At 36.3% G+C, this 52,792-nt stretch overlaps 8 protein-coding genes and 1 long non-coding RNA gene across 11 annotated transcripts in view; 4 read left to right on the top strand and 5 right to left on the bottom strand.

The window, feature by feature from the left end:
* The first annotated feature begins 772 nt into the window (after positions 1 to 772).
* On the top strand, positions 773 to 7,255 carry LOC119068450 (WD repeat-containing protein 20). The gene is made up of 4 exons (XM_037172029.1): positions 773 to 1,232; positions 5,020 to 5,208; positions 5,301 to 6,917; positions 6,984 to 7,255. Exons 1-4 carry the CDS (start codon positions 927 to 929, stop codon positions 7,044 to 7,046), a joined length of 2,175 nt encoding a protein of 724 aa, XP_037027924.1. The 5' UTR covers positions 773 to 926; the 3' UTR covers positions 7,047 to 7,255.
* An 837-nt stretch (positions 7,256 to 8,092) lies between these two features.
* On the bottom strand, positions 8,093 to 8,494 carry LOC119068497. Its single transcript, XR_005086157.1, has 3 exons — positions 8,348 to 8,494; positions 8,199 to 8,284; positions 8,093 to 8,126 (listed from the first exon to the last, which is right to left on the bottom strand). It is a non-coding gene; the product is annotated as an uncharacterized LOC119068497 (long non-coding RNA).
* An 8,447-nt stretch (positions 8,495 to 16,941) lies between these two features.
* Positions 16,942 to 19,039, bottom strand: LOC119068478 (protein YIF1B-B). Its single transcript, XM_037172089.1, has 5 exons — positions 18,862 to 19,039; positions 18,173 to 18,699; positions 17,669 to 17,792; positions 17,337 to 17,599; positions 16,942 to 17,264 (listed from the first exon to the last, which is right to left on the bottom strand). The coding sequence occupies exons 1-5, from the start codon at positions 18,893 to 18,895 to the stop codon at positions 17,058 to 17,060; spliced, it is 1,155 nt and encodes a 384-aa protein (XP_037027984.1). The 5' UTR covers positions 18,896 to 19,039; the 3' UTR covers positions 16,942 to 17,057.
* A 1,931-nt stretch (positions 19,040 to 20,970) lies between these two features.
* On the top strand, positions 20,971 to 26,317 carry LOC119068475 (spindle assembly abnormal protein 6 homolog). Of its 2 annotated transcripts, none has more exons than XM_037172086.1 (7): positions 20,971 to 21,223; positions 24,171 to 24,334; positions 24,396 to 24,657; positions 24,731 to 24,876; positions 24,941 to 25,160; positions 25,226 to 25,556; positions 26,162 to 26,311. In XM_037172086.1, the coding sequence occupies exons 1-7, from the start codon at positions 21,068 to 21,070 to the stop codon at positions 26,236 to 26,238; spliced, it is 1,356 nt and encodes a 451-aa protein (XP_037027981.1). In that variant the 5' UTR covers positions 20,971 to 21,067; the 3' UTR covers positions 26,239 to 26,311. The 2 variants fall into 2 exon arrangements, with proteins under 2 accessions (XP_037027981.1, XP_037027979.1); XM_037172084.1 differs by lacking the exon at positions 20,971 to 21,223 and adding an exon at positions 23,683 to 23,942 and having other exon boundaries at positions 26,162 to 26,317.
* Positions 26,312 to 26,991, bottom strand: LOC119068489 (coiled-coil domain-containing protein 12). Its single transcript, XM_037172101.1, has 2 exons — positions 26,729 to 26,991; positions 26,312 to 26,671 (listed from the first exon to the last, which is right to left on the bottom strand). The coding sequence occupies exons 1-2, from the start codon at positions 26,857 to 26,859 to the stop codon at positions 26,344 to 26,346; spliced, it is 459 nt and encodes a 152-aa protein (XP_037027996.1). The 5' UTR covers positions 26,860 to 26,991; the 3' UTR covers positions 26,312 to 26,343.
* A 970-nt stretch (positions 26,992 to 27,961) lies between these two features.
* Positions 27,962 to 29,096, bottom strand: LOC119068485 (ATP synthase mitochondrial F1 complex assembly factor 1). Its single transcript, XM_037172095.1, has 3 exons — positions 28,751 to 29,096; positions 28,364 to 28,691; positions 27,962 to 28,306 (listed from the first exon to the last, which is right to left on the bottom strand). The coding sequence occupies exons 1-3, from the start codon at positions 28,993 to 28,995 to the stop codon at positions 28,046 to 28,048; spliced, it is 834 nt and encodes a 277-aa protein (XP_037027990.1). The 5' UTR covers positions 28,996 to 29,096; the 3' UTR covers positions 27,962 to 28,045.
* Positions 29,097 to 30,283: 1,187 nt separating this feature from the next.
* Positions 30,284 to 32,003, top strand: LOC119068490 (probable prefoldin subunit 5). Its single transcript, XM_037172102.1, has 3 exons — positions 30,284 to 30,461; positions 30,733 to 30,942; positions 31,783 to 32,003. The coding sequence occupies exons 1-3, from the start codon at positions 30,393 to 30,395 to the stop codon at positions 31,957 to 31,959; spliced, it is 456 nt and encodes a 151-aa protein (XP_037027997.1). The 5' UTR covers positions 30,284 to 30,392; the 3' UTR covers positions 31,960 to 32,003.
* Positions 32,004 to 37,400: 5,397 nt separating this feature from the next.
* Positions 37,401 to 52,792, bottom strand: part of LOC119068495 (neuropeptide F) — a 22,405-nt gene continuing 7,013 nt past the window's right edge. Inside the window, exons 2-4 of the mRNA XM_037172109.1 lie at positions 49,535 to 49,718; positions 37,720 to 37,783; positions 37,401 to 37,658 (exon numbers count right to left, since the gene is read on the bottom strand). Coding sequence (XP_037028004.1) covers positions 37,620 to 37,658; positions 37,720 to 37,783; positions 49,535 to 49,707 — 276 coding nt within the window. The 5' untranslated portion in view covers positions 49,708 to 49,718 and the 3' untranslated portion in view covers positions 37,401 to 37,619. The remainder of the gene's footprint in view (positions 37,659 to 37,719; positions 37,784 to 49,534; positions 49,719 to 52,792) is intronic.
* On the top strand, positions 41,477 to 50,020 carry LOC119068467 (synaptic vesicle glycoprotein 2B). 2 transcript variants are annotated; one of them, XM_037172064.1, is made up of 12 exons: positions 41,477 to 41,929; positions 42,383 to 42,544; positions 42,598 to 42,760; positions 43,901 to 44,022; positions 46,445 to 46,608; positions 46,671 to 46,921; positions 46,978 to 47,113; positions 47,195 to 47,318; positions 47,384 to 47,543; positions 47,698 to 47,825; positions 48,050 to 48,131; positions 50,004 to 50,020. In XM_037172064.1, exons 1-11 carry the CDS (start codon positions 41,806 to 41,808, stop codon positions 48,085 to 48,087), a joined length of 1,572 nt encoding a protein of 523 aa, XP_037027959.1. In that variant the 5' UTR covers positions 41,477 to 41,805; the 3' UTR covers positions 48,088 to 48,131; positions 50,004 to 50,020. The 2 variants fall into 2 exon arrangements, with proteins under 2 accessions (XP_037027959.1, XP_037027957.1); XM_037172062.1 differs by lacking the exon at positions 50,004 to 50,020 and having other exon boundaries at positions 41,487 to 41,929; positions 48,050 to 48,287.

Below are 52,792 nucleotides of genomic sequence, written 5' to 3'. Positions count from 1 at the left end.
ACGGAAGCAGGGTAGTAGAAGGAGCTTGAAAACTTTGCCTTAATGCTTGATGTTATGGTGTTCCGGTTTCTAAATAAGAGAAATTGGTTTACCACTCGTGAGTGTCGTATAATTTTGAATTCTAATGACGACAAGGCGATTCTCATGCATTGAAGAATTTGTAACTTGACTTTAAGCAAGTCAAATACGAATGCCATGGGAATCGTCGCCTACAAAAGGATTTCGCAAATGAAATTCCATGAGGATTTTCTAAAAAATTAGAATTTTCCGGGGATATTTAACGAGATTTTCGTAAAATTTATTGACATATTGTCAACCCATTCTTTAAATCGTGAAGCAATGATGATTACATAATTTGAAATACTACTAGCGATTCAACGTTCACGTTCCTCTGGAAAGGCCACAGGCTTCGAATGTGCAAGGTCAAGGCTTTGTACTAAATTGTACCATTGTTTCTCTTATTCCTTCGGCTCTTCTTGCAACTTTTCGTACTAGACTTTTGAGACGAGACAACAATATACTATTGTTATGCTCAAGATGTTTATTTTGACACACAGCCTGCGGTTTTGAATCATAATTACTCGTCTATAGCCTAATAAAGTACTTTGCACTCGATGTCATAAGCAGCCAATTTGTAGGATCGCGATATAAAATCAAGTATGTACAAATTTGGTGTCTAAATGAATCCGAAATGAACAATTTGTGCAAGATTCCAATTGTCATGCCGGTTCATTTCCATTCATTCCATTTCCTACATTCGTTCAATTCTTAGCCATTTTCGATAAGTTGTGTATGTCAAAAGTCACTACTTTGATCAAAAAGAAGAAAAAAATCGTCCCGATTTGTACTGTAAAAAAAAGTGAAATTACTATTCATTTGCATATTCCCATGAATTTAATTGAAGCGCCACATACAGAACTACTAACATGGCAGTTCAACTCGATCAAAGTGGCAAAGATGATTTGAAAACTCAATTTATAACTCGAGAAGGCACATATAGCTTGGTGGTGTCTGAATTTTCACGGCCAAATCGAGTCAATTATCAGTCTAATCAGGGCAACCCTCAAGTTCGTGTCAGTTTGTGCACATTACCAACAAGTGAACTCAGTGCACCATGTACAAACGGATCGGAAATATTTTCGGGCGGTTCAGCAACATCTACTGGAGGTGATCGAATATGTTTTAATCTCGGCAAAGAGCTGTATGTGTACGCCTTTCGAGGATGCAAAAGGGTAATTGATTTGTTTTGTCTAACCATTTGGTATTGGCAGCTACCGTTAGCAAACCGGTCGTAGAAGCATTGAGTGACCGATTTTATTGATTCGATCACAGTTTGACGCGTCGGCCAGTGATTCAAAAAGTATCATTTAAAAAAGGCGCTACTATCATTACCCCAAAAACAAAGCATCGAATAACATTTCTTGACTTGTCGGTGTCAACTACTAAATTGTCGGATGGATCGGCGGAATATGCTAGAAATCAAAAGCGTTGTAAATCTTCGCAATGTTCTCAATTCACGTTTGAAGAATCCACAGAAGACTTTGATCGCTCAATAATCGTTTACCATTTGACGTTTCAACAAAACTGCATAGCACTTGTCACTGATTTTATTGATATGTCATTGCCTATGAGCTAAATTTAAAACGGGAAGTGAGCAATTACAAGTGAATTTCCCGGTAAATTGAGTATTTGTGTCAGTAGGGAGACTGTCTCGTTTCGGAATTATAAAAATTATGTTGATGATTCTGATCATCCTGCCCAGTGATGCACTCAGTTGACCCAAGTTATGTTGCACATGAATTCTTCCGGTTTTGCATGGTAAATTCTCTTCATTCGAGTTCATATTGGTAACTACAGAGATAATCAGAATGTAACAAACTGATCCCGGTGGTATCATTTTTTCTGCACTCTGCACCTGCACCTGAGGACAATTTATTTTTCTTGTCAATTCTGTATAATGTGAATGATTGGAGTCTGGAACAGATAACAATCAATAGATGCTTTAAAAGCACCACTGGAAACCACAATACCGAGACAAACTACGCTTCCACGACGATGTTTGTTTACTCATCTAAAATGTTGATAACGATGCGTCAGCACACCGTAAAGACAAAATATTCACCAGATATAACTGTGCTGATGACACGATAATATCGGAAAACTTTCGGTGACATTAGTGAAACAAAACTATTCAGTCTCGTTTCAAACAGAGCATTATTTAAGCTATTCAATTTTAACAGCATTGTCGACATTATAATGGGGACATGGTACACGAGAATTTAATAAATTGGAACACAACAAGTGTGTTTCTCATTTATAATAAAACGTTCGGATAGGTACACTACATATACCTACCTCGGAGATTACTTGATTACATCTGCTTTTTATTCGTTTTGATCTCTTCTTGATCTTTGTCATTTCACATGTGCATTCATTTCCGACAAGAAATAATAATTAGAAAATTGCACGATGTAATGTCTTGAATCGATGTCGTGGTTTCCCTTGAACCCGATATAAATCCGGCTATGCGCTGATGGCCTATTATTAATGATGGATTTGCGATTTCATCAATGATACAATTTAAAAAAAATTATTGAAAAGCTTAGTGGAAGCCGTTGGGAGCGATCAAAACAGAGTAACGTTCAGCATCAAAGCGAGAGAAAAATACAAAACGGAACGGGGATCTTTATTTAATTGAAATTCATTGACTGGCGCATCATTAATAATAACTCTGTAACTTGTTGATTGTTGATTGTGTGTTATAAACCGTATTTGTGATGTAGAACAACCATTATCGCAAGTTTTAATTATCGCAATAATAAAGTAAACATTTGCTGATTTCGATAAAAGTGAAATATTTGAATTTCACGAGAGATTTTGCACCAGGAAAACTTTGCCGCAACAATTTACTGAAAATGTCGATGAGCTTACGACCGGATTAGCAATAATGCAATAATGCTATTTCAGCTGTGTTATTGTTGCCAGAGAGCGAGAAAATAAATATATTTTTTTTTGTATTTATTTTCAATGATTCTCGTATATACACGAGAGGAATGGATGTCTGAAATCGTTACGTGAAACAAGCTTTTTCCCATTGATAACATCGTTATCTGAAAGCGTCAGTCATAACATTGAGTTTATTTATACTGTTACCTTCGCTTCCGTCACAAGAAAACGTTATATTATAACATTGTGAACAAAACATTTTCAATTTGACGAGAATTATTTCCGTTCATTTCGTTCATTTTCTATGGAAACAAATTAAAAACTAAATAAAATGCGACAATGCCTTTCTGAACTAATTTGACAAAAAAAAAAAAATGTTTTCGGTATGCGGTACACACTAAATCCGCAAAAAATGGTTTTCCCGTTTCCTTATAGAAAGATAGACAATTTCAAATAACAAACAAAAAACATGTTTGGCTAGATAATTAGTTAATTTGATGAGATTTTCAGTTACATTTGCGGTTTTAACATTGTGCAGAATATAAAAACCTTTAACTGGAAAAACAAATGCTCAGTTACACGGTTAATGCCTGTATTAACTTGCAGTTTTGCTTATTGTAGTATATTGTGAAGCCATACAAAATGCACAATTTTCCCCTCATTATTATTGTGTCGTTTTAAATCACTTTCAGCTTTAACGATACCAATAACCATGTTTACAAAATGTTTTCATTCGATGAGTGACAGACAACCATGGTTGTACCACTTTACCGTAAAAATTGTCGTAAAATACCATCGATTTTAGGCTGCCGAAGACAATTGAAAGTTACTATAACAGAAAATCGATGTTGCTACTACTTCCTTTATTAAATTGATTAAAATTTTATATGATTTAAAAAAGAAACCCTGGAACGAACCGAACAATTCGTATGATCTGGAATTTCCAATTGTATCACAGAAATCGGTTAAATTTGCATTTAAAATGTTTGTCGATTTATTTGACTGGGTTTGCGTTGGGTAATCAAAATTCCAGATCATAAGAATTGTTCGGTTCGTTCCAGGTTTTTTTTTTACAATAAGAATCAGATTTTAATTAAATTAATTGGAGAACTAGACGCAAATGCGACTTAAATTCGCCACACACCGGTTCAAAAAAAAATTCGGTACATGTTGTGGTATTGTCGGTAATGAGCTGAGCCGGTATTGCACACATTCAGAAAATTAAAAAACGAGTCGACGTTTTTGAACGATTCAACAGGCTGGTACAAAAATCAAAAATTGTTCTAAGTTACACCCCTGTGCAGACAACTGACTACCGAGTGATACTCACTTCACTCAATCGCAAGAAACCATGTAAATCGAAAATGAGTTTATGTTGTTGACATTATAATGCAGCAATTGGATTAGTTTCAGATAGTTTATGAATTTTATGTTTTAAACTAATCTCAAGATATGTTTTTACTTTTCGATGGGCTCTGTCTGTTTCATTCGTTCCACGTGCATTTCATCACATATCAGCATCGCTCTCTTTACCAACATATGTTCTTTTGGCCCACGGATTGTCTTACTTGGATTGTCTTACCCTTGGCAAAATTAAAAGTTCTAAACCGGGGTGTAATTTGTCGTCACTGTGATTTACTACCTCAAAGTAAGCGCCACTCCGCTTACGGAAATGCCTCAAGCAATGCAAATATTTTTTTTTTTTGGTTGCCTAGACTCGGGTACAAATACCATCTCTCTTGTTGTTATTTATCATTACATCGGGAGCTTTATCAAGAATACAATTCTGTGCTTTATCGTTATCAGTTAGAGTTCCTGGAGAATTTAAAATTGGTCTAATTGAAGAGAGCATACAAAGCAATAGCTCAGCTCTGAAAAAATTCCCATATCACGGACGGTTAACCAATGAAGAGACACCCGAACGAAATGCCATAATTCAAACGATTAGGGAAAAATTACTTTGAAGATTTTACACCTAGAGAATTCACGGACACTAGGGAAACACAAACTACTTTTTTATGATTAGAATGATTTAGTGGTCCGACCTGAACTGTTTTCTTTTTTGACTCTCAGATTCCGACGGTCGATATGGGCAAACCACTGGACAAGAAATTATACAAAGGAACAAATCCTAGCTGTCACGATTTTAACCAGAGTGTAGCTGTTCCAGATGGTGCACCATTGCTTGTTGGTTTTACAACGGGACAAATTCAACTAGTGCAACCGGGTAAACGGGAACAAGGACGACTATTTAATGAAGATGTATGAGATTGGAATATTTTACTTTACTTGCTAAATTGGCAACGTTTCAATGTGTGGCGATAATTTTTTCTTTTCTCATTTTCTTTTTCCAGAGATTTATAGACAAAACGAAAGTTACTTGCCTAAAATGGTTGCCGAACTCGCCAAATTTATTTTTAGCGTCACATTCATCCGGTCATTTATATCTATACAATGAGGAATTACCCTGTACGCCTTCTGCACCAAGCTATCAAAATTTCAAATCTTGTGACGGTTTTAAGATTGACGTATGCAAATCGAAATCGACGCGTAATCCTCTGTACAAATGGACGTTCAGCAATGATCCGAACTGTTGCATAAACGAATTTTGTTTTTCGCCGTGTGGTCTAATGTTGGCAATTGTATCCCAAGACGGCTTCCTGCGTGTATTTAACTATGACAAAATGGAATTAATGGGCGTAGCACGATCGTATTTTGGTGGTTTCCTCTGTGTGTGTTGGAGTCCCGACGGTAAATACATTGTGGTTGGCGGTGAAGACGATTTGGTCACTGTCTGGTCGTTGCACGAACGACGGGTTGTTGCACGAGGCCAGGGCCACAGATCGTGGGTGTCAGTGGTAGCGTTCGATCCGTTCACAACGTTTCCCACATGGGATGGACCCGATTTTTCGGACGACGAAAATCCCATCAACGATAGCTATCGGTGTTACAACAACCACAAAGATATCGACACGGAAAGCATTCCACCAATGGGAAAACGATCGACATCGTCATGTCGTGATAGTGCAATCCTTCCGGATAAATTAGGTAACTGTTATCGATTGGGATCGGTTAGCCAGGACACACAATTATGTCTGTGGGATATAACCGAAGATACGTTAAGACAATCGTATGAAATACGACAACGGCTCGGTTCCCACGATCCCCAGGTGAATGGAGAATGCAGCGGTCAAGTTTATTGTAATGATATAAAAGTGATAAATCCGACAGCGAGTGGTTCGGGTATGATGGGTATAAATAAAGATGCTGTCGACAGTAGTAGTAAAAATAGTAGCAACAGTAGTAGCAAATCCGGAAGTAAATTTGCGACAGCCAATTGTACGAGCGGAAGTGAGAGTGGTCGCAGTTCGGTAAATGAAAATATTAGCAAACATTTTAGTAGTACGAATAAAACAACATCAAATAGCATTAGTGGTAGGGCGAGTGTGACCGGAAATTGTGTGAATGTGTCCAGTAGCGTAGGTAAAAATGAGAATTCTCCAATTGACGCTGGTAAATCGACAAATGCTTCGAAATCATCGGATACAGTCGGCCAAACCGCCTTCAATTCAATAACGCAACGTTTATCAAATTTTAGTTTCGGCAACGACAAAAAATCCTCGTCATCCGGCGATGGTAATCATGGTCACAAAAAAACTTTCACATTTTCCAAATCGACCGGCAACCATACCGGTTTCATGCACAATCACAACAGTGCAACAGCCGACAATTCAACGTCATCCGTGAAAAATTCCAAATTTTCGTCGAATAGCATAGTACCGACGTACGACCCAATGGCTGTTATTGGAACATCCGTTTGTCCCCGGTTCGACGAGTGTCCGTTACTCGAACCATTAGTTTGTAAGAAAATCGCGCACGAACGATTGACGGCGTTGATATTTCGCGAAGATTGTTTCCTGACCGCATGCCAAGATGGTATTATTTACACATGGGCTCGACCGGGATTTTCGGTAAATTTTGATTGGAATTGATCTTGGTCATAAAACACACAACAAAAAATTCTCTCACAATTTCAGAGTATGTCGCAACATATGTCTTCAAGTCCGCCATCAAGCACTCCAGGCGGTACCGTTGTGTGAATGTTGGTAAAATGAATTCAAAATTAAACAAACAAAATGTGAGTGAAAAATTAGTTTTTAGCTTAGGAATTTGAATTATTGAAAAATGAAGAAACAACCACACAAAAAATGCGAGTTATTTCGAAATTTGTTTTAAAAAAACATCAATTATAAATATGGCCTACATAGCTAAAATGAAATTGAGGAGAATATGTAGATAAAACCAAAGATTCTGTAAATTTGTTTTAATTTTTTTTTAGTTTTACGAATTCCATATTTTAAATTCAAACATTTTAATATAAAATTTTGATTCGGTATGTGTCAACTAAGTGAAGACCAACGGTAACGATTGCCGGCTTAGATTTCATCAGTTAGGGCCGATCATTTCTGATCGATGCACACAGGTTACGAACGGACGTTTTGTCCTACCCTTAGTCCCTTAGAGGGATTCTTTTGAAAACGTACCTACTATCCATTTCCGTCAAAAATAAATTTTCACGCGTCAAAAATTTCTACGCGTCGCAATAATGTTTCATTGTTCAACGAACGCATCCACAACGTACGTAAAGAGGCAAAAAAAAATCGCGCATTCGCGAATCAAATACCGTTTTTTTTAAAACTTTTTGTTATCGGAATTGCTCAAATGTTTATTAATTATTTCCAAATCTTTCGGCTCATTAAGAGGGCAGACTAGGTGTGAAGTAGGCTATATATTGAAAAATTGGTTTTAAAATTAATGTAGACCATTTAATGAAAATCTGTTCCAGCAATTAGATGAGCAATATGTTTATCTATCTCTAAAAAATGAAAAACGATTTACAATAAGCAACAGTTGGAAGAAAACCGATTTCCAAAATATGAACGTCGCTTAAAGTTAGGCTATGCAATATTTTTTTGGAAATCGGTTTTCTTCCAACTGTTGCTTATTGTAAATCGTTTTTCATTTTTTAGAGATAGATAAACATATTGCTCATCTAATTGCTGGAACAGATTTTCATTAAATGGTCTACATTAATTTTAAAACCAATTTTTCAATATATAGCCTACTTCACACCTAGTCTGCCCTCTTAACTGGGCCATTATCAATAGAGATTCATAAAACTGGAATACAACAAAAACAATTTCTTAACAAACTAAAACATTTCATTCAAACTGACTAGAGGTTAAACATACCTATAGGGTCATTCAGTACGTACATGTATACATACTACGTCATTAAACATACGGTTGACAAGAAGCTCTCATGATTGTTATATAATCTAATCAAACAAAATTTACGTTAAAATCAGAATAACTAATTTCGAAAGAAATCGTAAATTCACCTGAACGCATTTAATGCAAGACATTTAAATTACTCTTGTCACCGGAAGACTTCGTTAGACATCAACAAAAATTTCAACTGATAAAAACAAAACGAAATAGCATCGAGCTATACAACGTCCAAATGGACAACTGAAACACTCAACAGCCTCACACAAGTGTTCTGATTCAAAGGCGCTAGTAGTACGTTTTGTTGGACAAGTACTTGCAATCTTGTTGATTGTTGATGGTATTTTTGTGCGTTTTAATTTCAATCATTTCCATGATGTGGCGCGTTGGTTAGATACTTTCTTGGGAATTTTTGACTTTTTCCAATCAACTGTGTATCCTGTATCAATTAAATGTTCACACTGTGTTGCTTATTTCCGACTTTAGAATGGTATTGGTGATCGGCTAGGCGTTTTTCTAACTTTCTTCGAGTTTGTCCTATGTATATAATAGGAACAGCTGCACTTGACCATGTAGATCAAATTGGATTGAAGTAACTTAGGTACTTTGTCTTTTAGTCTCGTGAAGAAGTTTTGCTTCAAGTTATTCTCACCTCTAGCAACTACTTCAATGTTGAAATTTTTGAACAACAACTTAATCTTTTCAAATAAACCGCTAACATACGGTACAGCAACGTACCTAGTTGAACGGAAGCGACGAGTAGAAATTGATGTATCGACCGGACCACGTTTCCTTATGATACCAATTTGTCTTTAAGAAACCTTCGTCGTCTCTTATCAAATCAAATAACGCATGAAAATGAGAAATTTTTCGTCGGGTAGTCCTAACTTTTCGTCATTATTCGATGCGTTTCAAGTCTCTAGGACTGTCCGTCTGGGTTCCTGTAGAGAGACGAACAAACATTAAACTTTTGGTCCTTTAAAGCCAAAACTACCTTTAACAACCTTCTTGATGCTTGTATGTAAAAAGAAGGATCTCACAGCCGTACAAAACAATTATTTTACTAGAGGGAAGAAAATAAAAAGCGAGTGCCACGAATCTCTCTAGTTTGAATTTCCAAGTTTCTCCCAGAGGTGAACACAATGTTTTTCATATGTAGGAGACGAGGTAAACCGTTTGCCTTTACAAACAAAACATCACTTTGTTTAAAATAGTTTTTCAAATATTTTTTTACATTTTTCTCTCCTGTCAAAACAAGAGTGAAGAAAATGGACATTTTCTCGCCCGAACTATCATGCAGGATCCTAACTTGTGCCCTTACTGAATTGGCAAAATTTCCGCTAAGGCACAGAATATTAAAATAGATATTGATAGGAAGGGCGTACAGTTTACTATAATTCACGCGTAAACGGCGTAAGTGGAAATCAAGCTCCGTTTCGGGTTTTCAACGGTATTTCTTTTTTAAATTGAATCAATACATTGCTCTGTGTAGTCTACCTAAAGAAAACATCGTCACAATAAAAAAACAAACTCTTGTCGATAAAAGGCGTATTGAGACGATAAAAATGGAAAGTTAAATTATTGGTTCCGTTGGTTTAAACTTAGTTGAAACGCAATTATGAACGAAAATGCATACAATTTACACCGTAACGAATAAGGAACCTAACTTCTTCTGAATGAAAGCTTAAGCATTCAGAACATAGCCAGAAACCTCGCAATCTTAGAATAATAAATGAATTGTAAATTTTTGCATCATTTCGACCCATAAAAACTGTTAACAATTTCAATTTATATAATACTTGCCACGGGTCGAAATTTGTGTTAAAGAAAACGATTCGAAAAAGAAAAATCAAATTTATTTACGTGGACGGTTAGATTATGCAAGTAAGGCAATAAATTTTCTTTGGATTGTAAATGCGAAGTCGACTAGCCGGGGGCAAGCGTTACAATAACTCCAACGTAAATTAACAACAAAACAGTTTCTCCTTAGCTTCATTTTAAATTTTACATGCACAGGGTTCCGAAAGTGATATTGTCACTTTCAATCCGTTAGTGCATGTAGTTATTATGTCTTGGTGGTTATATGGATCGATCTAAACGTTGTGTCGCTTAGATGATTCCATTTGTTTACGTTATCAGAATAGCTCCTTAGATGAATAAAATGAAACTGTGCCCTAGAGACCGATTAAATGAGAAACTTTGGATGTTGTTCGAACGAAAGGGAATGCATTTTATGACGTACGGACGTTTTGTTGTTTCAATGTTATTTTTGTGTCGATTTGTACTGAAATTTTTCGAACAATTTCGAAACGCTCTTATTTAATAAGTCTTATATGACGTGAACTAGTGGTGTCCGATGGTTCGGAAATCGGGGAACGGAGAGATGTCAAAAATCGAATTGTTCGTCTACTAATTAAGAGTCCCATTCAAGAGAAAAGATTAGACTCGGGAAAATAAAAATTGGGGAAAGAGTTACTTACACAACTAGGGATGAAAAGTCCAGTTTTCGTGTGTAGTTTCGAAATCGTAACTTTTCAATAGTATGTACAGTACATTCATTGATTTCACCTCTTCCATTCCGATCGCCGAATCATCACACACCCATAACGTGGATATACTTGGAGAAAATTTGCCATTTTATCAGATTATTCTGAGTCTGACATGTGTAAGCAAATTTCGTGATGATTTTTGTCACTTAATTTAAGGTCCTATTCCCTGGAAACACTTCGGGAAACACGGCCTTCTAAGATTTACCAATTTTTTTTTTAGAAAAAGTTTTCTTGAAAGTAGGTCCTCTTTAATTTTGATGAATTAAGAGCAATGATTACTTACGCTTAGACTGAAACCACGACTTAATTTCAAACATAAAATTTTTCTATAAAATGCTTAAACTGTGCATTAATCTGTATAGAGACACCATAAAGTTGTTTAATCACACCAACGGTCTTTCTATTTATTTTTTTGACTCAACAAGTATCCGATTTTAATTACGTTTTACTGGATTTTCCCTTCATTCCTACACACCCTCGCGTAATATTACATACATCATCACTTAAATATTTAATTTCGTATTTGCGTGATACAATTAGGCAACTAAATGATGTTCCTGACAAAGGCGATGCACATTGAATTACCCCACTTTATTATCAAAATGTCGAAGATGAATTTTCTGGAAATAATTTTATTTCTATTGAAATGAAGGTTCCGAACAGTTCAAATTCGGGTAATGCAAAACTAACTAAATCGCTTTGTAGATAAATTGATAGTAGTCCCACGATGACACGATTTACAGCCGTCATCTGTAGCTTTGCAAAAACCAATTCCAACTTACTTGACTTGACTTTGACTTGACTTGCAAAAACCAATTCCAACTTAGGAAACAAATTAAAGATTCAAATTCGGGACTACAAGTCAAGTTCAGGGTCAACCGGATAGGTTAACCTGACGTTGGCGTGTTTGGAGGTTTAAACATTAAATAATATCTCATTGGCATGAACAACGGAAAACCACTATCACCGACAACAAGACAAACATACCACCTACGAATAGAGATTGCATCTACCGATTTCAGTAAAATTTCGGTAAATAGCCCCTGTAGGTCAGAGTACTTATGCTAATTACTTTACGCTAATTGAAATTGTCATCAATTTCTTGTGCCATTGCGATATAATGTCTCACGACAATGCCTCCATCGAAAGATGTTACTAAGCTGATGAGAATTGCATTAGCAATAGTGCGTAAATTTACGTGATTTGACCTTTAAGTGCTTCTTACGGAAAATTTACCGAAGTCGATAAATCAATCTCTACTTACGAGTTCAATAAAGGGTGATTGAATTAGTTTTGTGCGTCCTGAATTTGTCCTTTCTGAACCTTTGAAAATGACCTGAAAACATATTTCGAAGAACTGATTGCTTCTTTGGCAGTATTTGCGATAAAAACTTCCTTCATTTACTCCGTATTTGTTGAATCACAAGGACTGTGTTTGTGTCCAAGGCTGTATGCATCGTTGGCATTTAATCGGAATACGTTTTTTTTTTATAAATAAATAATCCACATCACAGTCAGATTGCATCAAGCTGTTCAAAACAGTTATCCATTCTTATGCTTATGCACGTATTTATGATAAGTTCTAAAATGATTCAGACAACAGAATAATGAAGAAAAAAAAATCTTTCAAATTCCATTTCCATATCTGACAAGACTCGAAAGTAAATTATAATGGTGATACATGCAGACAGGAATTTCTAAATAAAATTAAACTTGGTAGCAACAATTATTATAATGTGAATGCAGGCATACATCGTGCAAATATTTATTCAATTTTCGATTTCTTTTTATTTTAATTTGTTCCTTGAAAAGGTTTTTATTTTTGTCTTTAATACAGTGTGAGAAAATGAAGAAGATACATTTTCAATGTTGTTAATCCAAGTTGGATTATCCAACTTGTTTCCACATGCGATATCCTGATTAGACCTGTGAATTACCAAAATAAGTCGAAGTGTATATTAAGACTTTCTTAGATCATCTGAGATTCTTCTTAATTCGGTTCACTAGTTGATGAGGTTAAGTTCCATGAAGATTGCTCTAAGAAAAGTCGCACAGATTTCTAGTTATATTTCGAAACGAAATTACGTTCATCACGGGACAGGTCATGGAATTAGCCATATAGTAACATAGAGATGAGCGGGCTACCCGTACTCGATACATAAGAAAATTCCGGCCCTAGGCATGTTTAATAATTCATTCGATTGATAAAATGTCGATTTTTTTTTCAAAATCGACCTTCGATATTTAAAAGAATCACTGGAAATTATCATCAATCGATGATACAATTTCCAAATAATTGAGAAACAATCGAATCTTTCATCGATAATCGATAAAACAGTCAATTGATTATGTATCGATTGTTTGGATAAATGTCGACTGAGAATCGAATTATCATTCGATATTCATCAGAGCCTAATCGTCTAATATTTGACAAAGTTTCGCAAATATTGACCGAATGTTTCACAAATGTTTGCGCAATTTTTGTGAAACATTTGTTAAACATTTGTGAAACTTTGTCAAATATTTGGCCCTGATATTCATCGATTTTATCGATGAAACATTCGATTGATATTGTATCAATTATTTGGAAATTTTATCATAGACTGACGACATGTTTCAGTGAACATGCCTATGGCCCGTCCCGAATTTAACCCAACTCTCTATTGCAATATTGGTATCACTTGTGGAATGAATAACATAAAAATTGGATTGAAATTATCCGTTCTTATAATTCTGACTCTGTATAAACATTGTTTATTAAACAATCGAATTGAATCGATTGGAATATCAAAATCGAAATAACGATAGCCCACAAAATGTATGCATCTATAAAAGAAAACTAAGCGATAATACGATATAAAACAAAAAAAAACACACTAAATTATAAACAAGAAAATATATTTATACTAATTATGTAATAAAATAATCAAAACATGAAATGAAATTAAAAAAAAATTGAAGAAAACAAAAATCATGAAATTATTAAGCTTATAAATCTAGTACTCCGGTAAATTTTCTAAGCTTTTTGAAGAAAACAAAAACAAAATAAACTAAGAACTAACGTGAACATTTTTACACAAAGAAAAACAACAACAAGAAAACATAGAATAAAAGTTGGAGAAAAAATAAAAGAAATTTTTTTAGTTAAGCATATTAAATTTACTAGACATATCTTCATAGCAAAATTTCTAACTAAAATAAAAAAAAATAAAACAAAAATGAAAACTAAAAAAAAATAGTAAAATGAAATTAGCAATGGTTGCCATTCTTTTTTTGTTCCAAAAAACATCGTTTGGCATTTATATGCTCCATTAAAAAAAAGAAAGAAATAAAAAAAAAGTTTTTCGTGTAAATAAACAATTGCATACCTTATGTCGAGTGTAAATATTGATTATTACAAAACAAAACAAAATGCATAATTAATAAACAAAACATTATTAATAAAATGAAAGCTTCTCGTGTTTCTTTTTGGTCTCCAGCAAACAAACTACTTTTATTAAGGTGGTGAAAGAATCAAATAGCCTTTGGAATTTACATGTAGATTACAGCGTAGTCAGTCAAAATGTAGAATAGTATTTGTAGAATACAAAGAAATAAGGTGTAAATTTGACAAAGACAGCTGAGAGTTTGGTTGCTAGAGAGAGTATTGGTTGAACAGTTAACTATAACTGTAAAGCTAACATCGGAAAAGCGGAAGATCCTGAACCATTTTTGGACCGGGAAACCTGATAACTCTAAATAAGTTTTGAGAACATACAGGGGACGTCATTGAAATTTAGACATGAATTTGCTGCAGCTATTTTTCCGCTGATCCACTCACACAAAACACAACTGCGCATACGCTTTACACGGTATTACCACTATCACTAGTGCCGTGTTTATTTTTGCTAGCTGCAGCAAATTCATGTTTTACTGAACTGAACTGCATTTTCCAATAACGTAATTTATGGGGTTTTTCCTCATATACCAAGACAGTAAATGACGATTTTAATCCTACGTTTTCATCATTAATCAGGAAAATTCGGACGTGTGCTGAAATAGTTATTTATCTACCAAGGTAGGTATGAAGGTATTTTTTCGCACTAGATGTCGATTGTCGACCCGAGGCGAAGCCGAGGCCGACAAGACGTCGTGTGCGAAAAAATACCGGCATACCTACCGTGGTAGATACAACGTTTTTCGCAATTTCGGGCCATAATCACCTTTCCAATGCAAAATATTACCAAAATTTCTACCAAACATTCATATGCAAACATGAATTCATTTGAACGATCAAGCAACCTGCACTATATACACATTGCAATGTGATCTATAGAGACGCGCCAAATAAAATCAAGTAGTCAATGCTTAGTATGTACGCTTCAACAATACGTTCTGTATAATTGTGTGACTCTGTAGCCGAATGGCTATGGTCGTTGCTTGGTGTTTGAAAGAATTTTGGTGTTGGATGTTCAAATCCTGGTCTGTGCAAAGTTTTTATTTATAAAATTTAGTCTTTCTTAAAGGTACTAAGCTCTGTAGCGTGCGAAAAAAAGGTGAAAAAGCCCAAGTGCGAAAAAAATAATCAAAAACGCACTGTGAAATAAATACCTTCAAAACGACATTAAATGGATGCATGGAAAGGTGATGATTATGGACCGGAATTGCGAAAATAACTATTACGTATCGATTGAGTAGGCCGAAAGAGTTACGTATTGAGTTTTGTATGCTTGCTAAGAGGACAGCTTTACTTTCGGTCCTTTTAGCAAGCATACAAAATATTTTGGAGCACTTTACCGTTATTTCATTCAACCAATGTCTGGAAAATTTAATTGTTGTGAGCACAGAGAACGACGTGGAACGAATAAAAGCGTTAGGTAACTGATCTGAGCTTCAATTCTCATACGTTCGCAAACTTTAAGAATTCGTAACTTGACAGTTCTTATGGGATTTTAATAAAATCATTTTTCATACCTAGGACCTAGGATTTCGTCGCACTTTTTCTCCGTCCAATATGAAAAATACTATTCGTACCACGGACTAAAAGTCTTTTTTAGCGTATTCGTAAACTTCTCACACGCTAAAAAAGACTTTTAGTCCTAGGTACGAAATGTACTATTATACACGCTACTGTCAAGTTACGAATATTAGGAGTCACGAAAATAAGTCAATTGTCGACCTGACCGATATGTGTGAATGGAATGGTATTGAATGATATCAGGTTCTAGGACTAGATCTAGGATTCTAGGACTAGATCAGGTTCATTTTTCGTAAATTTCCTGCCCTTCGTCCTTAACTTTCAGGATAAGCTGATTTTTGAAATTAACTTTCAGGGCAAAATGATCTTTTGTTACGATTGACCTGTCTTGACCATTAAACGCGAATAAACTCATTTTTTGAGAACTATTCATAAACAATTCAACATTTGTTCCATCCATTTGTTTGTAGATCGATCGTTGAGAACTAAGACACATGAAAGAACCATAGTTTTTACAGCCCTTTATGTGACAAGAGTAATTTGATTGATTCAAAATTGGTCAAAATCGACAAGGTAAGAAAACTGTAGGCAGATTTTTGGTAGCAATTCCAAACAAGAACTAGCGAACTTGCAACAACATTTACACTCCCAAGCTTCCCACGCACACTGATGTGCGTAATAGTAGAAGCAGTTGTCGACTATTTCATGTTCTAACTGCAGTCTTCTCTGCATTTTCTTTACTGAGGACATTCTGATCCGAATTCATGTCATCGTAACGGTAACTTTTATTACTGATTCACTTCATAGTTGAGTACGTCTTCGGGTTATAACTTACCAACTTTCTAGTGTATTTCGAACCACACACATTTCCCAATCGAAACGACGTTTTATCCGAACCGAACCCCATTTCAATATTTACTAGTGATGAAATGCATTACGTGACAACGCAATGGAGTTCTTTTGGACCCCTTTGTTCATTAAAAAAAATCAGAATTTGTTCGGAATTTTCCGAATTTTTTAGCATTAAAATTACCAAAAATGAGCCTTGGTCTTTTCGTTAAGCCCACCGGGAACGTAGGTCTTTGAACTTGTCACTGGAGCTAAAATTCAAATTTTCTCTGCACACGAAGAACTTGTCGCAGTTAGCTGAGATCTCGTGATCCGGATCCATGCTCATCCTACCCACCATGTAAAAGACGAATTGGCATTTGTTACAAAATAAATTGCTTTAATTTCATCGAAAGTCCGTTTAGAGAGTAGCATACAAATAAATGAGAACAAAAGCAACAATAAAACGTTTCGATCATGAAACCGTCATTAATTTGGTGGTATCAAATGCTTTGACAGCCAAAACGACAAAAATGCCTGCAAACCGGCGACCATAAACAGGAAATACAATTTCCTTTTGCGACCAATGCTGTAATCGTAGTTCTGTTCGTTCGCTTGTGGATTGCCGTACACGTCATATGATTGTGCAGTTGATGGCGGTCGTTCGTGCGATACTTTGGCTTTTAACGAACGCAACTGGAAAAAGATTAGAGAGATCGATGAGAACCCTTCGGCAATTTTGTGTTTCTCGTCTCGTTCAACACTTACCAGAAAGAATCCCAACGATAAACTACAATAGACGAGTGTGGCATAATAACCAACTTGGCGAAACAGAATCATAACGAGAATGCATGTGACAATGATGGCATACTTATATCCCGAATACGCAACCAGATCTAATGCCGTTAATGTTGTGGGTATGTTGGTGATGTACAACGTTATTAAATAAATGCCCAGCTCGAATAGGCTATACGCCAATGCACTCGACGCAAGAATTCCTAATTGTTCAGGCGTGAAACGGTTTTGCATTCCTACATAACGAAACGGAATTTGGTTTGTTACAGAGCGAACGGTGAACAACAGTACCAAGTGTTACTTGCCTAATACTAATCCAGCCAGAACAACGTACGTTATGTAAGCCATAGTTGGTATGTACAAATCTGGCGCATTCACATCGAATCTCGGTTGGACGGGATTGTCCTGGTCGTACTTCAGAGACCAATCCTACAAAATTGAACAGTTCGTAAATGCTGTCGGTGATGCATTTGAACAGATGATACGGAACAGGATTTTTCGATCGACACTACCGACTTGAAATCAAAAAAATCAGCAGGGAGTGAAGACAGAAAGCATCGGACATCTCCATATTGTATTTGATGCTGCAAAACTTGTAACATTCGGACTGGCAGACCTCATTTGGTCCAGTAAACCAGCCTAAATTTAACAATGAAGCTTACACTAGTGTTCAAGCCAACGATGTCTTGAGCATCTGGTTGGAACTATCTCACTGTCATCTACACCGTAATCATACGGTGCTCCGAAAAACTACGAGCGCAAGCAAATTATCCTGTTCCGGAACATTAGCAAACATTCAGCGCACTTACCGAGTGTGTGAATGGGAAAAACAGCAGTCGCAATTTGTTGACCACATACTTGTTGTCAACGGCAAAGTAATATTTTAACCTCGTCACCGGAACATATTTTTCGAAATGACTTTCGACGAATTGCTTGCCTTGGCCAGCCAGCTTCTGTGTATACTGCATGGCCATATCTTGTACGATTGGCTGTTGAAACATTGCGAATTGTCCCTGCTGTGGTTGCATCGGAACATTTTGCTGTGTATGTGGTTGTTGCTGTGGATTAATTGGCTGTTGTGGATTCATCGGTTGCTGGATGGCTTGGTTGTAGTCATTGTAACCGTATTGTGGCTGCTGATTTGGATTGTACGCAAATTGGGATGGTTGAACATTTGGTCCGGATCCAAATAATTGTTGCTGCTGTTGCGGTTGTTGTGGTTGTTGAAGATTCGGATCAAATGGTGCGGCCATAAATTGGCTAGCTGGTGCGCCACCCATTGCATTTACATCACTAACCCTCTTCACTTTGCGACCGGGACCTACTGGACCACCAGCTGGAAAAGAGGAAGCCATTTAGCTAAAAGTGTATGAATCTCATCGCAGCCTATCGCTAAGTTTGTCAAAAGAAAAATACAAAGTTCGCGATAAACTTGATGACAAGTTGTGATGGACAACCGCAAAACCGAAAATGCTGAAACATTTTAAAATGCACTCACACGGTCGTTGATTGAAATTAGCATTGTAATTCATTATAATCGTGTCACAAATACAAGATAAATAAATTTCAATCCAATAAATTAAGAAAATATTTGAAATAATTGAAGTTTTTGTTCAGTTACACATCATCATGAAAGGATAATGTCAAATGACAACCGCAAAATCATTCTTTCGTTCGTTTCGTTATTTTTCATTTTGTGCTAGATGGCGCTTGAAAATGTAATAGATTCAATTGGATTTGAAAAATCTGCAAGATGTTCTGTTGTTCGACGGTTAGTCAGAATCGTCTGAATTCACAGTCATCCGTTTTCATTCCGTTTTGCCTCCGTGTGTATGACAGTTGGCATTTCATACAATTGGGCACGTGTTAACTGTCACGTACACGGAGGCAAAACGGAATGAAAACGGATGATATATGACTGTGAGGCCACACTTATGCTTGATTTCGTCTTACGCCGTTTACGTTCCGTTTAGCTAAACCACGTCTCTTTTTTATTGTTTAAAGAGTAAACAGAGCATTCGTAAACATAAATAGAATTATTGCTAATTATTTAGATCTTGTATTGAAGTGACGGTGATGTTCGTTTTTTAAACGAAAATCAAAAGTATAGAAGTATAGACATGAAATTGGCCCATATTTTAACATTTACACTCCTATGTATACTCTAACGGTCGGTTGCTAAAGTGGTAAAAATATTGAATGCTGGCAACCAAAGATAATGTAAATCATCAACGGATCCAGCGTCCACATAAACTTAACTCAAATAAAGTTTTTACGTGCTCAACATTCCGGGTATTTATTCGTTCCACATCGTTTTCTATGCACTCACCCGTTACATACGTGTGGAATATGATGAGAAAGTCGCTATTTTTTGTGATGGGACAAATATCCTAGAAACTAGAAACCAATAAAATCCTCGATACAGTAAAAACTTACTTTGAGGCTCATTTGAGGTGAACTTACCACACACCATCAGTGGCTACGAAGTCAATTCAAAGAAATTTATTATAATCAAAATAATTCAGTAAGCTTAACATAGCAATGCGAGTCAATTATCAAGATTGAACCTTTCGGTTTTACAGCGAACTAATTTCATTAAATCAACGTTCCGCTACATCATCAAACAATTCGAAGGAAAAGATCAACAAAAACCTTTACTTTACTAGTGAGGTAATGTGGCCTTTCCCTCACTAGTGAAGACCCTTTCCCTCGCTCGTAAAGTAAAACGCCATACTTTACACGTGAAATAATTTGATATCTCGTATCACGATGAGTAAAAGTATCTCGGGCTGAAGCCCTCGGATACTTTTACTCATCTGGATACGAGATATCAAATTACTTCACTGGTACAGTAATGTACTATTACATGATCAGTTCAGTGGCTACGAAATTTATATGAAAAGGGCAACTTAAGAAAAACAAAATTCCGAATTTTCCTAAATAACATTTTCTTTGAGTTGATTTCACACACAATCTGTACTGAGTGCGTTTATCAATTTTGGTGTCACCCGGCTTCGTGGCTGTCTTCAAAGTTCTGAAAGAACAGATTAAGACAACCACGAAGGCGGGTGACACCAAATTTTATAAACAGATAGTGGGAGAAATGAACTTGAAGAAAATATTTTTCTAGAAAATTCAGAATTTTGTTTTTGTTAAGTTCCATTTTACATATAAACTTCGCAGCCGTTGACGCAATTGTGTGTCACCGCCTTCGTGGTCAACTCAGGGTTGTCTTAACCTGTTCTTTCAGAACCTTGGCTGTCTTAACCTGTTATTTCAGAACCTTGGTAAATTGAAGACCCATATGCGTTAAGTCCAAGGCTGTAAACTTTGGGGAGGTCATGCAGTCGTTATTTTATTAGATACGTGGGAACAACACACCTTTTCCATACAAACAAATTAACTGAAAATGAATTTGTAATTTTTTTGTCATGAAACGTGGTGTGTCACTCATGTATGTATCTGCTTGACCTCCACAAAGTTTACAGCCTTGGTTAAATCCACATATGTTCGCAGGTGGTGCCTAGAATAAACAAAAACCAGATATTCAACGATGAATTCAGATTTTCGTTGATTTTTTTTCTTCAATAATGATCTAGTACAATACCAAACATTCTTTTAGAAAATACAAACCGGTCAATGACAACGAACGATTTTATTAAATAATCGAATTTACACGGAAAACGGTCACAGATTCTTCAATAATGTCGGATTCGTTGTTTGTTGACCCACAATATCGTAAGGCCATTGGTACCATATATCCCACCAACGTGTTTTCGATAAACATTGACCACTTTGGCATCAAGTCACGAAAAATGTACAATGTAACTGTCGACCGAATTTTGAGCAGACACTTACTGGTAAGAACTGAATCGTAGAGAGGTCCGATGAGTCCTCTTTGTGATCGTTGTGTTGCTTGTTTTTCACACCGGTAAACGAAACCGCTTCGTTGACGATAAACCTTGTTGAGCTCAAACAGTAAATTAATCTGCGCAGAAGAAAGTTTTTTGAACACAACGGTCACAAATAGATTGTTGCACAACCAGCAAAAGTTAGAATTCAGTGAATTTATCACGACTAATTTTCAGCAAATTCGTATTCGCCTAGTCGGTTGGCCTGTAGAGGCGTCACATTTTTTTATAGTACTTCATTCTCACTGTACTATTTTTTTGTGTAACAACATCACAGTCGTTCATTCCCATGAAATGTCATTGCAGTGAAGTTTGTTCATGAAAAAATAATTCAGTGACAGCAGACTTTTGATGAAGAAAAGTACTAAATTGTAATAGATTTTACCCTTAGTTTCTAATTTCCATTTTCCTATATCTGATCCGAATGATCAATCCAAAGGATAATGTCAAATGACAACCGCAAAATCATTCTTTCGTTCGTTTCGTTATTTTTCATTTTGTGCTAGATGGCGCTTGAAAATGTAATAGATTCAATTGGATTTGAAAAATCTGCAAGATGTTCTGTTGTTCGACGGTTAGTCAGAATCGTCTGAATTCACAGTCATCCGTTTTCATTCCGTTTTGCCTCCGTGTGTATGACAGTTGGCATTTCATACAATTGGGCACGTGATAACTGTCACGTACACGGAGGCAAAACGGAATGAAAACGGATGATATATGACTGTGAGGCCACACTTATGCTTGATTTCGTCTTACGCCGTTTACGTTCCGTTTAGCTAAACCACGTCTCTTTTTTATTGTTTAAAGAGTAAACAGAGCATTCGTAAACATAAATAGAATTATTGCTAATTATTTAGATCTTGTATTGAAGTGACGGTGATGTTCGTTTTTTAAACGAAAATCAAAAGTATAGAAGTATAGACATGAAATTGGCCTATATTTTAACATTTACACTCCTATGTATACTCTAACGGTCGGTTGCTAAAGTGGTAAAAATATTGAATGCTGGCAACCAAAGATAATGTAAATCATCAACGGATCCCAGCGTCCACATAAACTTAACTCAAATAAAGTTTTTACGTGCTCAACATTCCGGATATTTATTCGTTCCACATCGTTTTCTATGCACTCACCCGTTACATACGTGTGGAATATGATGAGAAAGTCGCTATTTTTTGTGATGGGACAAATATCCTAGAAACTAGAAACCAATAAAATCCTCGATACAGTAAAAACTTACTTTGAGGCTCATTTGAGGTGAACTTACCACACACCATCAGTGGCTACGAAGTCAATTCAAAGAAATTTATTATAATCAAAATAATTCAGTAAGCTTAACATAGCAATGCGAGTCAATTATCAAGATTGAACCTTTCGGTTTTACAGCGAACTAATTTCATTAAATCAACGTTCCGCTACATCATCAAACAATTCGAAGGAAAAGATCAACAAAAACCTTTACTTTACTAGTGAGGTAATGTGGCCTTTCCCTCACTAGTGAAGACCCTTTCCCTCGCTCGTAAAGTAAAACGCCATACTTTACACGTGAAATAATTTGATATCTCGTATCACGATGAGTAAAAGTATCTCGGGCTGAAGCCCTCGGATACTTTTACTCATCTGGATACGAGATATCAAATTACTTCACTGGTACAGTAATGTACTATTACATGATCAGTTCAGTGGCTACGAAATTTATATGAAAAGGGCAACTTAGGAAAAACAAAATTCCGAATTTTCCTAAATAACATTTTCTTTGAGTTGATTTCACACACAATCTGTACTGAGTGCGTTTATCAATTTTGGTGTCACCAGCCTTCGTGGCTGTCTTCAAAGTTCTGAAAGAACAGATTAAGACAACCACGAAGGCGGGTGACACCAAATTTTATAAACAGATAGATAGTGGGAGAAATCAACTTGAAGAAAATATTTTTCTAGAAAATTCAGAATTTTGTTTTTGTTAAGTTCCATTTTACATATAAACTTCGCAGCCGTTGACGCAATTGTGTGTCACCGCCTTCGTGGTCAACTCAGGGTTGTCTTAACCTGTTCTTTCAGAACCTTGGCTGTCTTAACCTGTTATTTCAGAACCTTGGTAAATTGAAGACCCATATGCGTTAAGTCCAAGGCTGTAAACTTTGGGGAGGTCATGCAGTCGTTATTTTATTAGATACGTGGGAACAACACACCTTTTCCATACAAACAAATTAACTGAAAATGAATTTGTAATTTTTTTGTCATGAAACGTGGTGTGTCACTCATGTATGTATCTGCTTGACCTCCACAAAGTTTACAGCCTTGGTTAAATCCACATATGTTCGCAGGTGGTGCCTAGAATAAACAAAAACCAGATATTCAACGATGAATTCAGATTTTCGTTGATTTTTTTTCTTCAATAATGATCTAGTACAATACCAAACATTCTTTTAGAAAATACAAACCGGTCAATGACAACGAACGATTTTATTAAATAATCGAATTTACACGGAAAACGGTCACAGATTCTTCAATAATGTCGGATTCGTTGTTTGTTGACCCACAATATCGTAAGGCCATTGGTACCATATATCCCACCAACGTGTTTTCGATAAACATTGACCACTTTGGCATCAAGTCACGAAAAATGTACAATGTAACTGTCGACCGAATTTTGAGCAGACACTTACTGGTAAGAACTGAATCGTAGAGAGGTCCGATGAGTCCTCTTTGTGATCGTTGTGTTGCTTGTTTTTCACACCGGTAAACGAAACCGCTTCGTTGACGATAAACCTTGTTGAGCTCAAACAGTAAATTAATCTGCGCAGAAGAAAGTTTTTTGAACACAACGGTCACAAATAGATTGTTGCACAACCAGCAAAAGTTAGAATTCAGTGAATTTATCACGACTAATTTTCAGCAAATTCGTATATCTGATCCGAATGATCAATCCAAGATTTTCATTTGTACAATTGACATGCCACTGTTTGAACATTTAAAAGTGGAGCAATCGTTACATGTTTCATTCGACGAATTCGTTACGCATCTATCGAAAATATTGGATGCCTGCAAGAAGGAAGAACTGTAAGTCAAACTTGCAGCGCACTGTGTCTTACATGGGAAAAATAATCATTCGTTTCTCTAGGAACTTGGCCATTTCCCGAGATCATAATCAGCACAACCTTCAGTTCTACGAGGAACGATCGCTACGCAATTTAGTCTTTCTGTACCTTCCCATTCAGGACGCACCGCAAAGCGTCATAATGTTTCACATCAATCAATCGATAGACAAATTCCAGCAACAAAACGAATCTCTATTGGAGCAGGTCGATCGTTTAGAAAATGCATTGCATCATCGGGATCAGCAAATAGCCAAATTGGAAGCGAACGCTGTCAGACAGGAAGAGGTAACATCCGTATTTGTGGAACCATACGTCCAATGTTCTGTCGGTTTCATCAATTTTCTATTTGTATTCTCAGAATCTGAAAAAAATGCACGAGGAATCAAAGATGAAGATGGAATCCAAAGATGCGGTTGTGGCCAAATTGAACGCGTCGATTCAAGCATTGCAGGCAAATAATGAATTCATGAGAGTGGAAACAGTTCAGATGACTGAGAGATTTAAGTGAGTGGCGTAAATTTACTATGTTTCGTTAAGTTAAACGAAAGAACAATTTTTCTCATTTTAGCAAAGAAATCGAAAGGAATAAAGAACTTGACGAAGAAGTGTACCGTCTGAAGGATGTCATAAAGGACCTGAAGAAGTCCTTAAACGAACAGTACGACAAATTGCAGAACAATGAGTTAATGGCCAAAAACAGCGATCGAAAGCACGACCACATGCTGAATGAAGCGCGTAAACGGACTCAATCTCTTGAAGAAAAACTGCAACATTTTGAGAAACAGATCGTAAGACGATTTTACACACTAATCAGATCAACAATTCCAATAATTCAACAAAATCGCCCACACAGAGTGAACTGACGGTCGAATTGGAAGCCGAACGAAAAAATCGACAAACCAAACAAAATGCCCTGCAATTGACCACCGAGGAAATTTCACGTGCCAACAGCATCATTGCCATTCAAGTGAAAGAGTTGAATCAGCTGAAGAAGAAAGTGGAAATGCGTACGGACATTGCATTGCAGCAGGAAAAGGCGGTCAAGATGCTGGAACAAGAAAATGAATCGCTGCGAAACAAACTCAAGGATGTTTTCATGAATGCCGACAATCAGAAAGACGTTTCGAAACGGCTTGAAGAGCTGCGTGTTGGTACGGACGAATTGGAACAGAAATACAGTAAAAGTAAGTGAAGGAATGTCGTCAATACCAAGCACACGTTGTGTGATACTACCTTAGCTGGACCACCGTTCTTACGTATCGTGTGTTTGTATAGGATAGGTTTCGGTGTCCTGAGTACGAAACACGCATCTATTGGTGTCTGTGGTTCCACTGCAGCCGTTTCACAATTTTTTTTAAGGGAATCTGAACAGGACAGTTTGTACAGCAGGTATCTAGGGTGCCGTGAGTTGAAATAACCACTCCATCGGTCTTCACTACTTATCGTTAGTACCACATCGAAGATATAGAAATGAATGAGTAGCTTTTGTCTTTCTTCGGTATTGTACTTACCTTTGGGGTCATTATTTGAACTCATCCTAGATATCTGTTGCTCCAGAAGCTGTCCTGTTCCCGTCACTTTTAAAATAAATTTTTTTGTGAATCGGCTACAGCGGAATCACATACGTCATTGGGACCAACGGATGCGTGACACGTATTACGTGTTCGTACTCAGAGCACCGAGACCTATCCAACTCACTAACCCACCATTTTTGTACAAATCCTGTATTGCGTGCTGCAAGCCGGTGTTCATCAAAGACTAACAAAATCTGTGTCTCTATTCTAAACAGAAATCGCTGAACTCAACAATCGCTTGGTGCAGGTGACCTGCGACAGTAACTTGAGTAAGACGTCATCACGCTACTAAGACCGAATCGAGAATCAAATCGATGGCTGAATATTCAGTGAATAATGATCTGTGATAAAATAAAGATCTCGAATTTCGATTTTTCTGCGTTTGTCTGTATTTTAACTACTTTTCCATTTCGACTGTGGCCATATTCACCATTTCTAACATGTTACTCTGGTTCTTCTTTAACCGTTCGCGTATCAGTTCGGCGATAGCCCGTTGCGTTTGTTTCTCCAATTTTTCCAATTTCTTCGACACATCACGCTTCAGATCCCAATCCGGTTTCCGTGGAGCCAAATTCACAATATCAATGTCTTCGATGACGATCGGTGTTTTCAACATGTCCAACTGATCTTGCACTTCGTCTTCAATGCTTTCGGTGACGGTCGCTGGGACGATTGCATTTTCCAGTATTGTTTCGTCTTCTGGTTTATAGCTTCGGAATATCGGTCTGAAACCGATGGTCATTTAATGTACAAATCGAATGCGATTGTGAGATGAAACTTACTTTTTCGCTTCACTGTCCGCTGAATCCTTATCCGAAGTGGCTTTTCGTTTTAACGCCTGTAAACGTTCTTTGCGCTTGATAGCTTCCTGTTCCATTGAACCAAGTTTGTCTGTGTTTGCGGCGTCCGACATATTTGAGTTGCTTTCGAATGGGGTTCTCTATAATTTAAAGGTAACTGAGAAGCGTTCGCACTGGATGTTGATGGTAGGTTATTTAACTAAATTTCAAAACAAAACAAATGGCATTTCACTTTATGACAGCTCTATCAGATGCGGTTTAGAATATACTGCCACCTATGTGATCATCTATGTACTACTCTATTATGCGCTACAACGCTGCAAAAGAACCTGAAAAATTTGAATGTGAAATCGAAGAAATTTTTTATTCAAATCGAAATGGATGGACTTTGTAGTGGTTTTTCTTGTCATTGTCGCCATGCTATGTAGCATTTCAACTAACTTTTAAACTATCAAAAAATGTGTCATGGTTCCCGTCTCTCAAATTTAATCATTGGCAGTACTATCAAAAATCAATTAAGGATACAGGGAAGAAAAGGAAGAGAAAATTGGATATTCTCACAAAGAGACAGCAACAAAATTGATAACATTGAACAATTTCTGATATGCTCATTTGAGAGAGCAAAATGGAATGAAAACTGAGAACTTTTTCTAAGTTGACTGCGATCCGCACTTCACTTCACTCCGTTTTCGCTCTTCACGTATCATCAATGGAAACAACAGTGGAAAGAAATTGCACATCCCAACACATAAAAACTTAGTGTAAATTTTGCACTGCAAAAGAGATTCACGATTTTGTGTCGAGAATTTCTCTCAAAATCTTGCTCCTCTCTTGTACTAAATTTTTTATACGTTGTAGGGCAGGTTATGTACGGGTATGAGAGAATGTCTTGTTGTCCTAGATTGTTTGGTGTTAGCAGCGATTTTCGTATCTAGTACTTCTATTAGAGCCTAAGACTTTTTGATAAAGGAAATTCAAGTTTTTCTACACCTGAAAACGGACCACTAATTTCGCGATGATGGATCGAAAATTATGCTGTGACCTCCATTGCAATCCGATCTTGTGTTTCGAACTTAATCTAAATAGTCAATTCAGCGATAGTCGGGCATATGTCCCAACATACTAAAACAGTATCTGAATGACAAACTATGAACGGAGATCATGGAAGGAAATGCCATAAATGTTTAGGACGCACATTGAAATAACACGACAGTGAAGCTACCTCAAACAATGTATTGTTTCGACAATTTTCAAATTATGACAATAATTGCACCACCGGACGACCTACGATCTGTCTCACTATAGCGTAATATTTTCCAGCTCCTTGATAACGTCCATGTGTTTAAAATTAGCCGGATCTTTGGTAAACTTTTCCAGCAACTGTAATTTCGATGCATTGTCCTGCGAGTAGTACAGTTGCAATTGATTGATAAGACATTGTGCTTCCTGCGGATTTATAACGTTTTTGTCGAATTCGCCACGCATCAGTATGATTCCCTGGTCAGCGAATTCGGTGTAATGAACCATGTTCAAGCATTCTGGGGCATTTTCTTTGTGAACCTGGGAATGGGATTGTTATCGAAATCGAAATGGTAATCGAAAATATAGAATACGAACCTGGTAGCAAAGCAGTGGCGTGAAGTGTACCGTATTTTGAGCGAATTGTGCCAGAAAGAACTCGAATCCTTCGCTCCTTGGCAACGGAAATATGAAAATGGGATAACTTCTACCTCGTTTCATCTGTGTTTCAAAGACATTCGTTGGTATGGTAGCGACGAGAACTTCCTTCTGCTTGTGATACTCCAACCAAATGTGTTTTATTTCGTCAATGCTTTTACCATCGAGCAACTCAACTTTCATGATGTCCGACAATTTCTTCTCGGTCTCACCGGTCAATGATTGGGCTGCGGTTGCTGGTTTTGGATTGAGAAGCTCAGAGTAATCTCTTCAAAACGAAATTATGATTTTCCCGACTCAATGTACAGTTCAATTGTGGCAAAGTACCTTGGTTTCGACTCCGGTTTTGGCTTAGCTGCTGCCTTCTCAATTTGATCCACTCGACTGAGGAACTCTTCGGGTGCCGATTGCTGTAACGTTGAGATCTTGGAGGCATACTTTTCGTAGTACGGATTTTTATTCTTTAGTTCTTCGAGTGCCTTTTCGGCACGTAACTGAGCTGACATTGTGATAAATCGATTGAATTTTACTGGATTCAGTGATGTCAATGATTTACGGAGCACTAGTGCCATAACAATGTGCGAACAATCACAATTTTTGTCTTATATTTTGATGTTCTGAAAAGACACCAAACTTGACAATAATACGATTTGACAGCAAAAGGAAGACATTTATCATACCGCATGCTACATGATTGTATCGCGCAGTTTTTTTACCGCATCAAAGTCGCGCTACGAATTACCGCAAGCTACTTGAAACGATTTTTGCCATTGTTCAAACGTTTAGGGCATTCATAAATATCACAATCAACTGTAATCGCAAAGGTCTCAAAGGTTCTGAAAAAACCTAGGATTAAAGGATGAGATGAAGGTGTCGAAGTGTAGATACGAAAAGGGAATTTCTCTCCTACAATCGGAAGGCATTGGGGAGTCTGGCACACGCGATCATAGTATGCGCCCCTTTACTACATGTAACAAACAAAAAGTCATGACTGTGCCAGATTCCAAGGCCGTATACTTTGAAGTATACAGCCTTTCCAGAGTCGCCCCTTAGAGGTGAATCTGGCATTCAATCAATTTGTATGGTGTGACAGATTACACCACGCCAGCATTTGACCAGTATTATTATCGGATCTATTACTTCTATCAGTCAAAGTATTTCAACCGGTTGATTTCAAATCTTCTACTTCAATTTTGTAACGTGCATTTTACTATATAAATAACCACATTACCTAGAGCTTGTCATTATCTTTGTCGTTGTTATCGATAACAGATGAATAGCCGTATGTGACAGGTTAAGAGTCACAAGACATAAATCAATTGAGAGACTCACTCCGCCATATCTCTTCACTCGGTTAATATACATAGACGGTCCTTTAGACTGTGGAAGGAGTATGTGAATAGATTGTGGAGAAAATTAGTACTGTGTTGACCAGCTTTACAATAGTACCACTCTTTTAGTTCCACTTTTTTCGTAAACGCCGCATATATGCAGCGTTACAATAGTTTCACTTTTTTAGTTCCACTTTCCTTCTACAAGTGGAACTAGTGTAACGCTGTATATATGCAGTGTTACAATAGTTCCACTTTTTCCCTTTTACAAAAAAAAGTGGAACTAAAAGAGTGGTACTTTTGTAACGCTGGTACTCTGTTGTTCGTCGGATCGCTGCATCACTGGGTCTGCTAACGCTGATTCTAATGTTTAAAAATGACATGGCCACCATGTCACCTCTCATGTTTAACTCATATCGCAGATATCGTAGATTTTTTTGTTTAAATTTCCCGCCTTTTTTGCGGTTTAAATAGCACTAATTCATTTCTACAAACCGATTAAATTACGCCATGCGTTTGATGTGTTTTTTTTATATATTAGCTGTACTCTCTACCTCTGGTGAACAAATTGACATTTGTTTCCTCAAAACTTATTTGGAATATTGGATTTTTGTGAGCGAATTACTTAAAACTACAAAATGGAACAAATTGATTTAACTAAATTGAGTATTCAACAACTCCAACAACTAAAAATGGAATTCGAATCGGTTAGTTTGAACATAAAACTTTGAACAAATTGTGATCCATTCAATATCACTTGTCGACTAGGATGCAAAATATGTGCCGCAAAACTAATTTAATCTTACGGAGAAACATGTTCTGCTCCTTGTTCGCTTAAATCCAAATGCATGCCACCGTAAACTCATACATTTGTGTCCACATTTAACCCGCAATTGCACACAATTCCGTCTGGCTAGCATTTCCCAACTGATGTGGGTGTGACAAAACATTCAGCTGACTGTGATTTTACCATTTTAGGAATTGAATGTTTTTCAAGAATCGCTGCAAACCCTCAAGATGGCCAAAACAAAGTTTGCCGGATCGAAAGAGGCCTTGGAGCAAATAAATCCGAGCTGGAAAGATAAAGAAATTTTGGTGCCGCTAACTGGCAGCATGTATGTTCCTGGCGTTGTGAAGCAGGTGGATTCATTCATCATAGACGTGGGAACAGGATATTATGCTGAAAAGGTTTGTCATTTTACGGCTTTGTTTTATAGTCTGATGTACTTGTCTCCGAATGAATCCGATAAACGCGCACTTTCATGAAAGTGTTCATTGACAGTTGGAGCCACACAGTTCATCAAATATTTTCCTACTCAATACATTCCACTTAATGGCATGAGTATATCGTTCTAAGCATTCTTGTTGAATCTTCAACCGACGATCTGGCTACCAGTCAGATATTTAGAATTGTGAACTTTCGGGCGGAGAATGAAACACTTTAATTCGGTCGTGTCGCCCTTTCAACGATCGTATTTATTCTACTTGAAAAGTATTTTTCTTACACAAATCAGTGCTAATTCGATTTTGTCTTTAACTTCCACGACGACTCGGATTTGTAACTATTACCGAGCAGAAACTACTGTTCGAGATCCAACAATTCTATTGCTGGAATTACAAAACAAACTCTTTTCATATTCCAACAACAGTGTCGTATTAAGCAAAGATCACTGTCTCCTTAGGGGCCATGTTCTGCTCTTATTGTGTGCTTCACTAACGAAAGAATTTCGCAGCTTTTGTCCCTATTGTCTAAACTGTATTGGATGTCAGCTACACATTAAGTGCAGTGTCCACCCGAAAAAGTCCGCCATTGACGCCACTGGCTGTACAAAATACATCTGATTTTGAGTTTGAAATTTGGTGTTTGCGGTACCACCTAGGCCCAAACTAAACAAAATGACGTCAAATTATTAGAGTGTCGTGGAACTATAGGCACTATATAAAAACCTAGCCCTTGAAACATATTCCATTAAAGTATCGGACCATTAAACTGTTGCAAATGTTCACTTATATCCAACATATTTTCAGGATCTCGAAACATCCAAGGATTACTTTCAGCGTAAGGTCGACTATGTTCAAGAACAAATGGATAAAATCGATGTTCTAGGCCTGCAAAAGTCCAAAGTTCTGAATGCCGTTGTGGACGTTATTGATATGAAAATTGCTCTGATCCAGCAACAGCAACAACAAGCGGCTGCGTCGTAAGTTTCAGTTAAATATTTTTTAATAAAACTCGTTTTGAAATTTAATTTTGAATTTTATTGCATCTGGAAGTCTAAATGAAAGGGTTACAGTGATTGTTTGTTTCTTATATATACATGTTGACGCCGCATCACGGTATATGATCCTAGGGAAGGACTTGCAGTAAGCGATTGTGAAAATTTCCGATTCAAGATAGGTCCAGCCGGATCCAGCATTTCGTTTGGTTCAATTTATTCTTTGTGGGCTCGTGTACTTCAAAGTTGGTCAAATATCATCTTTTCCTCAAATATTTTCACGGAAATTGTCTCAGCGGGCTAAACAGCCATCACACCAGCTGCACCACGAACAAATTTAGTATTAATTCATCTGATTTCTTGGGAGTTACGATTCTTCGTGTCTATTTTTGCAAAAGATTATGAGATCTCGATACTTACGATTCCTCGACCCCTACTAATCAAAAATCAACGATTTCGAATTGAGAATAGCGTCTGTAAAATCTGAGCGTTGCAAATATCATTTACCCAAGTGCAAACAACAGTAAATTTTCCTCATCTTATGCAAATACTATCAGATGATTAGTTCAAGCTAACACAAAGTAAATGACCTTTTTTGATTTGTTTTTTAACTTTTGCCTTCTGCACTTACCTTACTCAAAAGCGTCATTTCTTAAATGTGTCCATCTCTTAGGAATTACTTTCCATTAAGGACCTGTGAAGGTCTTGGCAATTTTTATGCTAATTTTAGGAATTAAGTCCATGGTTAGGTCTTTTCATATTATAGGGCAAAATTTCAATTTCTCGTAATTTCGTCTCCTTGCATGTAAAGTTGAAGTTTTAAATGCATCTGTTCTGGGCGGTAGATTTTAGGCAACTAAGCGAAAGTATACTATTTCCATTTTGTCTTCTACGTGAAGATTTTGCAAACGTTAGACACTCACATCAAACCAGTTAACCAACCCTTCGAAGCAAGTTCAAAATGTCCAAGTTATCCAAACAGGTATTATTATTGGGAGTTTTGGCGATGACCTCAGTATTTCTGTCCTTCCTCAAAAAGGCAAAACAAATTGGTAGCGGTGAAAAATATGGGAAAAGCAAAATTCTTTTATATTTCCGGAAATTTACAGATCAACCTGCAGTTTGTCATATAATTGTGTAACCAAGGCTTAAGAGACACCGGCACTTAGCTAAAATTGTAGCCTACATTTGGGTGTTTCGTTTTTCATTTTTTGTTAATATCTTTTCATCAGAATCCTTTTTGAAAAATGTACGACCGCAGTGAAATTTTCATAAACTGCTCATTGTTCTCAGAGCTGGTCAAATTGCTGCAACCAAATCTATTTTCTGTTGAAAGCTAACACATTCGCTGTCGGAATTGCGGTCGTACATTTTTGAAAAAGGATTCTGATGGAAAGATATTAACAAAAGCAAACTAAAATCCTGTATTTAAATATCGCCCTAATGTATGCTTTTCGGCAAAGTACCGGTGCCTCTTAAGACCTCGCTTAAGACGAATCTACACTAATCTAAATTGTAGCCTACATTTCTGGGCAATATTATTATTATTTTGATGATAATTTTGGGCTCGCATCCTTTTTCGAAAAAGTGCGACCATCGTTTGGTGTTAAAATGTGTTAGTTTTCAGCAAAAGTTTAAATGTTTGTGGTGATGTGACCTAAATCCGAGAAAACTCAAAATATGTGTCAATTTTCGTGAAATATTGAGTTTTCTCGTACTGAGATTACATCACCACAATCATTTAAATTTTTACTGAAACCTAACATATTTTAACACCAAACGATGATCGTACTTTTTCGAAAAAGGATGTAGGTTCGAAATTATCATGAAAATAATAATAATTTTGCCCCGAAATGTAGGCTACAATTTAGCCATGTGTAGATTGCTTATCAATACGAGAGGTAAAAATGTTGAATAACCAATATTTTGGGGGACGAGAAATCAATATCTTGAAAAGGATGTGAAGTTACCATTGGCCTAGAAGGTACGATTTTCGATCAAAATCAGCTTAATCGGACCCTTTTTGTGGATGATAACTTATCCTACTCGGACAAACCATTGTAGATTGTTAAGTAGATTATTTAAGTTATTCCAACCAAATTTTTATTTTAAAAGTAACACATTTCGTTGTGTGTTTTTCAAAAAAGATTTTAGTTCACTGAAATCATCAAAAAACGAATATTTTTTCGCTAAGGGTACATTGCTTTTAAACATGTAGGCATGTAGAATAACGTCCACGAATGTGTGACAAAGATGAGTTGAAAATCTTACCTGTAGCAGGTAACTTTGTCTCCAGGTAATCTAGAATAGCTGTCGCAGCTGTAGTGCCTCATACAAACAAGGCATCAGAATACATAAATCGAGTAAATCTCATCCGATTTTGCTAGTTTTAGTTTTTTATGGAAGGTAATTGAATACCCAATAGAAAGTTGGCAAAAAAAGTTTCAAATTTGGGCCCTTGCACTAAGGCCGCTACTCGGCCCTAAGTGCTCTTTGCACATAAATCGAGTAAATCTCAACCGATTTTGCTAGTTTTTGTTTCATTTGAGAGGTAATTGAATACCCAATGGAAAGTTGGCAAAAAATTTTGGGTTTCTAAAATAATGTCGTAAATTGTTGGTTTTATTTGAGAGGTACTTCGTACGGGCTTTCGTAATTGCGCTATGCGCAATTTTAAAAATGAACACTTTCAGTAAATTTGACCATGCCCAACTTGACTTGCATTTTGGTAACAGACGCATTAGAGGGTTGTAGACGTATTAGGGTTTATAAGGGCTTATTAGGGCTTATTAGGGCTACGGACGTATTATCGTTGCGGACGAAATAGGATTACGGGTTGTACGGGGCTAAGTCGCAGCAAACGCTCCGACTGTTCTGATGCCTTGTTTTTATTGCGGATTCGTCATCTATGAACATAACCAAATGCTTTGCCCTTACTGTCTGCTTCCAATTCGACGTGTTACAAACGGCATATTAATCTTATAAGCCCCCAGTACTTCGTACGGGGCTAAAAATGCAACTGTAGCAGCTATTCTATAACAGCTGTCACAGCTGTAGTGCCTCATACAAACGATGCAACTGCAGAAGCTATTCTAGATTACCTGGAGACCAAGTTACCTGCTACAGGTATAAGAATAACTGTTTTTTGTCATTGTAAAATGCTCAGTTTTCTCAGAGTTGGTCAAACAGCTACAACAAACCAATCATTTTTTATTGAAAGCTAACACCGTCGTGGTCGTACATTTTTGTAAAACGATTGTGATGGTGAAAAGACGTAATCAAAAGTAATCTAAAATACAGTATTTAAAGCATCTTTGTTGAAAGACATACATTTGGGTTAAATACTGTATTTTCGGTTTATTTCGATAATATTGTTTCACCAGAATCCATTTTCAAAATGTATGACAGCAATAACGATCAATAAACTGTTAGCTTTCAATAACAAATTTATTTTGTTTTCATTCTGAGAAAACTGAGCAGTTTAAATTTTGGTAAACTGCTGATCGTGAAAAGATGCTGTTCTCCACATAACATTATTCCCTTGACTGAAAGTCATGGGTCTTACGGATGATAAACACCCTAAAATGTTTGTCACACAATGATCACTACTATCATTGAAAATACATGAATGTATGACCAAAAACCTTAAATACAGAAAATGTTTGTCACACTTTGATGATTCGTTGATAACACGACAACTTGAGTAATTTTCAACGGATTTTCAAAAACTTTTTTTTAATCGACGGGGAATTAAATTCCTCAGGTTAAGTTCGAAGATGGGCTATTACGGTCGGGTGTTCTTAGAGATATTCCCAAAAGAATTTTTGTCTCGTCCCTTGATTCCACGATAACTCGAGTAGTTTTCGACGGATTTCCAAAAACTTTTTTTTTATTTGACGGGGAATTAAATTCCTCAGGTTAAGTTCGAAGATGGGTTATAACGGACGGGTGATCTTAGAGATATTCTCAAGAGAATTTTTGTCTGGTCGCTTGATTCCACGATAACTCGAGTAGTTTTCGACGAATTTCCAAAAACTTTTTTTTAATCGACGGGGAATTAAATTGCTGAGGCTAAGTTTGAAGATGGGTCGTAACGGGCTGGTGATCTTAGAGATATTCCCAAAAGAATTTTTGTCTCGTTCCTTAATAACACGATAACTTGACGTAATCCTCAACGGATTTCCAAAAAATTTTTTTTAATCGACAGGGAATAAAATTACGAAGGCTACGTTCGAAGATGGGTCGTAACGGGCTGGTGATCTTAGAGATATTCCCAAAAGAATTTTTGTCTCGTTCCTAGATAACACGATAGCTTGACGTAATCCTCAACGGATTTCAAAAACTTTTTTTATTCGACGGGGAATTCCATTCCCGATGATAAGTTCAAAGTTGGGCTATGACGGTCGGGGGATCTCAGAAATATTCCTAAAAGAATTATCGTGTTATTAGTTGAGTAATTCTTAATGGTCCACAAAAGACAATTATCCCACTAAGAAAGACATTTTTGGGTTAAGCTCGTTAATGGAATATACTGGAGTAATATTCTAGGATTCATTCCAAAATTTTGTGTGTGTAATATCTTTATATCGATGATAAGGAAAAAATTAAAGTTTGGACGAGTGTGAACTTTGCGGCCAGAGCGAAGCGAGGGCCGTAATCACACGAGTTTCATTTTTATTCAATATGTAAGCAAGAAATTCGCCTCTTTCCAGGGTCTGTATCTCGTGCTGCCTTTTTGATGGTATCTTTTCATCAGAATCCTTTTTTCAAAACACACGACCCCACGACCACGAATGTATTAGCTTTCAACAGAAAGTAGATTTGGTTGTAGTCACTTGACCAGTTCTGAAAAAAGTGACCAGTGTACCGAAATTTTCATAAACTGCTCAGTTTTCTCAGGGTTGGTCAACCTGCTACAACCAAATCTATTTTATGTTGAAAGCTAACACATTCGTGGTCGTTATTGCGGTCGTACATACTTGAAAAATGATAATTTTGGTGGAAATATATCACCAAAAGACAGTATTTTAAAATCACCCAAATGTATACTTTTCAGCAAATCATCGATGCCTCTTAAGTACTGAAAATACGTATGAGCCAGTATATGATCAAGTGCTGGAATTTCTCATATACGTGTTTTGTATCGAAAGTAGGGTACGCATACCCTGATGGTATACTTTTATATACTTTTAGAGTGATTTTTTTTGCTCGGATTACAAAAATCTTCTTGAGAAAAGTAGTCAGTCAGTCAAGGGATCTGACCCATCCAAAAGATGGGGCCTAGTGTAGTACAATTAAGTATAAGGCGACACCTTATTAAGGCGTGTAAGGAAAGATTTATTGTGCGTATACCTACCTACCTGCGTGCTGTTGACTTGTCCTACATGTTAAATTAAATTAAACTAAAAACTGAAAGGCGACGTATTTACATTGACTTATTCGTTTAGTTTATTTACATACAAAAAATAAAATTACAAATTGCATCATGTAATCAAATAAATATGGAAATTAGATTTGAAGAAGAAAATTGTGCAAATATTTTGATCTCACTTAACATGAATATTCCATTGTTGTAGATATAGTTAATTAAGTACATAATGAAATTCATTATATTCACGAGATTATGAGGAGATAAATAAATTGATTAATCTATCTTTCGCCAAGTTGCGAATGAGCTTGCCATTCATCCTTAAACGAAAAGATTTTTTTTGTTTTGTTCGAATGAGCAATCTTCAAATTAAATACCAACCTCGCCGTCATTGATGTCCTTGTTTTCGATTATATTATGCATGTCATTGTTTCGTTTGCCAAATCTAGAAATTGAATGGAAAAATTTGCCTGAATTTTAATTGTTTAATCAAAAAATGCACAATTCTGATTAAATATGTTCAAACCTAACAAAATCACACCACACGGGCAACAGTGGCTAGAACGAGAGCCTGTATGAACATTAATTTGAAACGGTTTGACATGGTCTAAAACCTATATTTTTACACAATTGGATATGAGTGGCACTTCTTCTGCGATCGTTCTGTTGAACGTTAGGAGGACACCCAAATGGGGGTAGGCTTTGATACAGATTCGAGTCAAATTTCAGCCTATTGGTCTCGTCTGCTGCATTTTTTAGTGAACCAAATGGGTATAAATGGACTAAACTGATTAAATGGAATATTAGCCTTTTGGTAGTTCTCACTTTAATTTAGTCTATTTCATCCCATTCGATCCCCGGTTTTGGCGCTAAATGAAGAATAAAGAACACAGTTTTAATTGCTAGATATTGCCAATACTCGTCCCAGATAAGTCCAATTTTCGTCTATTCAACTTGTCCGGTACGACAGGCCTTTTTATAATAAATTTAGCAAATTACACAAATTTTCTTTCGACACCAATACTTAAGCCAGGTTAGTCTATTTACTAAATTTCAGCTCTCTTATTTTTTAACCAATAAAAATCCTTCACTAAGCTCTCTTACGACGACAACTTTTAAGTGGAAGTCGAGCCTTAATTGTGACGCCAAATTGCATTTTATAAAATGTGAGACCGCCGTAAGTCCATTACATACACTGTGTAGTCAGATTTTTGTCTATAAAACAAGTCGTAGAAGAAATACTTTTCGAACCAGTTGGTGGAGTAATAATATGTCACCGGTTTCAAACCGTGTACCGCATTTGTGTTTTTACTTTTAAAGAGCTTTCAAGTGCGTTAAGCTTCAATTCATTAACATGTCACATGCGGTTAAAAAATTGAAGTACAAGATTTGAAATCAACCGGTTAAAGATACTTTGATTGATGTAAGTAATAGACAGCAAAATTATTGGAACCACTTTGAAAATTAATCAATGGTTTCCATTCGGCCACTTTTATGCGTGGCGTGCTTTTGTTAGTATTAGTTGTTTTTAATTGGAAGAGCTCACATCGATAATATGCAAGCAACTAATATAGCTAGAATTTTCCAAATCAAAGACCCATGAGACTAAGTTAAATATTTTTGGTAGAGATAATTTTCAATAATTTTTTTGTCATTAAGCCATCATAGCTCAAATAAACAAAAATGTAGACCATGGTGTCTTCTACTTTTTTTACATTTGCAAAAATATGAACTGTCATGAATACATGGTAACAATGATTTACAGAATGTCTCGGCCAAATTTATGTCACTAAGTCTTTCAGGTCTTTTCCTCCCTTTATTTGCTAAAAAGCAGTTCGGCACGAGAAACATAGAAATATAACAACTTATTGCCAATGATTATTATCCAAACAAAAGGAAAATGTTACCATTCCTTCAAGGACTCAATGTGTAACATTTTTTTTCTTCATTTTATTAAACATCTTTCTATAGCCTGAAACAAAATTATTGTCTTCGTTTTTCTTTAAACCCTTGCCACGCATTTTGTGTGTTAACAGCCATAGGCTTTTCTCACTACATTCAACCCCATTAAAATGGTATTAGCGAGGGTGTAAATATTACAATTCAATGACTAAATATTTGGTAATTAAGAGGCATGGATGCTAGAATAATTATTGTAGTCTAAATTTGTGTGGTTCGTATTTTGTTTTCGATGATATCTCTTCATCAGAATCCTTTCTGAAAAATGTACGACCGCCATAACGAACACGAATGTGTTAGTTTTCAATAAAAAGGACATTTGGTTACAGCAGTTTGAAAAACGTCAGTACTGGAAGTTTTAAATTTTTGAAAATGGATTCTGGTGGAAAGACATCATCAAAAGTGATCTAAGATATCTTTCCACCAGAATCCTTTTTCAAAAACATAGGACAACGAATGTATTATCTTTCTACATATAGTTGGTTGCAGCCGTTTGCTGACTTTTCTCAGGGATTTTCAAACGATTACAACCAAAACTAATTTTTATTTAAAGCTAACACATTCATGGACGTTATTGCGGTCGTCCATTTCTTTAAAAGGATTCTGATGAGAAGATATCAAAAATGAATTATGAGACACGTATATTTTAGGCTACCATTTTAGCTAAGTACCGGTGCCTCGTGTAACACTTAAAGTTCAAATTTTGATGTAGCAAAGAATTTACAGCTCTTTTTCTTTTCGTTGGTTGTAATTCATCGGAATATACAATTTGTGTGTAAACATCCTACAATATTCTGGAAGTGAACCAGAGCCATTGAGAGACATTGAAGCCGGTGACCAGTTTAGATTAAATTGTGTGTTGATGGACAAATAAATAAATCTGTTTACATGCACTCCACGATATTCATTAAGAATTACTTGCAGTAAATTTTAATCTACTTAGAAATAAAATTGTTGGTAGGTATACAATTCAACGATGGTTCTGTCTTTTCGATGTACGAAAGTATTTCGCAACAGTCGCCGAATTTAATATACTTATATGACACGATAAGAAAGTTAATCGGCTGGTAACTGTTATCAAATAAGATAAGATAGTTGTAAACTTGTGGAGATGAAAAGTGTGGTGTGATCAAACCGCTTGTGTTCTCTGATATAACTGAACTTCTGTTAAAATCAATGAAGAATGAAGTAATAGATTTTGTGTGGAACACTTGGCGACATCTCGAACGAAATAGATCTTTTTCTGATTAACTTCATCTGCTTGCGTTTTGTAAAAGGTAGGATAAGTATATGTGGGATGACTTCTTTGTGAGAGAAGTACCTGGTCCGGTGTTGAGCCGGTTGTAAAATGAGTCTAATTTCTTCAAACTGTTACCGACATTCTACAAACTATTTGTATATTGTCGGATTTGCTCAGTAGTACATGTCCTATTCGTGATGTTCATGCAAAGAAAAGCAAAAATAAATACATATCCAGTGCAAAGTCTGTGTAATAGCTCACCTTGGTCTGGATTGCCTGGAATAAATTCGATCTAAAGCATCGAGACGTAAAAGAGCTATGGCTGCTTCTAATTCTTGATCAATTAGTGTCTCATCCATGGACCTTTGGCTACGGGCCATCCTTCCTTTATGCGGCCTTTGTTGTGAATTATAATCGCAAATCAAAGAACAAACGCTTTAAATCATCAGGCCAGTTCTTTATGAGAATCATTAACAATTGCTGTCAATTTTATTGAATATCGTAAGACTTTAATGTACCTCATAGTACTCCCCAACTCGCATTCGTCAGGCCCTAAATTTAATATTTAATTCTTTGCAGCATTTTGCTATTCACGCGTAAATCTGACCTACGCATGCCCGAATTTCTCCAATTTCTATGTTAACTCCATAGAAACCATTAAGAATTATGATGTCAAGATATTGATCCATCAACAAAACATAAGACAATCGGGCGTTTGCCTGTGTTTTTAGTGTAAATATTATTAGCGACCTTCTACCACAGTGATCATATTGTCACCACTTGAACACCCTGTACTCTTAGTGTTTTAAAAATCGTTTTAAATTTACAACCGTCTTTGGATAGCATAATCTTCTGCCATTCTGTCTATTTCCTTTGCTTCTTTGAGATCTTCATTAGACCAAGGTGGATATACACTTATTTAAAACAAAACTCTGCTTTTAGTACCAGTCTGACCGTGATCGAATAAAAATTGATCGACGCTGACTGATACAGATTACGATAAGAACAGGTTTCACCTTTAAGTTAAACGAAGTACAAAGTAAAGTCGTAATTGCAAGATAATTCGTCGACGGTTTGATATATTTAGTGTTAATACATCCATCCAATTGACTAGACGGAACACAAATTCCCGTTTGAGTGCAGCAATTACGCGATCTTAACATCGGTTTCTTTGTGTGATGAACACAAGCACGTTCACAGTGTAACGTTAATTAGTGGACTTGAGTTGTGTGTCGCGATGTAAAATAGTTGACGATTCCAGATAGAATATGAATATGCCGCCAGAAAACAACGACGTTTTTGTGATTAGTAGTGTAGGATTAAATGCCGAATTGGACAAAATAGACAATGATGTCAAAAAGACTTCGTTTGAGGATGCGCTGAAGTTAATTGGTATGTATCGCATTCCGGGGACAATGAACTTTTCAAGGGCTCGCATGGTAGACGAAAAAAGTAATCGTGAAACTCTTCATACAAACCATTCTCGACTAGTAAGCTAACCGTGGTCCCAGTAATTTAATTCAGTCATGAAAATTGCTGCAAGATTTTTTTAACAGATCAGAGATCAGGTGAATACCGAATTTTACTGTTTCGACCTTCGATACCCAGCCCTCTGAATATTTCTATCATCAACAGTTCTCGCCATTCCAACAGATAGCCGACTCGTTAATTCAGTTAATCTAACAACTTCTCGTTTCTACATTATTATTCGAATTCAATTTATTCAGAATTATAAATTCTATGATCGGATACAACGACAAATTAATGTTAAAGCCAGTCGCAATTTAAAAAAATTATTTCCTCGTTTGTATAGCCTCGTTCGTCATATTTTTTCTTCTACAACAGGTTTCGGGAAAGTCCAAATAATTGTGCTTCTAGTATGCGGTCTAATATTAATGGCCGTAATCAATGAAACAATGGGCATGGCTTTAATAATTCCGGCTGCTCAATGTGATTTGGAATTGTCGTCGAGCCGTAAAGGTGTAATAAGTGCTGTGAGTTTTATCGGTAAGTTTTCGGTAGGTGTTCATCTCCGATACTACGAAGTGTCTTGTTTCCAGGAATTTTGATTTCTTCACCAATCTGGGGTTACTTAGCCGATATTAAGGGGCGACGGAAGGTTATTATCTACACATTACTGGTTTCGATTATATGTACAGCCGTGTCCAGTTTTTCTACCAATTTCTGGATGTTTGCCGTTACTAGATTTCTATGTGGGATCTTGTAAGTATGTTTCACTAATCGATTCACGATACGAGGATCTCGACGAGGATTTATTTTCAATCAATTTTCAATTTACATCAAATTACGAAAATTATTCGTTCACAAGGTGTAGAGCTCAGTTCAATCTATTGTTCTTACTTCAACATTTTTATAGTTCCAACAAGAGCGAAGTGCGGCGAGAGCGAAGTGAGTTGGAAAACTATACTTTTCATGTTACAAGTACTACTTTCAATTCTTTAAACATGTAAAATTCATTACATATTTTCGTGTTTATTGACTTCGACTTCGCCTCAGATCAACAGAATTCACATGAAACTCGCCTTTCAACTTTGTATCCCCTGTTTTGTAATAGTTATTTATGCCACCGTGTGATAAATGCCTTTTTAGGCCCTAGATGTGTAGATTGTTACTAGCAAAAGAAATAAAGTAAAGTCTTCGTGTGATGTTTTTGAACTGATTTTTATCCCGACTTACATAATGGATTTTTTATGCTAAGGTCGCCGAAAGTAGGGCTTGTAGTGCTTGGTATTACATTGTACAACCTTATGCTGGTTGCTGGTGTTGAAAGTAGTACAACTGAGGAAGAACAGCTGCCCAAAACTGTGTTAGGATTTTCATCATTGCTTTGATACATGATTTTCAAGAGATTTTTTGCTGGAGTCATTCAATTCTGACTACTCGTGTAAATTTCTGATCAAAGACCAAAAAGGAAGTGGGTCTAGACAAGTCTAACAGCTCCTAAGCACACTGAAGTACCAGCAAGGGTAGCCATAGGAAACAATCCGACAAGAATTTATTGTATAATAATAAGAAGTCTCCTCTCAATAAAATGACAAGGAAATACCCTCGCAAATATTCTCGCATCAAAAGCGTTCATCTAATTTATTCTACCTATTGAATAGATTTCTTCCATCATCGCGGATGAATTGAATGTAACCTCGCATAATCAGTAGCGCGTAATTTAGAATACTTAATTTACAAGTTCACTTATGATGATTGCTATTATGTTCGAACAATTGAAGATAATTAAAACTTAAGATTTGTTTTAATTGCAGCGATGACGTGCACTCTATTTTGCTTGCTCTCTGCACATCTGTACACACATTTTAATTTTAATCTTTTGTGTTCATAACATTTCAGCGTAGCTGGATCATCTTCAACGATTTATGCATACCTGGGAGAGTTCAATACACTAAAAAATCGTGCTGCTGTTATAGCATGGGCGAGTATCTTCGTAGCACTTGCAAACATTTATATACCCGGTGAGTGTTGTTGACGAAAGCTGTAACGTGTATCATTGTTCGATTGTTATTCTTATTTCGATCAATTAGGATTATAGTCATTTTGTGTTTCAAAATCATCAGGTGAAATTGATGCAGGATTTGTGTGTACGGATTTTGAATAGGAAACTTTTGTTACGCATCTACTGCCTTCGTTCCCTTTCGTAGAGTGGGAAAATACATTTTTATTTTTTGCAACATCAATAGGTATTATTCGTTGCCGAAGGCTTCTTGAACTTTCAAAGCAGTTTTTTTTTTGCCATTTACTGAGTGAAAATTTAGCCAGAAGCTAGGCCAGAAGGCTAATAAGACGAAAATTACCTGATGTTTACTAAACGGGCCCGTACACAATGTCTCTGTCATTGCATTTTAATTTGCACTTTGTGTAATTTTCAAAGTGAACTTTAGACAACCACAGTTATTACCGTCAAATAAATGTTACAACCCGTGGGGTGTAGATAGCTACAGAAGTTTTTAATAATGAAAAATGTTTGTTTTTCAATTCAAATTTTCCTACATTATATTAGCCAATTTATACTTTCTATTAAGTGACACGCTCAGTCCGTGAGATACATAATGCTGAAAAATAGCCGTAGAATAGTTATTTATGCAAGTAGTTGCGGAAAGTGGTAGTTTTTGTCACTAGATGTAAAGTTTGATTGCGAAGCGAGTTTGATAAGCACATCGCGTGACAAAAACTACCACTTTCGCAACGTGTTGCATACAACGTTTTCTACAACCAGCTGCGAAAAATGAACTTTTGAAATGCAAAACATAACTCTACCTTTAACACGTTATCGGTTATTGTGACTTGAACTTTAGGCACGCTGGAAAGTGCTTAGGGAGTCGAGGAATGCCTCCAAATAAATTTCTAAAAATCAAAAATTTGACTTTTTATTTTTAGAAATTTATTTGGAGGCATTCCTCGACCCCCTTAGCACTTTCCAGCGTGCCTAAAGTGCCAACTCGAGCATTATCCCCTAGGTGTTAACATACATTCGACTGTATGAACGAAATATTGTATGAACGATTATATTTCTCAATAGCCGAATGGTTGCTCGATAAGCATTGGGTTTTGGTGTCGGTGATTCGTTTGGTCAGGGTAGAATTATTATTTACGTATAATGGTTCAAATGTTCAGGAGGAGTGGTGAAAAGTAAATCCATTTCACCACTGGTGACGAAAAGCATATACAAAAATCCATTTCACCACTAGTGGTGAAAAGTAAAACATAGAAAACTAAAGAAAAAAAGATCATTCGATCGCCACCCAAATCACGCATGAAAAAGTTCAGTTTTCGCAGCACAGTTGCAGAAAAAATATTTTCATCTTGCGAAATGCTACAACCTTAAACACAAGTGATGGGGGACGGAGAACCACGTGGGATTTCGGTCTCTACTTTCGAAACATACAGTTCAAGTGACGTTTGACTTACATCGTGTGAAATAGTATATTTAGTTACGAGTGGTGAAAAGTTGATTTTTTGGTACTAGCCGTAAGTTTGTTCTAACAAGGCAGAGCCGATTAGTACTAAAAAATCCAATTTTTAATCACTTGTAATAAAAAATACCTGCGGTTCAAGTGACAATCTACACATCTAGAATAAGTCTGTCTAGAATAAGCATTTATCACTTGGTGACATGATAGTTATTTATGGAACAAGAATCGCACACGACTTCGCCTCGGATTGGCAATCTGACACCTAGAAAAGTTTTCTCTGACTCATGACTCTGAACCTGAAAACTGGGCTTTGTGTGTATAAAAGTGTGTTGTGATTTATGTTCAAAATTGGAGGTCTTTTTGATTTAAATGGCATGTCTCAATGCTTGGAATACATATATAGTTGAAGTGCAATCCCATCTTGAATTGCCAAAAAGGTTTTATCTAGGTTAATAAAATGATACTTTCTCACATACGATGACGCGGCGGCGTTTCCTCTGGTTATCTAGAGACAATTAGTAAGAAAAAGTAAAACTTTTATTGGCTTTTTTGAGAAAAACTGTTGTATGTAACTAGGTGATAATAGTTATTTATGCAATCGAGGTGCACAGTACTTTATTAGGCTCTAGATGTGTAATTATGACACGAGGTGCATACAACGTTTTATGCCACAGAGTCATCTAAAGTTTGCAAATTTTGCATATTATGATGCTGAGTGGCATAAACCGTTTTTTAGGCACACGATGTGTCCATCTAGAGCCTAAAACAACATTTATACAACTCAGCATCATAATATGCAAAATTTCCAAACTTTATATGCCCTTCTGTTGCGTAAATCTATGCATGAATCTCGGTGTAAAGTGTGTGCACGTATACACGAGCGGTAGTTATTTTTCTCAAAATTGAATCTGAAAAATTGCAAATGTTTTTCTCATTTATATTTTAATCAATTTCATAACAATAGTATGTGGATGGATTGTTTTACCACAGTCTTGGTCAATACCAATCAGCGATGAATTTTTCTACAGACCTTGGAGATTATTACTCATAATTAATGCATTGCCTGGTTTTATTGGCGCTGTTTGGCTTTATTATTTACCAGAAAGCGGTAAATATTTGTTATCACAGGTAATATCTGATCGATTCGCGTACTGTGAACGTTGAATTTTCTAAATAATTTTTGTATTTAGGGAAATGAGACCGAAGCTCTGCAAATTCTCAAATGGATGTACGACACGAACAATGCACGTTCGGATAAAGAATTTTCGATTCAACATTTACAGCCCGAATTCGATAAAGTTCACTATGAAAGGGTACACTCGACTGACGGTAGATTTTCATTGATTGTTTCGTTCTGGAAGCAGACAGCCCCATTGCTGAAAAAACCGCTTAGATTCCACTTTATCATCTGTTGTTTCCTTATGTTTGGGGTGTTTTTTGTGTCAGTATCACAAATCAAATTTAACGGAAAAATTTATCAAGTGATTAATCATACAGATCGGCTGGTATGGGACTATGGTTTCCCCACATACAGAATCAAATATCATTTAAAAATGAAACTGTTGATCAGACGGTATGCGAAATAATGGACGACAGTTTCCGTTTTACGACATTCGATTTAACAACAACCATGGTAATTATATGCGAACGAAAACAAATTACTTGAAACATTGCACGAGAACTTTCGAATTGGCAAACCAATTTATTTTCTCAGGGTTGCGATGATACCGTCAACACAAAGGCATTTGTCGACAGCATAACATTAGGTGCATTTTATATAGTCGGATATGTGATCTATGCCCTTTTTATAAAATCACTGGGAAGAGGAGTCATTCTTGGTATGAACAAAAATTTGAAGAAAATCGATTGAATGAAATTACTTTTAGTTGTTCTCTATATTCAGTAACTGGATTGCTCGGGTCGGGAATCGCTGGCCTAGCATTGCAATGGATTACACAACCTTTAAGCATCGTTATATTTTTCTGTACTCACATAATGCTCTCGGGTATTTGTGTGTCCGTCACCAATGGAGCAGTTGTTGATCTTATACCAACACATTTGAGGTACATGCATATATGGAACATGTAACGCTTGTGACATTTACATGATTCCAGCGAACGTTTTCTTTCGTACATAACCCTTTCCCCCAATTTATAGTCGTCTTAGACGAACATCCTCTCGCATTTTTCAATTTTCAATTTTTATTTCCAAATTCAGAGGAATGGCCGTGTGTATAGTACTAATGTTTGGAAGACTGGGAAGCATTGTCGGCAGTAATATATTAGGTGCTATATTAGAATTAAATTGCAGTGCAGCATTCTATCTAGATTCTATTTTTATAATTGGTAAGTTGGGTGAGGGAAAAATCTCCGAGTCGGGGACCATAATATAGTCTGCCCGATAATATCGTTTTTCGAGACGATAATATTGTTTTGTACGTAACATTTTGTAAAAACACAGTGATACAACATTTCCGCCTGTTTAACGAAAATACACTCGGAGATTTTTCCCGTCACCGTTTTAGAATTTTATCTGCTTTACAAGTAAAAAAATAAATGTGAAATTTCAGGATGTGCTTTGGTCGCACTTTTACTGCCCTGTAAATAATGGAGGTGGTGAAATTCTATAAATCTAAATTTCAAAATATTTTCACAATCGTTAGCTTTTTGCCGAACCAGAATCTATACAAAAATTTGTACCAGCCGCAGAGCGTTTACGGATTTTTATAAAATGATCTCAAGACATTGCTTTAATTTGAAGAATGTGACTGTATTCAGTTTAATAAATAAATTTTGAGATTATCTTAATGTGCGAAGAAATATAGATTGTTTTTTGACTCTCGATATTATAAACGTGTTACCGACAACAACGAAAAAAACGCGAATGTATCGTTACTAATAACCATTGGTTCTATAGTCAAACATATACGTTGAAACAGATGAAGTGAAAGATTTGATATCTAAAATACTTTGAACAACTGAAGTAAAAGATTACAAATGCGTTGTAATGCGGCGAAAAAAGTAGATCGTTGCATCAAGGAATAACATAGTTATATGCTGCGAAAGGTAAGCTGTATTTATCTAGCCCACTGCTCATAACATCGTTGATTTCAATATTTCAAAAAGATATCCAAAATCACGCGATCCAATCCAAATTGTGTCTTAGATCGTTATATGTTTTAAAATTCGATTTTTAAACCGAATCATTCAATGCTGCTCACCGTAACTCTATAAAGTCTGAGAGCTTTTTCGTGATCAAGTAAACATTCGCCCACTTAAAGTTAGACTGAAATTAAGATATTCTTCTCCACGACAATTATACATACAACATCACCTCGAGCATCACTGTGTTTCAAATGAATCATAAATAGGGTAAGACTACCAAATACGAGCCCCTGCAGAAATATGCACTATCTACTGTCTTTTCCTTTGTTCATTGTTGGAACAAAAAGACAATAGAGGGCTCGAATTAAACCAGCGGCTCGCATTTGGTAGTCTTACCCTAGTTATATAATGTTACGTTCGATTTTGGTAAAAACTTTCCTCATCATTTTTTTCGTCGTCGAACTTACATACAAAAGCTTTCACGTTGTGTCTACAGGAGAATAAATTTTGATTCAAAAGTACAAATAAAATATTAAAGCATCTTAAGGTCTTTCCTAAGTATATATCATTGAATGTATTGCGTAGATCCGAACATGATTGAATGTAATTAATTAATCTCACGTCGGTAAATAGAAGACATTGACCACAATTGTTTCTCCGATTAACCTCCAACAATAAAGAGTTCATCGAGAGTTTAACTTGCGTACGTACAATTTGTACTTCAAAAAAGTTTCCGTTGCTGTTGTCATTTAATTTTTAAGACATTTTATCCACCGATCGCATTTAACTGGTTATGCTTTCCCTTCTCCAAAAATTCACAATTAATAATATTATACCGTATGTTACGATAAACGTTGTTACACATACAACACAGCCTCCAATGCATCACTCATTGGAATTTCCGTCAACAAAAAAAAAGCAAAATGAAATTTTTGTCATAAAAAATTTACCTTGGACGTGATAAATGCGAATAATAATTGTCCAATTCTTGTAGATATTTAACTGCATCAGCAACTGAAGATTCATCATTGCGTTGAGGTCGCTGCCAAGAATTCGATGCATGTGTTAGCGTGAGTAAGAAAAATATTGCAATCAGAACACGCATAGGTAGAATGGACTGCATGGTTAGATATCCTAGAATAGATTAAAAAATAAATAAAGCTCAGACTCTGAGGTTTAAATGGCTATGAAGGCATTTTCTAAGAGACTAAAGAAAATCGGATCGTTCTGACTATTAAAATTCTAAAAACATTTTTGTTGTCCAAGTAGAGCCACAGGCAATACAGTCAAGAGCAGCCCGTAGATTGATTTTTGAAATTTTGAGCGACAAAAATAGACAGCGGCTCTTTAGCTTTAGTGTGGCAAGTCCGGTCCATGTAAATATAGTGTTCTGTTACCGGTTGGTTATCATCAAATTTGTTCAGAATTGTTCTTGAAGTGTTTTTCAGAGTGTGAGTAAAAAGTAAAAAGACAGGACACATTGTCCATATTCTACGTTCTGTAATCAGAATGTCATTGCTACGCTGTCCTGTTTTAGGCAACTTCCGTTCTTACTGCAACCTAATCAGAAAATTTAACCGAGGTTTCTCCTATTACATTTAACTAGTGAGATAACTAGGAAATTAGTCGGGAAACAGACAAAATTTTTATAATTTATATACATTCTAGTACACAAAATAGAACAATTCTCCGTTTACAGAATTTCTTTTACGATAATATATTTAAATAGTACATTGAATGACAAGGGGCGAAAGTAAAAAAATTCAACCGTGTGCGAGAGTTGGAGCCCGCGCCGAAGGCAAGGGCTCTAATCGCACAGGTTGAATTTTTTTACTTTTGCCCCGAGTCGTTCATACTATTTTTTTTGATACCAACATTGAAAATTGATACGTATCGCAAACATCGCAACAAAATGTTGAAATAAATAGGCATTTAGCCAGAAAATGCGGGGGTCCAGGGGGCGGCAGCCCCCTGGTATATGAAAAATTTAATAATTTAGCCATCACAACAATAACACACACAAAAATTAAGATATAACTAACAAATCATTCAGTAACAAAAAGTATCAACTTTGTATGCTAATTTCAATAAGAACACTGGCGCACAGTGTTTTACAATTTTGATCAAAGTATTCTGCATAATATGAGCGGATTTTGTTGACAACTCGACTCATTTCTCTCATTTTCTGTGACGTCAGTCACTTTCGCTGTTCGTTCAGTTGCGTTCGCTCTTCGTTAAGTACTTTCTCCCCGTGGGATGCATTTTTTTACTTTCGCCCCTCATATGCGGGGCGAAAGTATCATTTTTCAATGTTGGTATCAAAAAATAGTACATTGAATGACAAGGGGCGAAAGTAAAAAAATTCAACCGTGTGCGAGAGTTGGAGCCCGCGCCGAAGGCAAGGGCTCTAATCGCACAGGTTGAATTTTTTTACTTTTGCCCCGAGTCGTTCATACTATTTTTTTTGATACCAACATTGAAAATTGATACGTATCGCAAACATCGCAACAAAATGTTGAAAAAAAAGAGGCATTTAGCCAGAAAATGCGGGGGTTCAGGGGGCGGCAGCCCCCTGGTATATGAAAAATTTAATAATTTAGCCATCACAACAATAACACACACAAAAATTAAGATATAACTAACAAATCATTCAGTTACAAAAAGTATCAACTTTGTATGCTAATTTCAATAAGAACACTGGCGCACAGTGTTTTACAATTTTGATCAAAGTATTCTGCATAATATGAGCGGATTTTGTTGACAACTCGACTCATTTCTCTCATTTTCTGTGACGTCAGTCACTTTCGCTGTTCGTTCAGTTGCGTACGCTCTTCGTTAAGTACTTTCTCCCCGTGGGATGCATTTTTTTACTTTCGCCCCTCATATGCGGGGCGAAAGTATCATTTTTCAATGTTGGTATCAAAAAAAAGCATTTTGATAATTTTGTGCGACTTTCTTCTCAATGTTTTTCAATATTCAATAGTTATTTACGTATCTGTTGTGGACGGTATATTTTAGGCAATTTCGCGAGTTGTAGCCCGAACGAAGTGAGGGCGACTAGCGAAAGTGCCTAAAATAAACCGTCCACAACAGATGCGTATACAACTTTTCATGCCGAGGGCCCAAATTACGAGAAAAATTCCGTAATTTTTGCCCAAGGCATGAAAAAAGACTGTCAGTAGGCTGTAAGTTTTTTAGAACAGTTTAGAACTTTCGTTTACTAACACACACAAACAATAACAAAGGCATAATCGGAGCCGTGTTATAACATTGCCGATTGTTGTATAAATTTGATGTGAGTTTTGTGGATTTTCATTTCAACTTTAAAAATATAAAATTGTGTTTTTTTCATATGTTGTAATAGAAATTTCTCGAGGTACACGAAACGTACATGGTCGTGTAGGGTGTCATTTGAAAGGTAATTGCATGTTCTTTTAGAAAAAATAGAGCTTACAGACGTTTGGTAGCATCTTCGATGCAATATAAGCACTTAAACATTTCAACTTCACATAACTCATCGTAGATGCCACAGTGTGGATGAATTTTAAACCTAACAAGAACCTATTTTTCCCATATATGTACATGCAATTACCATTCTAATGACACCCCACACGACCCTGTACGGCTCGTGTAACTGGAGAAATTTTTGTAAGTAAAGTGCATGTTTTCAGTGTTCGATCACCTCCCACCAGCCACACAAGATTCGAAGAATTTTTTTGAAAGTGGCTTTAGGTTCTAGGGACCAATACCAATTCAGGCACATATAAAAAAGTCCAATGGAAAATGCATCCGATTTCAAGATTCTGTTTTTCAAAAAAATCCCTCAATAGCTTTGCATTTTTTCGTTAAGAAAATCAGTCATGTTTCCTTGGTGTGAGTTGAAGCACACAACACATGTCACAGTGGGGCTGAACAACTTTTTTTTCGACAAGTCAATGTACATGAAATTTTATTCATGATTATGAAAGGACGTCACCTCACGATTACTTTAAGCCCAAATTTAAAATATTTTATCGGGAGAGTTTCCAGAAAAATTTGTTTTCTTCCATAGCTGTATCTGTATCTGTACTTCGATGAGCTCTGGTGGGCGTCTATCTTCTCGTTCCAGCCTACGTTCATTATTTCGTCATAGGCTGATCTGTAACCATTCAAAATATACCAAATTTGTCATAGGTTCCTAAAAAAATACAACTGTGTGATACCCAATA

The sequence above is a fragment of the Bradysia coprophila genome (genome assembly GCF_014529535.1).
Source record: "Bradysia coprophila strain Holo2 chromosome X unlocalized genomic scaffold, BU_Bcop_v1 contig_185, whole genome shotgun sequence".
Classification (NCBI taxonomy): domain Eukaryota; kingdom Metazoa; phylum Arthropoda; class Insecta; order Diptera; family Sciaridae; genus Bradysia; species Bradysia coprophila.
Note: the sequence above shows the minus strand (reverse complement) of the source record. Positions and strands in the feature narration are given on the sequence as shown.

Coding starts and splice junctions, on each gene's coding strand:
- LOC119068450 (XM_037172029.1), top strand. CDS start 927: ATGGCAGTTCAACTCGATCAAAGTGGCAAAGATGATTTGAAAACTCAA. Junction 5,209..5,300: donor GACGACTATTTAATGAAGAT/GTATGAGATTGG, acceptor TTCTTTTTCCAG/AGATTTATAGACAAAACGAA. Junction 6,918..6,983: donor GGGCTCGACCGGGATTTTCG/GTAAATTTTGAT, acceptor TCACAATTTCAG/AGTATGTCGCAACATATGTC.
- LOC119068478 (XM_037172089.1), bottom strand. CDS start 18,895: ATGAATTACAATGCTAATTTCAATCAACGACCGT. Junction 18,700..18,861: donor TAATTTCAATCAACGACCGT/GTGAGTGCATTT, acceptor CCTCTTTTCCAG/CTGGTGGTCCAGTAGGTCCC. Junction 17,600..17,668: donor TCTGGCTGGATTAGTATTAG/GCAAGTAACACT, acceptor TTCGTTATGTAG/GAATGCAAAACCGTTTCACG.
- LOC119068475 (XM_037172084.1), top strand. CDS start 23,787: ATGTCGGATTCGTTGTTTGTTGACCCACAATATCGTAAGGCCATTGGT. Junction 24,658..24,730: donor ACGCTGTCAGACAGGAAGAG/GTAACATCCGTA, acceptor TTGTATTCTCAG/AATCTGAAAAAAATGCACGA. Junction 25,161..25,225: donor AACATTTTGAGAAACAGATC/GTAAGACGATTT, acceptor TCGCCCACACAG/AGTGAACTGACGGTCGAATT.
- LOC119068489 (XM_037172101.1), bottom strand. CDS start 26,859: ATGTCGGACGCCGCAAACACAGACAAACTTGGTTCAATGGAACAGGAA. Junction 26,672..26,728: donor GCGGACAGTGAAGCGAAAAA/GTAAGTTTCATC, acceptor CATCGGTTTCAG/ACCGATATTCCGAAGCTATA.
- LOC119068485 (XM_037172095.1), bottom strand. CDS start 28,995: ATGGCACTAGTGCTCCGTAAATCATTGACATCACTGAATCCAGTAAAA. Junction 28,692..28,750: donor AAACCGGAGTCGAAACCAAG/GTACTTTGCCAC, acceptor TTCGTTTTGAAG/AGATTACTCTGAGCTTCTCA. Junction 28,307..28,363: donor CGCCACTGCTTTGCTACCAG/GTTCGTATTCTA, acceptor TCCCATTCCCAG/GTTCACAAAGAAAATGCCCC.
- LOC119068490 (XM_037172102.1), top strand. CDS start 30,393: ATGGAACAAATTGATTTAACTAAATTGAGTATTCAACAACTCCAACAA. Junction 30,462..30,732: donor TAAAAATGGAATTCGAATCG/GTTAGTTTGAAC, acceptor TTACCATTTTAG/GAATTGAATGTTTTTCAAGA. Junction 30,943..31,782: donor CAGGATATTATGCTGAAAAG/GTTTGTCATTTT, acceptor ACATATTTTCAG/GATCTCGAAACATCCAAGGA.
- LOC119068467 (XM_037172064.1), top strand. CDS start 41,806: ATGAATATGCCGCCAGAAAACAACGACGTTTTTGTGATTAGTAGTGTA. Junction 41,930..42,382: donor GGATGCGCTGAAGTTAATTG/GTATGTATCGCA, acceptor CTTCTACAACAG/GTTTCGGGAAAGTCCAAATA. Junction 42,545..42,597: donor AAGTGCTGTGAGTTTTATCG/GTAAGTTTTCGG, acceptor TCTTGTTTCCAG/GAATTTTGATTTCTTCACCA.